Below are 72,089 nucleotides of genomic sequence, written 5' to 3'. Positions count from 1 at the left end.
ATTCCGAAGATTGCAAGAGCCGACACAAAAGTGCGAGAATTAACTAACAGTCAGCTGAATATCTCATGTATCCAAGCTGCTGACAAGTATAATATACAGAAGAACCGAAAAGAAGATGGAGGATGTGTTAGATCACGATGGGTTTGGCTTTAGGAAAGTTAAAGCCACCAGGGAGGAAAGTCTCACATTGAGGTTGATGAAGCAATTCTAAAGAAAAAAATCAAGATACATTCATAGGATTTTGTCGATCTGGGAAAAGCGTTCGAAAGTATGAAACGGGGGAAGATGTTCGAAGTTCTGAGAAAAATAGGGGTATGCTATAGAAAAAGAAGGGAAATATACAAGAACCAAGAGTGAACAATAAGAGTGGAAGACCAAGAACGAAGTGCTCGGATTAAGTAGGGAACAAGACAGGAATGTAGTCTTTCGTTCTTTCTGTCCAATCTGTATATTGAAGAAGCAATGACGGAAATAAAAGTTGAAATGATATCAGTTTTGAGATTCGCTGATGACATTGCTATCCCCAGTGAAAATGAAGAAGAATTACAGGATCTGCTGAGTGGAATGAACAGTTTAATGAGTACAGAATATGGATTAAGATAAATAACAGGAAGACGAAAATAATGAGAAGTAGCAGAAATGAGAACAGTGAGAAACTTAACATCAGGGTTGGTGATCACGAAGTAAATGAAGTTAAGGAATTCTGCTACCTTGGCAGGAAAATAATCCATGACGGACGGAGCAAGAAGGTAACAAAAAGCAAACCAGAGCTGTCAAAAAGGGCATCCCTGGATAAGAGAAGTCTACGGGTTTCAAACATAGGCCTGAATTTGAACAAGAAATTTCCGAGAATGTACGTTTGGAGGACGATGGTAGTGAACCATGCACTGTGAGAAAACTGGAACAGAAGGGAAGCACTGAGATGTGTTGCTACAGAAGAATGTAGAAACTTAGGTGGACTGATAAGGGAACGAATGAGGAGGTTCTCTGGAGAATTGGCGAGGAAACACACTGACAAGAAGAAGGGAGAGAATGGTAGGACATGTGGTAAGACATCAGAAAATAACTTCTGCAATGCTAGAGCGAGCTTTAGAGGGCAAAAGCTGTAGAGGAAGAAATAGATGCGTATACATCCAGAAAGTAATTGAGGCCATAGCTTGCAAGGGTAACCTTAAGATGAAGAGGTTGGCACAGCAGGGTCGCATGAAACCAGTCAGAAGAGTGATGACTCAAAAAATCCTTTTTTAAATGCCTCACTTTGGTCAACAGGCTTTTGTACCGTGCAAGATAGGCACTGGCTAAGACAGTGGTACAGGAGTCCGCGTTCCGGATCTAGGTCCCACTGTATCCGTGTATTGTTTAAGTAAAATGCCTTCATGATTCCTTTGAAAATTATACGATCGATTTACTATCCCAGTCTCCATTCCGAGCTTGGGCTCAGTCTACGATCGTCTCGACATCGTTGGGGCGCTAAAATTTCATCTTTCTTCTTTCCTTTACTAATGTGCTTTATGAAATTATGTTCACGGTGATTGAGTGCTGGAGACGGAGTGGGGCGTTATATAGAAACCGTGGTTCAGTACTCAGAGCTACCCAGGTATGTATTTTTTACCAATTTTCTGTTATATCATTTCCTCCTTCGCCGTCTCTCTGTCCGCCTGCTACTCCCCGTCTTTCCCTCTTCGCCTCCCCTCCTCATTCTCTATCCATATCCGTCTGCCCCTTTCCCTCATCATCCGCTCCTACCGCCTCTGGCCGTCGACCTCTCCCAAAATCTCCTGCTACTCCTACTTTTCGCTGTCCGTCTCCTCCATCCTCCTCGCTATCTCCTCCCCTTTCTCTGTCTGTTTCTTCCTTACCTCTGTCAATCTGCTCCTCTCCACTCTCTCTGACCATCCCCCCCCCCCCCTGTGTCTCAGTGAATCTGCTTGTCTTTCCTTTCTCTGCAGATCTTCTCCTCATCCCTCTGGTCTAACTGCTCCTTTCACCTCCATCTCGTCGTCTCCAATTTATCTCCGCCTCACCTTCTCTATCCCCTCCTCTTCTTTCTGCCTGTCAACATCCTCTTCCACCCTCACTCTCCATCTTTTATGCTCCTTGTCTCTGTCTCTCTCCTCTATTCTTTCTCTGTCCAACTCCTCCTCTCTCCATTCAACTCCTCCTCTTCCCTACTGTCCCCTTCCCCTCTATCTGTCTGTCCCCTGCTCCCCCTTATCTGTGGCCACCTCACCCTCTCTGCCTGTCTATCTCCTCCTCCCCTGCATCTCTCTCCATGTTATCACGAGACCCCAATAGCAGATTGGCGGTACTTACCCCCTCAGTATTTCTTTCCAGTTAGTACATAGTATGTGTACCAGGTTTCGTTGAAATCGGTCCATTGGCTTACGAATACTCTTTTACCCGTGCCTTTGGCGACGTGTGGTCGTGTTACATACATTTCATACATTTCACTTGGATCTCTAGTTATACCCACGATGAAATTTCGTTTTCAAGCAGCTCAATCTTAATGACGTCACATCTCCTGAACCATTCGCCGAACAATGATATGTTTTTGCAAGTACGTTCAGTGGTACATGTGAATATTGTCTGCAGGACATGTTGCGGTTTGTAGTAAGGAAGTAATAAATTAAAAGGTCATGATTGAGGTGGCAATATTACTGCTTGAACAGCAATAATGTAGTAAGCGATAAATTTGTTTCCTTTCATTACTTTGTAGGGGGTGTCAGAGATAAACAGTCTCGTAAAGATTTGAAATCATGTGTGAAGTTGGCTGCAAGTGACTAAGTGTTCTCAGTCTCAAATGCTGCTGTGAATGTAATCTTTATATTTGAGCCTTCTCATCCCCAGCCCCGCCACTTAAAGAGGCAGGTCGTTCTTACCACTACAGCGGTTTCTCCAACGAAATGTGAACCAAGTTTGGCTGAAATCGATGCATTTATTGAGAATGAGGAGTAGAACATACATACATACACTTTTATAGTATGTATGGATTTTCATCGCTATCTTAAGTAAGGCGCCACAGTCTTCTCCACACGGACTGGAATCATTGATTTCAGGTACGGTACAGTACGATACGATAGGGAACATCGTGGTTTCTTGTTTGATTTATTGGAACAAAGATTATACCACCAGTTATTCGTCAAATGATGTTATTCCAACATGATTGAGCCACACCTCACTTTAGACTGAGTGTTCATGAACACCTGGATCAGACATTTCGTGGAATGTGGACCGGCAGAGGAGATACTTTTTCTTGGCCAGCGTGTTAACCTGGTCTCAGGCCATTTGATTTCTGCTTCTGGACAAAATGAAAGGCCGAGTGTTCGAGATGCCTGTGGAGACTGGACAGAGCCCCCTCGCAAGAACTCTCGCTGTCTGCGGCACTGTTCAAACGACACTGGGGATACGACAGAACTTCCTGCAACGGTGCCATGCCTGCATTGACGCTGGAGGACGCCGTTTCGAACAGCTGTTTGAATATAGCAGCTTGTACATTTTCTGCAGGTAAATGGAATTCATTCTTATTGTACCGCACACTTAGGATTTTGAGTCTCTCTGACACAGTTACTAGTCCATTAGCAGGGTACAGCATCTGAGTGTACTGGGGACTATTCAACGGGAACTCTACAGGGTGGTCCATTGATCATGACCGGGCCAAATATCTCACGAAGTAAGAGTCAAACGAAAAAACTACAAAGAGCGAAACTTGTCTAGCTTCAAGGGGAAAACCAGATGGCGCTATGGTTGGCCCGCTAGATGGCGCTGCCATAGGTCAAACGAATATCAACTGCGTTTTTTAAAATAGGAACCCCCATTTTTATTACATATTGGCGTAGTACGTAAAGAAATATGAATGCTTTAGTTGGACCACTTTTTTCGCTTTGTGATGGATGGCGCTAAAATAGTCACAAACATATGGCTCACAATTTTAGACGAACAGTTGGTAACAGCTAGGTTTTTTAAATTAAAATACAGAACGTAGGTACGTTTCAACATTTTATTTCGGTTGTTCCAATGTGATACATGTACCTTTGTGAACTTATCATTTCTGAGAACGCATGCTGTTACAGCGTGATTACCTGTAAATACCACATTAATGCAATAAATGTTCAAAATGATGTCCGTCAGCCTCAATGCATTTGGCAATACGAGTAACGACATTCCTCTCAACATCGAGTAGTTCGCCTTGCGTAATGTTCGCACATGCATTGACAATGCGCTGACGCATGTTGTCAGGCGTTGTCGGTGGATCGCGATAGCAAATATCCTTTAACTTTCCCAAAGAAAGAAATCCGGGAACGTCAAATCCGGTGAACATGCGGGCCATGGTATGGAGCTGCGACGACCAACCCACCTGTCATAAAATATGCTATTCAGTACCTCTTCAACCGCACGGGAGCTATGTGCCTTACTTCCATGCTGTTGGAAGTACATCGCCATTCTGTCATGCAGTGAAACATCTTGCAGTAACATCGGTAGAACATTACGTAGGAAATCAGCACACATTGAACCATTTAGATTGCCATCGATAAAATGGGGCCCAATTAAAAAAAATGGTTCAAATGGCTCTGAGCACTATGGCACTCAACATTTGTGGTCATCAGTCCCATAGAACTTAGAACTAGTTAAACCTAACTAACCTAAGGACAACACACAATACCCAGTCATCACGAGGCAGAGACAATCCCTGATCCCGCCGGGAATCGAACCCGGGAACCCGGGGTGGGAAGCGAGAACGCTACGGCACGACCACGAGCTGCGGACGGGGCCAATTATCTTTCCTCCCATAATGCCGCACCATACATTAATCCAACAAGGCCGCTGATGTTCCACTTGTCGCAGCCATCGTGGATTTTCCGTTGCCCAATAGTGCATATTACGCCGGTTTACGTTACCGTTGTTGGTGAATGACGCGTCGTCGCTAAATAGAACGCGAGCAAAAAATCTGTCATCGTCCAGTAATTTCTCTTGTGCCCAGTGGCAGAACTGTACACAACCTTCAAAGCCGTCACCATTCAATTCCTGGTGCATAGAAATATGATACGGGTGCAATCGATGTTGATGTAGCATTCTCAACACCGACGATTTTGAGATTTCCGATTCTCTCGCAATTCGTCTGCTACTGATGTGCGGATTAGCCGCGACAGCAGCTAAAACACCTACTTGGGCATCATCATATGTTGCAGGTCGTGGTTGACGGTTCACATGTGGCTGAACACTTCCTGTTTCCTTAAATAACGTAACTATCCAGCGAACGGTCCGGACACTTGGATGATGTTGTCCAGGATACCGAGCAGCATACATTGCACACGCCCGTTGGGCATTTTGATCACAATAGCCATACATCAACACGATATCGACCTTTCCCGCAATTGGTAAACGGTCCACTTTAACACGGGTAATGTATCACGAAGCAAATACCTGCAACACTGGCGGAATGTTACGTGAGACCACGTCCTTACGTTTGTGACTATTACAGCGCCATCTATCACAAAGCGAAAAAAATGGTCCAACTAAAACATTCATATTTCGTTACGTACTACACGAATATGTAATAAAAAAATGGGGGTTCCTATTTTAAAAAACGCAGATGATATCCGTTTGACCTATGGCAGCACCATGTAGCGGGCCAACCATAGCGCCATCTGGTTTCCCCCTTCGAGCTAGACGAGTTTCGTTCTTTGTAGTTTTTTCGTTTGACTCTTATTTCGTGAGAAATTTGACCCGGTCACTATCAATGGACCACCCTGTATACGCCATGATCAGATTCAGAATTAGGAGTCCTTGGTTTGAGCATTGCGCGACGTTAATGCGGAACTTGAGTAGGTTTTCGCTTGTAAGTTTCAACTCGGTCCCATCCGGACTAAGGACCCTAAAGTCAATCTGGTATATTTACCTTCTTAATCATACCTGAAAGTGTGTAACATCACTTCACGGAATCACCCTGTGCCACTAGCTACTTCTGTTTGCACCATTCCTGTACTAACAGTAGTGAGCAACCACGCCTTCAGAGACATGCCGACGCGGCCCAGTGAAGCTTCTCTGTAGTTGCTTTGTAAGGAGGGTCTCGTTGAAATAGAAAGCGACCCACCGGGGTGGCCACCACAATGGCCGCAGCAGAATGCGGGTCGCGGGTCGCACGTGCGGCTGCTCCGGTGCCAGAGGGTGCGGCCCTGCGGGCGCGGCTGACGCACAGTGCAGAGGAGAGGAATGCCAGTCAGACCACACGCCAACCGGGACACCGGCCGGCCTCCCGACTTCTACGCGGAAGGCCGTCGTCGGCCGGCGGGTTAATAGACTCCGCGTTCCACTCTGCTCGTTCTAAACGGTTTCGACGATGCGCGGATCGGTAGGTCATTTACACTGGACGAGACGAATATACGTTGCCTGACAAAGGAAGTGTAGCTCTCAATAGATATAATCAGATGTCAGTTTAACTTTGAGCCATTGGTGGGCACGGTATATAACCGATTGGTGTTGTAATTCTCTGTGACGGTTAGAACGGCCACCAGACTTGGTGTTTATTAGTGTTTCGTGTTGTTATCAGGCCTGGCAGGGTGTTTAAATCGTCAGATGTTCAGTGATCACTGCGAAGGACGCTTGGTCGTGTGGGACAGTGTAATCAGCACCCGGCAAAGCAGGTCTTCATTTTGCTGACTGGACGTATCGTGCGATATCCAGATTTGTGGGCATTTAGATGTGACAGTCGTCTGAAGATGGAACAACATTAGATCTTAGTAGAATTTTGAATTTTTGAACTTGATTTATTCTCATTTAGAAACCTGTTGCCTTACATTTTATAACAGCTCGTTCAGTTTGCAGCTTTTCATGCAGATTACAAAACATAATCCACTTTACAAATAGCAATTATTGTTTCCAACAATTACAACGAAATTAATAATAAAGTATATTATAAATTGAAAGAACGAAAACACAAAAAAAATCAATTTTTAAGAAGATATGTTGATATATGATAGGAAATACTTGGCTACAAAGTGGGAGAGAGGAATGTGGCACTATCTGTGCCAGCCTGGTCTGAATGCCTCGGAACTACTTCGTGCATTGCAGTCCCTGTTCGCAACAATTTAATTTACGGATTAATATTTCTAAACACTGTTTACAAAAACACTATAACAATTATGCATATTGTGGAAAGCGCATTGATGTGTGAATGTTAAGTATGATGTTCCATGGGGTTATTAATTACCCTTCACTTCCTATATAATGTGTCTTGACTTTTTCCTATTATGTTGCTTCTATACTAAGTGTTCAATTATATGTGTTACATGCCAACAACGGTATAATGACCGCGTGATGGATATGACTGCTCTTTTTACTTAGGTTAGAACATGTTTACAGGGTTGATTGCATTACACTGGTTATTCTAATGCTGTTTAACTATTTTAGATGTTGTGTAAGGTTGTCTTCGGTACGTGTCTGTGAAAGTGTTCGCTGTTTAAGTGAGTGTGTGTACTGCTGTCTATGTTGGTATACGAACTGGAACTGCTGGCTTACGTGCTTCGTGTATGTTGCAGTGTTCTGTTATACGGAAGTGTCTGTCTGTATTCGTCATGTAATCAGCGGTTTTACTTAGTATCAACTACTCGTCTTCGTCTCTTACTGTCCGTATCATGTCATTGTCGTATTGCGTTGGCGTCTCGTGTGTTGCTACGTGTAGGTGACAGAGAAAAAAATGTGTGTTCTGGGGATCCATTTTCGCCACATGTACACATAGCGCTCTGGTTGCGGCCTATGCGGTGTAAGCGCACAGTGTAAGGGCCGTGACCTGTCAGAAGGTGAGCCATACCCTGGCTGGGATTGATATGGCTCAGTCTCACACGTTCCCTGATGTACGGGAACAAATCATATATCCTATGGTCCTTACCGCTTGACTGCCATTCCCTTTGCCAGGTATCCACCCTCCATTTAACGAGTTGGCGCTTCTCGGTGATGTTCTGTCCGGTAATCTGAATTACTCGTACCTTATCCTGTCTCCGCCAACTCAGCCAGTACATTGCAGTCCGAAACTTAATGGTTATGTCGATACGGATGGTTTCAAGCACCACACAGAGCGATTCCACTGACGTGGTGTCGAATACTGCTGACAGCATTACCAGGGCACTTTTCTGCCCTCGCCTCACGATGTTCCTATTCGTCACCACATGACGCTCCTATTCGCCACTACACATACTGGTGGGCCCCTTCACTGACTCAGAATAGATCACATACTCAAACAGCGCACAAGGGTAAGTTCTCAATGCGTGTAATGGTACCTTGAAGTGCGTTATGTTAGGTCAGGCCAGCTTCCGCATAATCTTGGCAGCACTGACAGTAGTTGTTCTGATGTGTTCGTCAAAGGACAGTCGTTCGTAGACTTGCACAGCAAGGTATCACGTTTCCCGTTCACTGCGTATGCCAATGTCGCATAATTTTGTGGTTGGGTTACTTTGTAATGTTTCTTTGAGTAATATACGAACTGTTTTGCATAGAACCACCTGAAGTTTATTGTGTCTGCATACTCGTCGTCAAGGTTCCCGGCGAGCATATCTAACAACCCAAATGGAGGGTAACCGTACTGTGCACCAAGCGCATCATAACCCATCACATCTGCACGTTCGATCCGAAAAGAAGTAATGGACGCCCTGCAACATTCTGTCCCATACCGCACCAATGGTCAGGGACTACCAACGGCATACTAGGTTCAAGATGGTTCGAATGGCTCTGAGCACTATGGGACTTAACTTCTGAGGTCATCAGTCCCCTAGAACTTGGAACTACTTAAACCTAACTAACCTAAGGACACCACACACACCCATGCCCGAGGCAGGATTCGAACCTGAGACCGTAGGGGTCGCGCGGTTCCAGACTGAAGCGCCTAGAACCGCTCGGCCACCCTGGCTGGCGGCAGACTGGGGAATTACCGTCCCATGGGTAAGCTACCGTTAACATCACAACACAAACGGCTACGTTTGGAGTGATTCCGCGATCGGTAATCAAGAATTGCTGACGATTGGTGTCGCATTGCGCTCAGTGATGAATCACGTTTCTGAACTACCCTGAGTGATCATCGTCGGCGAGTATGGCGACGGTCAGCGGAGAGGTCCCATTTTTCCAATGGTTTACAGAGGTACAGTGGTGTTACTTCAGGCGTATAATGTGAAGGATCATCTGGTATGGCTTCAGGTCAGAGGTGATAGTAACTGAGTGAAGTCATAGGGTATAACGGTAAGCCACGATCATGTTACGTCCTCATGTGTAACGTCTCATGCGACAGTACTGTGGTGCCATGTTTCAACAGGACAGTGTTCGTCCATACACCGTACGAGTAAGTACCTTCTGTGTGACTTTGAGGTATTCCGTAAGCATCATGATATCCAGATCATCCCCGATACAACATGTCTTCGACGAGCTCGGACATCAACTCATTCGCACTGCCGGTATCCAGGACAAGAAGGACAAGTTACAACAGTTGTGGGCAGACGATGCAACTGCTTTATGACACTCTTCCCAACCAAACCACTGCATGTATCCAGGCCAAAGGATGATAAGCGGGCTCACACCGCCAAATTTGGTTCTATATCGTAATCACTGAAACAACAACATAAAAACTCTCAACCTGTGAAGTTCAATTTCGTTTGTTCCTTCCCTTCTGGGTGCTTCACTATTAATGTTAGACAACGTATATTGCGTCTAACGTGACAAGGGTACGAAGGTTTCCACTGGCTGGTGTCAGACTCCTCGAACCAGTCAGAACGATTTTCGCTTATCACTTTCGACTCGGTTGTTTCCAGACCAGGGCCTCTTACCTCAAGTTAATCCATTTACCCTTCTCCACTATCGCTGAAAATTTGTACCGTCATCACGAAATCACAGTGTAAACATGAAAAGGAAGAAAATTTAGTTATCAGTATCTGACCAGTAGGCCGGTCGGTGTGGCCGAGTGGTTCTAGGCGCTTCAGTCTGGAACCTCCGACCGCTACGGTCACAGGTTCGAATCCTGCCCCGGGCATGGATGGGTGTGCTGTCCTTAGGTTAGTTAGGTTTAAGTAGTTCTAAGTTCTAGGAGACTGATGACCTCAGATGTTAAGCCCATAGTGCTCTGAGCCATTTGTGCTCAGGCATCCATTTACTGCTCAGAGCCATTTAGTGCTCAAAGCCATTTTGAACCATTTGACCAATAAGGAGAGTGCAAAACAAAGTCTAGGATATACTGAGTGAACATCTGTATTGATTCAGGAGGTGTTTACGAACAAGAGAGCTGATATTGGCCCTGAGGGTTTCTATCGGAAAGTATTCACGGAAAAAGAAACCACTTTATTGTCCTTTGTTTAATGGAAAAGCCGTTTTATAATATTACCTGGCAAGAGATGTTCAGAACGCTAAAGGTAGCAGGTCTAAAATAAAAACTTGTGTGTGATAGCTTCTATAACGACGAAATTTCATGACAAACAAGAAGCAAAAATTAGTAAAGGCGTGAGACAAGAATACGTGAGATAAGAATATGATCCGTCTTCTTCTACATTCGATGCTTAGACCCAAGAAGTTACAGATCAAGTTTGTAAAAGGATGTGAGGATGAAAGTTACTGGACAGGAGATAGACATACGCAGGTGATATTCGTGTGATCACAGAGACGAAGGAAGATCTAGAGAAGCTCCTCAGGACGAATGTTTTGACTTTACATTGCAGTAAATGTTAGGAACGCAGCCATGGGGTAATTTGCAATTATAAATAAATTAGTCTGGCTGTGTGGATAGGTTTTACTTTATTTATAGCATAATCTTTATCAGACCTATAAGCTCCCATTTCAGATGTGCCTTTAAAAATACTTTAATCGATGTTAGGTATCTCTTTTTTTTCGATGTCACGGCTGGCTGCCATCACAGACCAGTAAACGTGCAGAGCCCGCTTCCATAACACCATACAAAAGAGAACACCTTAGCGGTCGGCAGCACACTACGTAGTCTGGATTAATTACGAAATCGTTCTACAGTTTCTCACTTTGCGAGAGTGATATTTGTTCTCTTTCTCAATAGTCCTTGTCTGGTACTACGTCGCCCCTCACAACTGCCTGTCCTGTACGAACATCATCATTTCAGAGTAACAGCAACACCCAACGTCTTCAGCTATTCCTCTTATTTTTTCAATTTCTTCTCTGCCTTCACCTACATTTCCGACCTGAATGGCTTCCTCTAGTACTACAAAAGTTAGTTCCTGATTTTGTGTTACCCTGTCTCGTCACTGTTTCCCAAAAGTTGCTTTATTCCCCAATTCTGAAGAGAACCTAATTTATTATCAGTCCATTCAGTTTTCAGCATCCTTCTGTAACATCAGTTCCCAAATGCATCGAATCTGTTCAGTTCCGGTTTTATCACCTTCTATGATGCTCTTCCATACCGTTCTGTGTTCTAGGCGTACATTGTGAAATATTTTTTTCCCGAATTCGGCCTTAGTCTGATAGCTAGTCAGCAAGGCTCTCTTTACTTACACTAGTTTATTTCCTATATCGTCATTCATCCAGTAAACATTTTTCTTTCAAGGCAATATAAATCCCAATTTTAATATTAAGTACAATGCTCATCTCATTTCTGCTAATCTTCACTAATTTCGTCTTTCTTTGAACTACTGTCACTTCTCGCGACGTGTAGCTGGTGTCAGCCCAAACAAATAGGCCCTTCTTCTCATCACGTCTTTCATGCGACGCCCAGCGTCGACGGAAAGCGTCGGTTCGTTTCCCATTTCAAACAAATTCATTTTTAAGTCTGAATTTCACGTGTCCACTCGATAGAGCGTTAGCAGATTAGTCTACTGTGATATCCGTTTTACTGCTAGCACGGAGGCTTTCAGACAGTCGTTCTTCCAGCGAACCATACGCGACTGGTACAGAAAAGGGAGGTAATGACAGTGGCACGTAATGTGCCCTCCGCCACACACCGTTGGGTGGCTTGCGGAGTATAAATGTAGATGTAGATGTAGATGTATTCGAGCATCGGCAGCAGCGTGCTTCTGCATGGAGGTAGCAGTCAGCGCGGGCAAGGGCGTTGCACTCGCTGCTGAAGTACACTTCACTCCTCGTGCCTTACTATACTCCTTAACCCATATCGGTAGCATAACATCTCAGTAGACTAATCTGGAATCTTCCTGTCGAATGGGCACATGAAAGTCCAGTATAAAAATCATTTTGTTTGTAACGGAAAGCAACCCGACGCTTTCCATCGACGCTGGGAGTCACTTGAAAGATGCAAGGAGATCATTAGTTTGGAACAACTCCAGCTACCATCCTGCAAAAACAAATTTGAAAATATCTGCTGAAACACCAGATGATATGCGCCTGTTAGAAGAGTTATTACCGTCTTCGTCATTACTGTCAGCTCTTATTTCATTATCAATTCATTGGTAACTGGTTTCTAAGCTTCACTTCGTCATCATCAGGCCCTAAAAGTAATATGAAAACAACTACATTCACAACAGCACGATATCAAAAGCAAAACTGCGCCTAGAATTAAAGTATGAAGAACATCGTTAGTCTGTTTTTTAAAAACGATCTATGTACGACTTTAATAATTGCATTGTAAAATATTGTGTGTGTGTGTGTGTGTGTGTGTGTGTGTGTGTATAGGGTTTACACTATTTCAGTACTGCTAGGCACATGGTCACCTGTGGTAAGATTCAGTCTGTGTACCCTCCAGAGACGCCAGAGGTGAACGAGAGTAGTAGCTTATCGCGCCCCAAACCACAAGAATTGAGGTGGACCCGTGGTTCTGACGAATGCAGTCAATGAGACAGTGCTTAACAGGTTTACGTCGTACGGGCAAATGATCATCACTTGCGTGTCGGCAGACTCTCATTTCATCGCTGAAGACCATGGTGCACCATTCCATTTTACTGAAGTAGTAGCAGTGGTAGGAAAGTCGTAAGCCCCCAAGCCACTTTATAAACATTCCTTAAAACAGGTTTATCGTTAGTCTCTTCAAGTCATTAAACAGGTAGTCCGCCCCCGGTAGCTGAATGGTCAGCGTGACGGATTGTCAATCCTCTGGGCCCGGGGATTTTTCTCCTCCCAGGGACTGGGTGTTGTGCTGACCTCATCATCATCCTATCATCCTCATTGACTTCTGGTCACCGAAGTGGCGTCAAACTGAAAGACCGACACCTGTCGAACGGCCTGCCCGACGGGGGCTGTAGCCATACGATTAAATAAATTAAACACCTGGATACATGGTCAGTTCAGAAAACTTTAAACAAACTCTGATAACCAGCATTGAAGAACATTATTAACTTTACAACTCCGATTTCTGTCAGTAAAACAACATTGACAAATAATATGTACAAATAACTCAAGGAATCTTCAAGTATGACCTTTTCTCCTTAAACCAATTGTTACAACGCAGTTTCACAAGCGGCAGATTCGACAAATCACTGAAGACAACAATTAAACAACAGATACAGTCCTTGCAAATCCTGATAACCAAGGGATAAACAAAAGTACTTACTTTGCAGGAGGGGGGATTAAGCACCACAATATTGCTATTAGTCTTACAAATGGTAGAACCTTCAGTGCATTTGCTGGCCTTTATTTCTACAGTAATCTATGTCTTGTCCCTTCTGTTTTGAGTAAATTATGACACCTATAACAAAAACCTATTAGCACCAGGCATAGACAAGAAGTCATATCGCTTAATTAAGATATTTAATAACGGTAACAAACATACGTTAATACCCGTGCACACACAACAAAATTTGCAACGAAAAGCAATTACAAGTTTTAGAATTACCCCTTGGCATTAAAGGACACTAACACATTTAATTTGAACCTTTTAATTTAACCGTCTGTGAATTAAGCTAGTATGTGATTGCTACCTCTCATATAAACTCAACAAAGCAACAATTTGAAAGACCTCCAGATGCTTTATGTACGAAGCACTTGACTTTACGAAACAGTTCCGGATCGACAGCAGTGCAAACAATCCCTCGTATTCAACTTGTACTCAGTAAGCAACATCCAGTTCAAAAACACGTCGTCGATATATGTGAACCAACAGGGTCAGCCCACCTAATATTACTAGCATTATAAACAATTCGCTGATTCTAGAATGAAATCGCTGATTATCCACCCAGCTAATCCTTACATGATGGTTGAGTAAATGGAACTGTTTTTAAAGCACAAAATATCTGAAGTGCACTAAAAAGACAACAGTACAAAACAGTTATTTAAACATGCATGCCGTACTAAATTACAACCAACTGAACTTAAGACAATCCTCAGCGGGCGAAAGGAACTTTAACGGTACAACGTGGGCAAATCACATAGCGCATACCCCCAGAAGTGCAATCCGGTCAGGGAATAGTGTGTAATAGCGTAACTGTACTCGTGCCTCTGCTGCAAGCTGGCTGTGGGGCACACTAATGCTTCAAAGAGCCTTTTAGCCACCAAACCAACAAAGGGTTCAAATGGCTCTGAGGACTATGGGACTTAACATCTATAGTCATCAGTCCCCTGGAACTTAGAAGTACTTAAACCTAACTAACATAAGGACAGCACACAACACCCAGTCATCACGAGGCAGAGAAAATCCCTGACCCCGCCGGGAATCGAACCTGGGAACCCGGACGTGGAAAGCGAGAACGATACCGCACGACCACGAGCTGCGGACCAACAAAGGGTTGCCGCTATTTGAGAACGCCTGTGTAAAATGGCCTCTCAGACTCGAGTACAGTTCTCTCGGCGGACTCGTACTCAGCGACCACTCGGGCTCTGCACAATCACAGCGGACAACACGCCCCTCATTGCACCGCCCACATGCTCCCTCACTCTGCCAGCAGCTACCTGTCCCGCCAGCTAGCAGAGTATCCCCGCACCACCACGGAACCGAAACGCCGCGCGCGCTTAAATAGTCCTCTTAGTCAAGCGACTCTCAGACCAGCGTCCCTTATCGGAAGACTAAACCACGGACGACCTTCGATAAGGAGAGGGGCACTACTATTACCGCGAAACTAGCGCTCACGGCTCAATACTACCCCCATAACATGAAACACTGGGGATTGGTGGCGTAACTGATACGTTACACAGGTGCTTTCCCATATCCTGGTTACTGGCAATTTCGAGCTAGCTAATATGTGATCTCAGGTGTTTCCTGAATCAGAAAAAGCCATGAAATCTTGGACGTCACCTTACAGGAGCCTTTGCTCTGCGAGTAACTTTTTAGTCAGTAAAAACCTTCTCCACGGGGCCTCAGCTCTCTCAGAATTCAATTCGTTCCTTCTCGAATTAGTAATGGGTTTAGTTCTCAGAAAATCCTGTCACTGACTTACAAAACGCCTAACACTCTGATTCAGGTTAGGCCACGTGAACCTTTCCTTACTCTTCATCATTGTTTCGAACGTACCAAGGAGTCTCCCAAATGTGGATTTATGGGATTTCTTAAAGACAGCAGGGAGTAAATGGCTGGGCAAGCGTATCATACGTTTGCCATCGTTCTTAATTCTGTAACACAAGATTCCTTTACTCAACGGGTACCCTGTAAGTATCTCGCCGGCTTCAGCACGGTTCTTACTTACCCCTAGCTCTGGGTCATTCGTCTTCTTATCGCCAAAGTTACGAAACACTTCAGATACTTCGCCAAGAATAATTCCGACTAACGACTCACTATCCGGATGAAAAGCGGCCTCCTCGGGTTCCTCCTCAGGCTGCAACACGTGATTTAGGGCGTCGGCAGCTTGGTTATCAGTTCCCCAAATGTGCTGAATCTCAAAACTGAATGCAAATATTTGCACCGCCCATCTCGCTAGCCTCCCAGTCTTTCGGGAACCCACCAACACACAGAATAACGGTTATCCGTATCTAATAAAAATGGCCTGTGTTCTAAATAAAACCTAAACTGTTCAAGATCAAACATGACGGCTAAACCTTCCAACTCGTACTCAGATTATTTCAGCCTGAGAGAGAGCCCAGCTAGCCTGAGCTATAGGTTTTCACTACTTCCGTTCCTCTTGCAGTAAAACGGCAGCAATGTCGGCTTTCGATGATTGGATTGAAATATAAATTGCTTATCAAACTTTGGAACGCCCAACACTGGAGAGTTAGTCAATGCTGTTTTCAAAATCTTCAAATGACTCACTCTGCGACAGCCCCAGAGGTAAGGTTCGCCCTTACGTCACAGATGATTAAATAGAGCAGTCAGTTGAGCAAAATTCTAAACGAATTTTAGAAAGAAATTCAATCCCAACAAACCTCCCTATCTCTTTCTTGCTCTTGGGCACAGGAAATCTAGACGCTGCTACAGTTCCTTGCTGGTCAATATGGACTCCCTCAGTAGAGATTGTATGACTCAAAAATGAAATTTCCTTACGCACCAAATTAATCATAGCAGGCTTTACCTTAAGTCGCACCTCATTCAAGCTCTCAAGCACCTGAGCAATACGCCGCAAATGACCCTAAAAATTGCCACTATAAATAACCACATCGTCAAGATAGTTGTACACACAGTTGTACTTTAGACCGCCCAACACAGAATCCAATAAACGACTCAACACAGCCGCTCCGCCAGCAAACACGCCCGGGTGTATTCGAGTAAGTTTCAGTCCGTGGCAAATGGAGTCACGGCTTTTGATCCTTTAGCCAAAGCACCAGGCACCCAACATAACAATTATGCATATCAGGCAGAGGAACCGATCCTAGCATAACCTTTTGACTGAGTGCCCTGTAGTCCAGCCTTTAGTAAAAACATAGGCGAAGCGGTCTAATCACTTCTTCAGCAAGCATTTTATCTACCAGCCCCCCCCCCCCCCCCTAAATCTCGCATCTTAGGAGGAGATTGACGTACAGGAACCTTGTCAGTCTGATGAATGGTATATTCTATATGGTCCGTAACCCCCAACTTGTCAGCCGGCCGAAGTGGCCGTGCGGTTAAAGGCGCTGCAGTCTGGAACCGCAAGACCGCTACGGTCGCAGGTTCGAATCCTGCCTCGGGCATGGATGTTTGTGATGTCCTTAGGTTAGTCAGGTTTAACTAGTTCTAAGTTCTAGGGGACTAATGACCTCAGCAGTTGAGTCCCATAGTGCTCAGAGCCATTTGAACCCAACTTGTCTGTAAGCACTTAAGGAAAACGTCCTAATATCCTTAATAAGGCCTTACTTTTCTCTCTAACCCGGCACTTTGTCACAGTCACACATGATATGCCCTTCTTTATTAAACAGAAAACAGTCTTGATTGCTGGGAAGACCAGTTTTATGAGAAGGTTGCTTAGTCCCTGATTCTTCTACCTGGTTGGAATTAGTACATTGCTTCTCTACATCACGTTTCTCATCACTGAACCTAAATTATTCAATATGCGAAACCAACTCATCCATATCCGCAGACGGTCGAGGCTGAAGAAAAAACACAGGCCGTGACTGGTCTTTCTCGCGAATGTGGAAGACGCCGACGTGGCTATACGATGTGGTTTTAAGAATATCTTCAATGTACTGCGGAAGACTCTCTGAACTACGTTGCACGCGAAGTACTTGAGAATTAGTAAGTTCGTAACGGCACCGTTCTGAGAGCTGGCTCTGTAAAATTTTCCTCCTAAATCCACTCAATGATAAGTTCTCATTAATGTCTTCCGTGATTATTGCCTCCAGCAAGTGGTAGAAAGTCTGCAATACTTCGGTATCTGACACTCTGAGTACATCGCTTAAGCTTTGCAATCTCGCACTCAGCCACAACCGCTGGACTACTTGGTGTTTAGAGTCTAACGCAAGACTAGAAATTGCTTCCAGTAGGATGGAAGAAAGATTGGATAACTTACTGTATTTCCCCCAACACCCTGAAAAATAGTCTACATCCCGGGACTTACCTGAAGCTTCCCTTGTCTTACACATGATTATCTTCCCTACATTCGCTAACCTGTCGGTTCAATAGACTACTTTCCACTGTAACTTCCATTCCCCATCACGCAGTTCGGTAATACTATCCTTCCGTTTAACGTCAGTAATGAATGAATTTAGATCCTGAACACGATTTACTAAATAATTGACCTGAGCCCATATTCTTAACACTTGCGCTCATCTAGGTACTGCTACCCTGCACTAGCTGTAAACTAGCCTGCACACCGTCGAGAAGCTTCCGCAATAGGCTTTGTCCTCACTCACTTGACCCCTGGTGTAGCTGTTGATCACGAGGCCGCTCCCGAGTACTCCACTAGGAGCTGCGCTAATTCGACTGCGCTACCGCCACGTTTCTCACCTCGGATTGCAAGTACATATTCCAGATGCGGTTTGCTCAAATACGATATTCCCAGCACATTCATGGTCTCCATACTCCACCTAGATTACACCTGGAACATACACCAGAGTCAGCAAGGGCAAATATCAATCACAACTTAATCCTACCGTAACACGGTACCAGAACCCCACCAATCTCCTATAACCACACTCAGGTAGGAGCGGGAGGGGTGTGGTAAGGTACCAAACAAGTTTACAAACGTATCTTAAAAACAAAATTATTGTTTGACTCTTCAAGACTTTAAGCACTTGAACACAGATTGTCAGTTCAGAAAAACGAACTCAGATAAAGAGATAAACAGAACAGATAAACTTCACAAGTCTGACTGCTGATAGTAAAATAATATTGACGATAAGAAATATTGACAAAGAATTCCAAGAACCTTCAAGCGTGACCTTTTCTCCTTAAAACAAATAATTACAACTCAAAAAAATTGTTCAAATGGCTCTGAGCACTATGGGACTTAACATCTCAGGCCATCAGTCCCCTAGAACTTAGAACTACTTAAACCTAACTAACCTAAGGGCATCACACACACCTGAGGCAGGATTCGAACCTGTGACCGTAGCGGTCGCGCGGTTCCAGACTGAAGCGCCTAGAACCGCTCGGCCACTGCGGCCGGCAATTACAACTCAAATTTCACAAACAGCTCACTCGAGAAATCACTGAAGGCAAACGGTTAAACAACTCATACGATCTTTGCAAATCCAGTGGCAACCAATGGATAAACCAAACGGAGCTATAAGCAATACTACTGGTATTAGTTTTACAAATGAAAGGTCCTTTAGTGCACTTACTGGTATTTCTACATCTCGGTCTCCATGGATACTCTGCAAATAACACCGGGCAGATTGTTCATCGGACCACCTTCACAATAATTATATATTATTCCACTATCGAACAGCGCGGCCAAAAAACGAACACCTGTATCTTTCCTTGCGAGCGCTGATTCCTCTTATTTTATTATGATGATCGTTTCTCCCTATGTATGTCGGCATCAACAAAATATTTTCGCATTCGGAGGAGAAAGCTGGTGGTTAAATTTTCGTGAGAAGATCCTGCCACAACGAGAAACGCCTTTGTTTTAATGATGTCGACCCCAAATACTGTATCATGTCCGTAACACTCTCTACCCTATTTATCAATAATACAAAACTTTCTGGATGTACACTGTTAATCTTATCTAGTAAGGATCCCACATCGCGCAGTAGTACTCCAAAAGAGGACGGACAAATGTAGTGTAGGCAGATTTTTAGTAGATCTGTTGCATCTTCTAAGTGTTCTGCCAACAAACGGCAATCTTTGATTCTCCTTCCCCACAACATTTTCTGTGTGTTCTTTCCAATTTAAGTTGTAATTCTTAAGTATTTAATTGAATTTACGACGTCTAGATTGATTGATTTATCGGATAACACAATTTAATAGATTCCTTTTAGCACTCATGTGGATGACCTCACACTTTTCATTATTTAGGATCAATTGTCAATTTTCGCACCATATAGATATCTAAATCGTTTTGCAATACGTTTTGATTTTCAGATGACTTTACTAGACGATAAACGACGGCATCATCTGCAAACAACGTAAGACAGCTCCTCCTATTGTCTCATAACTTGTTTGTATAGATAAGCAAGAATAGAGTGCCTGTAATATAACCTTGGGGAGCGCCAGAAATCACTTCTTATTTACTCGATGACTTTCCGCCAATTACTACGAACTGTGTGACGGGAAATCACGAATCCAGTCGCATAACTGAGACGATACTCCACAAACAAGCTTGCGATGTACAGTGTCAAAAGCCTTCTGGAAATCTAGAAGTACAGAATCGGTTTGAAATCCCTTGTCATTAGCAGTCAGCACTTCATGTGAATAAAGAGCTAGTTTTGTTTCACAAGAACGATGTTTTCTAAATCTATGTTGAGTGTGTATCAATATACCATTCTCTTCGAGGTATTTCATAATGTTCGAACACAATATACACTAACGAGCCACAGAAGCTGGTATACCAGCCTCACATCGCGTAGGGCCCCCAAGAGCAAGCAGAAATGCCGAAACACGACGTGGCATGGATCGACTAAAATCTGAAGTTGTGCTGGAGGGAATTGACAACATTAATGCTGCAGGGCTGTCCATAAATCCTTAAGAGCGCGAGAGGTTGGAGATCTCTTCTGAACAGCACGTTGCAAGGCATCCCAGATACGCTCAATGATGTTCGTCTCTGAGGAGTTTGGTGGCCAGCGGAAGTATTTAAACTCAGGAGAGAGTTTCTGGAGCCAGTCTGTAGCAGTTCTGGGCAGTTGGAGTATCGTTTTGTCCTGCTGGAATTGCCCAAATCCGTCGGAATGCACAATGGACATGAATGGATGCAGGTGAACAGATAGGATGCTTACGTATGTGTCACATGTCAGAGTCGTATGTAGGCGTATCAAGAGTCCCACATCACTCCAACTATACACGCCCCACGTCATTACAGAGTCTCCACCAGCTTGAACAGTTCCATGCTGACAAGTAGGATCCATGGATTCATGAGGTTGCCTCTATACTCGTAGACGTTCATACGCTGAATACAATTTGAAACGAGAATCGTCCGACCGCGCAACATGTTGCCAGTCATCAACAGTCCAATGTCGGTGTTGACGGATCCAGGCGAGAAGTAAAGCTTTGTGTCGTACAGTCATTAAGAGTACACGAGTGGTCCCTCGGCTCCAAAAGACCATATCAATGATATCTCGTTGAATGTTTCGCACTCTGATACTTCTTGATGGCCCAGCATTGAAATCTGCAGCAGTTTGCGGAAGGCTAGCAATTCTGTCACGTTGAACGACTGTTTCAGGCGTAGTCGGTTCCGTTCTTGCAGGATTCTTTTCCGGCCGCAACGATATAGGAGATTTGATGTTTTACCGTATTCCTGATATTTACGGTAACTCGTGAAATGGTCGTAAGGGAAAATTCCTACTTCATCGCTACCTCGAAGATGCTGTGTCCCATCGATCGTGCGCCGACTAGAACGCCACGTTCAAACTCGCTTAAATCTTGATAACCTGCCATCGTAGCAGTAGTAACCGATCTAACAACTGCGCCAGTCACTTGTCTCGTATAATCGTTGCTGACCGCTGCGCCATACTCTGCCTGTTTACATATCTCTGTATTTGAATACGCACAGCTTTCCCAGTTTCTTTGGCGCTTCAGTGTATGTTCCAAAATCTTGCAGCATATCGACATTAGTGATATGGGCCTGTAATTCAGTAGATTAATCTATTGCCTTTCTTGAATATTGGTGTGACCTGTGCTACTTTTCAGTCTTTGGGTACGGATCTTTCGTCGAGCGAGAGGTTATATATGAATGTTAAGTATGGCGGTATTGCATCTGCTTACTCTGAAAGATCTTGACTGGTTTACAGTTTGGACCGGAAGATTTGCTTTTATTAAGTGATTTAAGTTGCTTCACTGTTCTAAGCATACTTTACACACGACCACAATCTCTCTGGATTTTCTGCCAGGTTTAGAGACAAATGTTTCGTTGCGGAAACTATTAGAAGCATTTCGCATTGAAATTCCCTATAAATTTCGAGGTTCTGTATAAGGTCGTCGATCTTGGGTATTTTGCACTCGTTTGAATTTTGCGTGGGTTTTTTGTTGTTTCTGCAACAGCATTGTGACCCATTTTTGTAGTAACTGGGATCAGCTCCGTCGTTTGTTAATTTATTTGGTATAAATCTGTCAATTACTGTCGATACGGTTTTTCTGAATTAAAGCCAAATCTGGTCTACGCTCGTTATTAACTCAGGATAATTCGTTGCTAAGAGGTCCAGGTTGTCTCCACAACCGATTACTATTCGTCTTCAACTTTTGTGGTCCTGTCTTCCTCAGTTGCGTGTAATATTACAGTATATCGATAATTTTTACTTTTTGGACCGTCTGACTACAACCGAATGAAACACGATTTTGGTGCCGTACGCGTTTCGCCTTTATTCTGTGCAAGGCATCTTCAGTGGCCTGGAATAATTACATTCTTTTATTATTTAGCTTACATTTTAGGCAATCTATATATAGGTTATAAACAGATCTAGTGGTTGGTTTTTCCTGTTATGTAGTAATATATTGCCCAAAATGTAAACTAAATACTAAAACTATGTACATATTCCTGCGCACTGAAGATGCCTAGCACAGAATAAAGGCGAAACGCGTATGACACGAAAATTGTGTTTCATTCAGTTGTAGTCGGACAGTCTAAAAAGTGAAAATTATCCATATACCGTAAGATTACTATTCGAGTGAGGTCATGAACTAACTGCTAGAAATAATTTTAAGCGAATACGTTTATCACAGTTTCTGATGATGTTTTATGCGTACCTACAGATTTAAATGCGTATTTTCTCCAACACATTGAGGGTAAATTGAAAAATTGAAGTCACCACCAACTGCAATTGCATGATTCGGGTACTGGTTTGAAATTTGACTCAAGTTTTCTTTGAACCTTTCGGCAATTGTATCATTTGAGTTGGGAGGTCAGTAAAAGGATCCAACATTAATTTATTCCGATTGCCAAGGATGACCTCTACTCGTACTAACTCACAGGAACAGTCTGTTTCAATTTTATTACAAGATAAACTACTTATAACAGCAATAAACACACCACCGCCAACTGTGTTTCGCCTATCCTTTCTGAACACCATTAGGCCTTTCAAAAAATTTCGGCTGAACTTATCTCCGGCTTTATCCAGCCTTCAGTGCCTATAACTATATGAGTATCTGTGGTTTCTATTAGCGCTTGGAGCTGCCATCAGCCGTGTGTTCCGCCATCTAGTGGAGTATCCTCGCACCATCGTGGTACCACACTTGAATGACACGACAGCAACGGACACGCCGCGCACGCTTAAATAATCTCCCTGTCAAAGACCCTCAGACCAGCGTCTCTGATGGGAATACTAAATCACGGACGACCATCGATAACCTGAGAGGCACTACTCTGGACGTGAAGCCAGCGCGCACGGCTTACTTCCAATTGACCCTTTAACGACATCATTCGAGCCGTGCACGTTCATCCTGTGGCAAGACTGGAAGACGGGCTATAGGTGTGCCTTTCCGTACTCCCATTGCTAATAACAGGTTCTCTAGTTCGTGCTGACACGTGTGCCCTCTTCATCTGTGTTGTGGTAGGGTTTACTAATATAATACTTTGAAATGGTATTCGTCGACTAGTTTAATGTTATTTGCCGGTGCGGGTCTTTACACACGAAGGGGCCAGCGTAGTTATAGAAAAGGCAGACTCACAACACAGTTATTTGAATTAAAATTCAAGACGAATTTCTATCAACGATAAAATTACCTGAAGACGTCGCTGTCGTCTGTGAAACTGCGGAAGATTTACAGGATCTGTTTACTGGAATGACCAATTCAATGAGCACAGAATAAGAGCTGGAAGTCATCTCGTGGTTGAAACATTTTTCCCGTGTTTGTTTTCAAATACAAGAGGTGTTACAGTAGGATGGTCAGTATTAAGAGATACGGCAGGAACGATCATTCGAACCAAAAAGTCTAATAAAGAAAGGCTCTAAATACACACCTAAACAGGCCACTATGGCAGAGCTGTTCGAGGCGCTTCTGTCCGGAGCCGCGCTGCTGCTACGGTCGCAGGTTCAAATCCTGCCTCGGGCATGAATGCGTGTGATGTCCTTAGGTTAGTTAGGTTTAAGTAGTTCTAAGTCTAGAGGACTGATGACCTCAGATGTTAAGTCCCATAAAGCTTAGAGCCATTTTAACCATCCTTTTTTCTTTCACACCTAAAGAGGTATGAGCACTTGTACAGTAGACGAAATGGTTTCATCGAAGCGAACAAGTGCTGATAACTTTTAAGGTATGCATTTCAGAGTCCATGTTTACTAGACTGTTTTGTATAGATTGATCGTTTCTGTTGTATCCCTGAATATTTACCATACGTCCTAGGAACCCTAATTATCGAAAGATAATGGAAATATTATGATGTAAGAGTATCAAACGAAACAAAGCTGTACTTCACTTTAGGCAAAAATTTCGGTAAATATACATAACGTATTAAGAAATATTAATTAACTGCAGATGACAAACTGGAGCAAAATACAAATACACTGCAAATGACAGACAGCCACATAAGTATCAGTATATAATACTAAGCTACATCCTTCGTAAACAGTATCATGAAACTAAATATTATAACACCATTTTCTACATAATATCCTGCAAGTTATTTAGATGTTATTTGACAGAAAATCAATTAACCCTGTGTAGGTGGTGTAATTGCACCTAAACATCTTTGAGTGTTAAAACAGAAATTTGTGTTTGCTCAAGTCAGAACAATATATCTATAATCAATGCATATTATAAAAATATATGTATTTCTGTTCCACATCTCCTCCTAAGACACTGGACCTGTTACCACCAAACTAGGTACACATTTACGTGCTGTCTGGAGATAATCGCTGTAGGAGTAAGAACCACCTACTTACCATAGAGGCGATCTATATATAGGTGAAAAAGTAGTGTAACTCACGACGCGCGAATCAGAGAGGTAATGCATCCATTATTTGAGGATGAGAGCACTTAGTGACTTACACATGAAACTAAAATTTTTCTTTCTGACAACCCTCACAAATTTCGCTTTAAAACCCCACTTTTCGTCCACATTTGTAAGGGACATTTTCAAGGGGGATCGTAGCTTTGTTGATGTCCTATTCACACCATGACTACACTAAAATTCCGCTCCCGCGATCTTCCGCGCAGTGGCGTTACGTCACATGTTTCAATAAACGGGCGCAATTGGCCTTTGTCGAGTGCCGTCGTCCGCTGTTACCTTCATCCCATGGCGGAAGACTGGTACACATCTTCTTCAGCACCAGAACCCCAATTTCACTCAGTTTCACGCCCTCCTCCTTCCTATTGAAATTCCTGGGTATGTTTCACACTCTCTGTGGCCTCTCTGAATAGCCACTCATGGTATCCGCTTGTGGCAGCCAGTACTTGAGTCCTTTCAAAATGAATGTGGTGGTCTCCTGGCTGTAAAGCATGTTCCACAACAGCTGATCTGTCAGTCTCCCCTCTTCTGCAATTACTCTTGTTGCCCTCGAATCGTTTTCTAACAGTTCAATTTGTAGTACTCATTTACATCTCCCCACAACTACACGGAATCCTATAAATTTCAGCTTTTTCCAGCGGTTAGGGAGCGTCCTTGGTCGATTTTATATGATCTTGTATCTTCCATGTCGGTTTGTATATTACCTCTACGTTCCGCTTTTCATAGATTTTTCGTATGCGGTTAGTCACGTCCTTAATGAATGGCAGGAAAACTTTCGATTTAACCGGCGCTTGAGCATCACTGTGATCACAGGCTATAATAGCTCGGATTACTTTTTTAAGTTTGACAATTCCGGCGGTGAAAGTTTACATTTTACAAACCCATACAAAATGATGAAAGGAAAAAAGTTTACCGCTTACTACATTTTCGCTGTTTATGCAGTGAAACTGACGCATCTAGCTTTATATGTAATTTGTTAAGTCTTTACAGCTAACTCTATTCGCAAAACTTTTCGCAGGCAGTACAAAAATATACCACTGAACGTAGCCGCAAAATTATGTCACTGTACGACACTTTCTTCAAGGTATAACGTCATAGATATTGAGCTGCGTGAAATCGAAACAGTAGGACGGAATTCACTATAGATACAGGTGAAGTATGTGTACAAATATGTTTGAAATATGTTAAATATACGTGAAACATAGGTGACACGGACGTACTGTGGCAAAGCCGCGGCTAAAAAGCTGTTCTGTAACTCCTGGATCGATTTCAGCCAAACGTGGTGTACAAATTACTAAGTGGAAAGAAATACTTTGGGGGTTAGAACCAGCGAAATTGGACCGATTCATTAACAAATCGTGGGTTCAGATCATACAAAAACGTGCGGCATATCCGTGAGGCAGAAGACTAAGCAGAAATCGTTCATTACAGCAGACTTAGGAAAAGTGCCTTTCTCTCACGCAGTAAATTAGTGACTTGATTGTGACTTATTGCCTTTTGAATTAATAGTCTTGTTCAAATAATACTGAATGACCGTGAAATCTGAAATTTATATGTCAGTCAGCTTCTGTTCGCACTATCAAATCGGACTTTGTCAATACAAAACAAGTACGTTCTTTGTAATGTATGTAAGTAATAATTATCTTAATGAAATGGCCAGAACGGCGGCTGAACAGATCGCGACAAATCCGACTAATAATGATTACAAAATCTCTCCGGTTGTCTCATGAGATGCGCTAGCAAAATGTTATATTAAGATTAAAGTAACAGACGCCAATCCAATAGATTCCTTTTTATCTTATTGTTCAATAAGTAGACTTACATGCTCCATATGAGCGTACCGATACAACCAAGAACGAAAGCATAAGAACAGACAACAAGAGAACCGTGTAAAAGGAAGTGACACAAAAAGGCAAAGACTGTCTCTTTATCTTACTCTTTAAGATAAGAATTAAATCAGCGCAATTTTAAGTACGAATATTATGCGAATCCTTTTCTCGCAATAAAGGAATTACTTCTCATTCGATAAAACGTCACTGTCATTTCAAATTAATTTGAGTTGTCTAAGAAAGGAAAGAAAATATCATTGAGTCGTTTCAGTACATGTCAAAGGCAAGTGTGTCTAAGTAATAACACACTTTTCTTCATGACCACCCACTGCCACTCACTCGCGGCTCTGGTCGCATTAGATGGAATGCGTGAGCATGTGCGGCAAAGATCATTTTCTCACACATTATGTTTATGAACAGTGTTAACTGTTTTGAGTTGCGTTTCATGTGTCAGTGAGAGACAGATCTATTTGTAATTTCAACGAAGTACCTTTTGAACCCGACTTTTCAAGAAGGTTCCCAAACTGTTGAAAATAAGTGTGGTTGAAAATTATAACATTATTATCAAATTATTAGAATAATTATTATTTAATTAACTAATTAATTAAATGATAGCTGAAATTCGCACAATGAAAGAAATAGTACTCGGCCTGGTATCATAAGGAATAGCTACTACACTTAGCGGCGGGCGAACAGCACATTCTGCGTTAAAATTACATTTCAGTGCAGCCGAACGTCACATAACAAAATTAGTAGCACATGGACAAATACTGAAACAATCTAAGGCATTCAGATGAAACCAAAACACAATGGTACACAGAAAGTCTTTGGAAGCACTGATAGAACACTCCAGGATTTACGAGATAGCGCGGGTTTAATATTGTCAGGTGATTTTCGTCAAACGGTGCCTGTCATTTCGAAATCGACGTCAGCGGATGAAATAAACGCCTCCTTAAAAAAGTCAGACAAATGTCAGCCAGTAAAAGTAATTAAGTTAACTACAAATCTGAGAACCTAAACCTCGGGAGACGAAAGGATCCAAGAATTTACCGAGATCATTTTACAGGTAGGAGAATAGACAAAAATTCTTGCCAAATCAGGGTGAGAAATGAATTATGTAACAGCGTCGAAACACACGAAAAACTCATAAGCGAAATATACCCGGATATTGTAGAAAATAAGTCAATTCACAATGGTTACGATAAAGCCGGATATAAGCTCAGCCGAAGTTTTTGCGAAGAACCTAACGGTGTTCCGAAAAGATAGGCTAAACACGGTTGGCGGTGGCGTGTTTGTTGCTGTCAGAAGTAGTTTAACTTGTCGCGAAATTGAAGTAGATACTTCCTGTGAGTTAGTATGGGCAGAGGTCATAAAATAATAATTGGATCCTTTTATCGAACACCCAGTTCAGATGATACAGTTGCTGAAAGGTTCAAAGAAAACTTGAATTTGATTTCAAACATACACCCGACTCATACGATAATAGTTGGTGGTGACTTTAATTTACCCTCGATATGTTGGCGAACATACGTGTTTAATTCCGGAGGTACGCATAAAATATCATGCGAAATTGTGCTAAACGCATTCTCTGAAAATTATTTCGAGCAGTTAGTTCATGAGCCCACTCGAATAGTAAACGGTTGTGAAAACACACTTGACCTCTTAACAACAAATAACTGTGAGTTAATAACCAGCTTCAAAACCGATATAGGGATTAGTGGACACAGGGCTGTCGTAGCGAGATTGAATATTGTAATCCCCAAATCCTCGAAAAATGATCGAAAAATATACCTATTGAAAAAATCAGATAAAAATTCACTTGACGCCTTATTGAGAGACAATCTCCACTCATTCCAATTTAATAATATAAGTGTACCCAGATGTGGCACAAACTCAAAGAAATAGTATTGGCAGTGGCAGCTATTGAGAGGTTTAGACCAAATAAACTAACAAACGACGGAGATAACCCTCCTTGATACACAAATCGGGTTAGAATACTGTTGCAGAAACAACAAAACAAACATTCCAAATTTAAACAGACGCAAAATCGCCAAGATTGGTGATCCTTTACAGAATCTCGACATTTAGCGCGGAGTTCAATGCGAGACACCTATAACAGTTTCTACAACTAAACTTTGTCTCAAAACCTAGTAGAAAATCCAAAGAGATTCTGGTCGTAATGTGAAGTATATTAGCGGCAAGAAACAATCAATGCCTTCTCTGCGCGATAACAATGGAGATACTATCGAAGACAGTGCTGCCAAAGCCGAGTTACTAAAGACAGCCTTCGGAAATGCATTCACAAAAGAAGATGAAGTAAGTATTACAGATTTCGAATCGAGAACAGCTGCCAACATGACTAACGTAGAAGTAAATATCCTCGGAGTAGTGAAGCAACTTAAATCACTTAATAACAGCAAGTCTTCTGGTCCAGACTGTATACCAATTAGGTTCCTTTCGGAGTATGCTGAAGCATTAGCTCCCTACTTAACAATCATGTACAACCATTCGCTCGACGAAAGATCCGTACCCAAAGACTGGAAAGTTGAACAGGTCACACAAATATTCAAGAAAGGTAGTTGGAGTAATCCACTAAAATCAGGCCCATATCGTTAATGTCGATATGCAGCAGTACTTTAGAACATATATTGTGTACTAACATTATGAATTACTTCGAAGGAAACTATCTATTGACACACAGTCAACATGGGTTTAGAAAACATCGTTACTGTGAAACACAATTAGCTCTTTATTCACATGAAGTGCTGAGTGCTACTGACAAGGGATTTCATAACGAATTCCTTTTAGCACTCATGTGGATGATCTCACACTTTTCGTTATTTAGGGTCAACTGCCACTTTTCGAAGCATTCAGATATTTTTTTCTAAATCGTTTTGCAGTTTGTTTTGATCTTCTGATGACTTTATTAGTCGATAAACGAAAGCGTCATCTGCAAACGACCGAGACGGATACTCAGATTGTCTCCCAAATCATTTATATAGATAAGGAACACCAAAGGACCTATAACACTACCTTGGGGAGCGCTTGAAATCACTTCTGTTTTACTCGATGACTTTCCGTCAGTTACTACGAACTGTGACTTCTCTGACAGGAAATCGCAAATCCAGTCACAAAACTGCCGGCATAAGAAGTCAGCCTCATTCTGCCAACGGCTTTGACAAAGAGGGCGGAGGAGCGGATAGAGGTTCAGGGCACTCTCTTGTCCTAGGGGTGGGAATTTGCCCCTAAAGGCGGAAGAATCAGCAATGATCAACGACATGAGGATGCAGAAGGCAATGGAAACCACTGCAATAAAGACACGTAACGTATATCCACACGACATGTGGCCTGTGATTGAAGAAGTGTCATGATGATCTCTCCATTGGCAAAAGATTCCGGAATAGTCTCCCATTCGGATCTCCGGGAGGGGACTGCCAAGGGGGAGGTTACCATGAGAAAAAGATTGAATAATCAACGAAAGGATAACGTTCTACGAGTCGGGGTGTGGAATGTCAGAAGCTTGAACGTGGTAGGGAAACTAGAAAATCTGATAAGGGAAATACAAAGAATCAGTCTAGATATAGTTGGGGTCAGTGAAGTGGAAGACAAGGATTTCTGGTCAGATGAGTATCGGGTAACATCAACAGCAGCAGAAAATGGTATAACAGGTGTAGGATTCGTAATGAATAGGAAGGTAGGGCAGAGGGTGTGTTACTGTGAACAGTTCAGTGACCGGGTTGTTGTAATCAGAATCGACAGCAGACCAACACCGACAACGATAGTTCAGGTATACATGCCGACGTCGCAAGCTGAAGATGAACAGATAGAGAAAGTGTATGAGGATATTGGAAGGGTAATGCAGTATGTAAAGGGGGACGAAAATCTAATAGTCATGGGCGACTGGAATGCAGTTGTAGGGGAAGGAGTAGAAGAAAAGGTTACAGGAGAATATGGGCTTGGGACAAGGAATGAAAGAAGAGAAAGGCTAATTGAGTTCTGTAACAAGTTTCAGCTAGTAATAGCGAATACCTGTTCAAGAATCACAAGAGGCGGAGGTATACTTGGAAAAAGGCCGGGAGATACGGGAAGATTTCAATTAGATTACATCATGGGCAGACAGAGATTCCGAAATCAGATACTGGATTGTAAGGCGTACCCAGGAGCAGATATAGACTCAGATCACAATATAGTAGTGATGAAGAGTAGGCTGAAGTTCAAGACATTAGTCAGGAAGAATCAATACGCAAAGAAGTGGGATACGGAAGTACTAAGGAATGACGAGATACGTTAGAAGTTCTCTAACGCTATAGATACGGCAATAAGGAATAGCGCAGTAGGCAGTACAGTTGAAGAGGAATGGACATCTCTAAAAAGGGCCATCACAGAAGTTGGGAAGGAAAACATAGGTACAAAGAAGGTAGCTGCGAAGAAACCATGGGTAACAGAAGAAATACTTCAGTTGATCGATGAAAGGAGGAAGTACAAACATGTTCCGGGAAAATCAGGAATACAGAAATACAAGTCGCTGAAGAATGAAATAAATAGGAAGTGCAGGGAAGCTAAGACGAAATGGCTGCAGGAAAAATGTGAAGACATCGAAAAAGATATGATTGTCGGAAGGACAGACTCAGCATACAGGAAAGTCAAAACAACCTTTGGTGACATTAAAAGCAACGGTGGTAACATTAAGAGTGAAACGGGAATTCCACTGTTAAACGCAGAGGAGAGAGCAGATAGGTGGAAAGAATACATAGAAAGCCTCTATGAGGGTGAAGATTTGCCTGATGTGATAGAAGAAGAAACAGGAGTAGATTTAGAAGAGATAGGGGAGAACTTACGGTCAAATAAGGCAGAAGGGATAGATAACATTCCATCAGAATTTCAAAAATCATTGGGGGAAGTGGCAACAAAACGACTATTCACGTTGGTGTGTAGAGTATATGAGTCTGGCGATATATCATCTGACTTTCGGAAAAGCATCATCCACACAATTCCGAAGATGGCAAGAGCTGACAAGTGCGAGAATTATCGCACAATCAGCTTAACAGCTCATGCATCAAAGCTGCTTACAAAAATAATATACAGAAGAATGGAAAATAAAATTGAGAATGCGTTAGGTGACGATCAGTTTGGCTTTAGGAAAAGTAAAGGGACGAGAGAGGCAACCTGACGTTACGGCTAATAATGGAAGCAAGGCTAAAGAAAAATCAAGACACTTTCATAGGATTTGTCGACCTGGAAAAAGCGTTTGATAATATAAAATGGTGCAAGCTATTCGAGATTCTGAAAAAAGTAGGGGTAAGCTATAGGGAGAGACGGGTCATATACAATATGTACAAGAACCAAGAGGGAATAATAAGAGTGGACGATCAAGAACGAAGTGCTCGTATTAAGAAGGGTGTAAGACAAGGCTGTAGCCTTTCGCCCCTACTCTTCAATCTGTACATCGAGGAAGCAATGATGGAAATAAAAGAAAGGTTCAGGAGTGGAATTAAAACACAAGGTGAAAGGATATCAATGATACGATTCGCTGATGACATTGCTATCCTGGGTGAAAGTGAAGAAGAATTAAATGATCTGCTGAACGGAATGAACAGTCTAATGAGTACACAGTATGGTTTGAGAGTAAATCGGAGAAAGACGAAAGTAATGAGAAGTAGTAGAAATGAGAACAGCGAGAAACTTAACATTAGGATTGTTGGTCACGAAGTCAATGAAGTTAAGGAATTCTGCTACCTAGGCAGTAAAATAACCAATGACGGACGGAGCAAGGAGGGCATCAAAAGCAGACTCGCTATGGCGAAAAAGGCATTTCTGGCCAAGAGAAGTCTACTAATATCAAATACCGGCCTTAATTTGAGGAAGAAATTTCTGAGGATGTACGTCTGGAGTACAGCATTGTATAGTAGTGTAACATGGACTGTGGGAAAACCGAAACAGAAGGGAATCGAAGCATTTGAGATGTGGTGCTATAGACGAATGTTGAAAATTAGGTGGACTGATAAGGTAAGGAATGAGGAGGTTCTACGTAGAATCGGAGAGGAAAGGAATATGTGGAAAACACTGATAAGGAGAAGGGACAGGATGATAGGACATCTGCTAAGACATGAGGGAATGACTTCCATGGTACTAGAGGGAGCTGTAGAGGGCAAAAACTGTAGAGGAAGACAGAGATTGGAATACGTCAAGCAAATAATTGAGGACGTAGGTTGCAAATGCTACTCTGAGATGAAGAGGTTAGCACAGGAAAGGAATTCGTGGCGGGCCGCATCAAACCAGTCAGTAGACTGATGACCAAAAAAAAAAAAAGTGTTCAAAAGTCATAATATGTATATCAGTTCATTACATCCAGTCTTACAAATTTGCTGTCTCTGATGGACACACGTCCAGATCATCCGCTCTCAAAACTCCGCCATCTCTCTCCCCACATTCACCACTGTTGGCGGCTCACCTCCAACTGCACAACACTATGCGCTGTTCACATCCAACTGCCCAACACTACAATGGCGAATATTCCAACAATACCAACCAGCCACAGACTACACACAGCACAGATATTGATTTTCATACAGAGCGCCAGGTGAGGTTACCAACATAAAAACCTAAACAGCCCACTTACATAGCCCCCATGCTCCCCACACAAAATTTTGCAACTTGTTCTGGGCGGTGGCCAATACAGATTTGAAAAAATTTTCATAATTAGACAAAGATATCAAATGCACACACTTATTGATTCACTGTTGGTCAAAAGCAAAAATTGTTCTCATAAAGACAGTCCTGATCATTTATCACAATAGTAATTACAGTTTTTTCACAAAGTCTCATTAGTAAAAGAAAATGCACACGGAAGTAGTGAATTTCCATGAAGTCTTGAAGAAGTAGTGTAATCCTTCCAACAGAAAGACAGTGCTAACTCTTGACATGCAGACAGGTAATGGGCCACAACAGAGCAAACCCACAGCAGAGTCAGTCGAAGTTTTGAAGAATATTGGTAGGTAGGTCGCCACAGAGGAGACCCATTGTAGTCCTGGTAGAGATTATGGTATTGGTGGACCACCAGAGGTGCAGACCCACTGCAGTCCTTGTAGAAATAATGGTATTGGTGAGTCATCACAGACGCAGACCCACTGTAGTCCTTGTAGAGATGGCCAGCAGCCATCTATGGCGACTGTGCAGGTGCCCAATCACCTTCGAAGAGTCTTGTGGACAATATAGCAAGTCCATAAACCAGCACTTGTGCACTCACAGTTTTTGGAATTGTCCTTAGAACCAGCAATGCTGTTAACCAGTCCGTTGCTGAATTATCAACACACGTGCAAACACTAACAGTCCCAACTTCTAACCTATTGTGCATATACTATGACCAACAGAAACGTGTGCAGTGAAATGTAACTTAATTTGAAGAACTAGTCTCTCTACAATTATAAATTTACAACATAATAATACAATTACAAAGGTACAAAATACATAATTAAAGAACATAATAGTACAGATAACATTTGTAGTAATACAGGCTTTACAGAAGAATAGAAGTAAACATATATATCAGTGTTACAGGAATTATGACATAAGTAAATAAATAAAATAATCAGAATAGTTTTCGAAACATTAATTTCACACATGAGCATTAAAACAGAAGAGAATTATTAATAATGACTAAACATCTTTACAAAGTAAATAACATAGTAGTAGAAAAATTCTACAACATAACTCTTATTAGCTAAACACATAAAGACAGAAAAAACACAAATACACATTTCGGAATAACACAAAAGGAAAGGATGGGATTTGTTTTACTGCAGTATTTTGCAAACAAAACTTTCTCATATCTGCTGTGTCCTTTAAGTTTTCCTGAGTTTTTGCAAGTTGCGTAACCGAATCAGTAGATGCAACTGAGTCAATTTTAGCTTGCAAGGTGTCGTGATTTTCATGAACAATAGTTTGCAGTTCTTTTATGGCTGCTTCGTGATCTGTAGTGCATTTTCATGACGCGAAAAAATAGGTTGAAAATGCTCACGAATTTGTGTTTTTACGTCATAACAGACTTTTTCCCATTTCGATTCGGTTTTAAGTAACTCAGCAGTTAAACCCTCACGTGTTTGTTCAAGCGTTTGTTCCATTGAGTCTAACTTTTGAAGCTGTTGCTGTGTTTGTCTCTGATTTTCTTCTATTGTCATATCTAACTTTTGAAGATTTTGTTCCATTGTGCCTAACTTTTACTGTGTTTGTCTCTGATTTTGTTCCATTGTGTCTAGCTTTTGAAGCTTTTGTCCCATTTGTTGCATTAATCGTAATAACAATGCACAGGTGTCTGAAACACGTTCTTCAGTGCTATTCGGCAGTGCATTTGAACCGGCAATATTCGCATTTTGAAAAGCAGAAAATGTGTCTTGACTTATTTGAGAAAACGGTGAGGACGCAAAACCTGAATCTACAGTATTTGAAAGATTGTGTCCTGTCATTTCGGAATCCTGAAGCAAGCTGTTGCTGACCGATCGATCGATAATGCTTCCCTGTTCACTAACTGTTTCACTGTCTACACCATTATTTGCTGCCCGCTCCATTTCCCTATGCACAATTACCAAATTACTACTTTGAATGTCTGTTAATTCATTACACGGTGGTACTGATAAGATACGCTCGTCGTCACTATCATTTCTCAATTTACTTTGGAGCCTAGTGTTACGTTTTTCACAACCCGTAATTATCACGTATTTCACACAATAACAAGAAAAGAACAATTTGAAGAACAAAAATAAGAAAACAAATTAACATAGTACTGAAAATAATATCTAGTTAATTGCAAGCGCAGCTGCAAAATATTTGGTGCAAATCTACATGCATCTACTGCCAGCTAAATAAAGAATTCTAACTACTGAAGGCACTAACTACTGATGGCATAGTTAGCAAATGAGAGATTTTGATAGAGAACAAACAATGTATTTACCTTAATAGTGTTTAAGCCATTATATATATATATATATATATATATATATATATATATATATATATATATATATATCACTTCATGACATCCAGTCTTACAAATTTGCTGTCTCTGATGGACACACGTCCAGATCATCCACTCTCAAAATTCCGCAATCTCTCTCCCCCCATCCACCACTGCTGGCGGCTCACCTCCAACTGCACAACGCTATGCGGTGTTCACATCAAACTGCCCGACACTACAATGGCGAATATTCTAACAATGCCACTCAGCCACAGACTGCACACAGCACAGCTAATGATTTTCAAACAGAGCACCAGGTTACATTACCATTATAAAAACCTAAACAGCCTACTTACACAACTGAAGTTTGATTTTCATAGTAAAGCAGTTTTAATATTTTTAAATGAGTGTTCCAACCATTACACATAAGTTTAAGCAAATGGAGTCTCATAACTCTTTAATGTTATAACTCACGCTAGGATACAAAAAACATGAAATTAAATAGAATTCAGTCTTTTGGGTGGACAACATTAAAACAAAGGCGTTTTTCGTTGCAGTGGGATCATATCACGAAATTTCAGTCACCAATGTTCCCCTCCAAGCGCGATAATATTTTATTGACACTGACTTACATAGGGAGAAACTATCATAATAATAAAATAAGGGAAATCAGAGCCCCCGTGGATTTGTATTACTGTCAATTTGTTTATGAAGGACTTCGAAGAAAGTGCCTGGGAGTCGGTGGCTTTGAAACCTGCACGTTTTTTTCAGATGTATAGACAATACTTTTGCTGTCTGGTCTCATGGCAGTGAGAGTTTGAACGACTGTTTAGAACACCAGCATTCAGTCCACGCCAATATTCGTTTCACGCTGAAGGTGGTAAAGAATATGTCGGTTAGGTGGGATGTTGATTACGTTGGGACCTGTCGTTTATAGGAGACCTACTCACAATGACTTGGATCTGCAGGCTGATGGTTGCCACTGTCAGGCTCAACGTGAAGGAGTACTTCTTACCTTGATTCACAGGGCCCATGCCATCTCGGACCATGAAAGTTTGTCAGCTAAGTTAGCCCATCTCGAAGTCGCATTTCATCAGAACGGTTGTAGTGAAATGTAAATGAGACGTGCATTGCGCTGTAGACCCACTGTACATCGGGGAAGTGATAACACCTAGATCGTAACGAAGTCTATGGCCTGTTCAGCTTACGCAGAGAGTACTTTGAACAGAATTGGTAGTATTTTGCAGAAATATGAGGTGAAATTTGTTTTTCGATCACCATCCAAGATCAGGTAGTGTCATCAGGGAAGTACTTGAAGTTAAATTAGCAAGTATCTTACAGATAAAGATGGTGGTTTTTGTTTAAATTCTGCATGGGATTCTGCCCTCTCCCTTGTCAAAAATCAGAGAATCAGAGTTAATGCTACATCACCCGTTGATTACTAATTTCATTATCGGTACTGGAACAGAGTAAAATCGAAGAAACTTTTGAAAATGTTACCGGAAGATATAAGTCATCTATAGATAATTAAAATACTAACCAGTCTTGATCGCAACACTTATTAAAAATTAATAATCTCACGTCCAAAATTAAACCATTTTCACTTTTATCAAAAATCATCTGCACACCACGTGTCATCAAATGGTGAACAGAGACGATGGCTGGACGTTATTAACGCAGCAACCGTCGTCTCTGTTCATCATGTGATGAGACATGGTATGTATATGCTTTTTGATAAAAGCGAAACCTGTTTCATTTTGGACGTGAGACTATTAATTTCAATCAATGCTGATTAATATTTTAAGAATCGAAATATTTAAGATATGGTGCTACAAAAGAACGCTGAACATTAGGTGGATAGATAAAGTAAGAACGAAGAATCGACGAAGAAATGAACAAATGGATAACACTGACTAGACGAAGGGTCAGGATGAGGAGGCATGTATTAAGGGCTGAGGGGATAACTTCCATGGGAATAGACGGTGTTGTAGAGGAAGACACAGACTGAAACACTTCCAGCAAATAATTGAGGACGTACGTTGCAAGTGCTACTCTGAGATGAAGAGGTTAGCACAGGAGAGGAATTCGTGGCGGGCCGAATCTGATTAGTCAGAAGAATGGTGACTGAAGAAGGGAATAAAGGAAGAAGAAAACAGAAGTTTTTGTCAACTGACAGCGCAAAGATCATCTCTACCAAAAACATCTTCAATTGAGTTATGAGTCACATTTTTTATTCTGAGGATTAAAAACCAGCATTTTCGTACCAAATAAAGTGGAGTATTACATAATGGAGTACAACATCTGCGTCTGGAGGTCTGATTCTCCTTAGGTTTAAAATAGGAAATAATATGTAATGTCAACATGGACTATGTAACTTAATAATATGTAAATAATTCAAAAGCTAAGCACCCCACGGAAAAGCTGTTAAATCATGTGTAATACAAATAATAGCGATAAGTTTAGCGTAAATTTTCCTTCGTTGTATAGTTCATGCTCGATTAGTAAGAGATACTCTGTATGATTTACTTTATAAAAAATACCATAAAGTGGTATTTTTATGATCCTATAAGAATGTGGTCGCAAGTGAGAGTGATGTAAAGTGTTTAGATGTGTAGTTTTTCTATTAATGTGTACAATGTGTGTAATTCTTTGGGCGTTTGCAACCACAGGTAGAGGCTGTTTGAGGCTTACGGCACGGGGTCAGCTGGCATAGCGCGATCGAGACGAATCAGGACGCTAATGACAGGCGTTGCTGTCGCGATTATAGTGTTTGAAATTTTGCGGGCGACACGTCTAGGGACTTTTAGAATTTAGAAAATTTCTTGACAGTCTTGCTAGAGTACTCTAACTTTAGACTTTAATTTTGAGCCACACTATTGTGGTTAATATTTCAGAAATATCTACAAACGTTCGTGACACTGAAAAAAAAGTTCGAACAATGTACAGCAATGAGGTGAGCCAGACTTCGGTGGTCCTTGATAAATGGCTCTGAGCACTATGGGACTCAACTTCTGAGGTCATTAGTCCCCTAGAACATAAAAAAATCTTTATTTACTATCAACAATAATATTTATACATCACAACCCACCTCCTTATTTGATTAGTGGGTCTTACTTGCTACTGTTAGTTACAATTAGCAGCTAATTACAATATATTGAGTCGTGAGCTACAGCTATAATCTAATTTCAATGGGCAGCTATATACAGCTATTTATTTTAACTCCTAAGATTTTTAACTAAACCTACGTTCTACTTCCTGCAGCGTCACAGATGTGTCAGCAATGTACAAACCTACTTTATTGCCTTGCCCATCGAGCTAATCCCGATGGGCGTGCTCCTGACACTGGGCAGGCCAGGATGTTAATCGCTGCAGGTTCCTAAATCTAGATTTCTAGTCTAATTCCTACTAACTAGTTCTAACCTACGTCATCTCCAGTGTATTGTCAAATCCAGGTTATTTTTATTCCCCACTCCCCCTAATCCCGTACGTGGCGGATTCCAGACTAAAGGGTCGGCCTATCTACGCACAGGCGGTATGGGAGTAGGGCACGTATTTGTCGTAATCTGTGCTATTTAGTTTTGTTCCCTCATGTATTCTCTCAACACTTTCTGTGATACCTCGTTGGCAAGTCTATTCAGTGTTTGGAAGGTGTCTTCTTGTCTTATCAGGTGGTAAGTGTCATGGTCGGGTAGTTGGTCACGTAGTGTAGAAGCAACATCATTGAAGAGGGGGCACTCGTAAATCACATGATCAGGAGTGCCCTCCGGTTCACCACATTCACACGCGGGTGTGGCCCTTTTCCCGAACCGACAAGTATGCCGGGTAAGGTCCATGTCCAGTGAGAAAATGGATTAGTCCTCTGGTGGGTTCAAGGTACTTCATTTTTAGCCGTTCCCTAACGCTTGGTATCAACTCATGTGTCCTGCGCCCTGTTTCATCCGCGTCCCACAGTTCTTGCCATAATTGTACTCCCCTTTGCCGAATCTCACCCTTGTCCCCTGCCCCAATGCCTAAGATCTCCTCTATTTTTGATACATTTCCCTTCTTAATCCAGAACCATGCATCCTGCTCCCTGATTTTAATGTCCAAGGGGCAAAGCCCCATTATGACTAGTAGTGCTCCCCCTGGTGTTGTTCTGTAAGTCCCTACCGATCTAAGAATCATATTCCTCTGAACCCTTCTCACTGTCATGGCGGGCACCACCCTCGTGAGCCTGTGTGCACAGACTCCCGAGCCGTAATCCACTATCGATGTTAATGTGCTGTTATGATAGAGCTTTATGAGATGAGGTGGAAGATGAAATCTTTTGTGTCCTATGGATATGAGGTTGTTCAGTGTTTGGAGGGCTTTCTGGGTTACGGTTTCGATGTGTTTCCCAAAATTCCACTTCTCATCAATGATGATGTCCAAGTATCGTGCGTCACGTCTCCGAAGAACCGGCGAGCGCTCGATTCGTACAGTCGGGTTGCGGATTAATTGTCCCTTCAATAGTAAGTAGGTGGACTTACTTGGTGACACCGTCATTTTGGTGTTTTGGCACCATAGTTGTAACTTGTTTAGGGCACTATTTTAGGTTCAATGTCTTCGCGGCTACGACCGCCGACCAACAGGAGGAGGTCATCTGCATAGGCTATCACCTCTAGCACTTCTTCACTTTGTTGTAGGGTGTCTAGTAAAGGCTCCATGTGGATGTCCCAAAACAGGGGCCCTAGCACGGAACCCTGAGGACAACACTTTGTTATAGATTTTCCAATTCTCTTGCTAGAAGATGATAGCCAGACCTCCCGTTCCTCGCAATAGCTCCTCAGACAACCATATAGCGGCCCTGGGCACTCCTTCTCCCGCAAGCAGGAGAAGAGCGAAGGCCACCACAGGTTGTCGAAGACGCCACTGATGTCAACCATGATGCCCACCACGTACTTATGTGGGGTAGAGCCATAGACCTCAGTAGCCAGGGCGATTGCATCAGATGTCGATTGTCCAGGCCTGAAGCCGAACTGCCTGTCGCTCACCCCACGCAGCACTCTATGTGCAGCCAGTCTGTCAGCTAGTAGCTTTTCTAATATTTTCCCTAGTATGTTAATCAAGCAGATTGGTCTGTAGGATTTTACGTTTGTTGAATCTTTATCTAACCCTTTCCGAATAATGACTACATTCGCGGACTTCCACACCCTTGGAATTTTTTGTTGTATCAGACATTCGTTGTATAAGTGAGTGAGTGGTGCAGTTAGCTGGGGAGCTAGGAATTGCACCACCTCAGCTACAATGCCGTCTGGCCCGGGAGCTTTACCCTTTAAAGCGATTTTATGTGGGCAGCCACCTCTTCCACCGAGGAAGGGTAGACTGCCGTATTGTTGGTGTACTCATTGAGATTGTCTTGTCTTAGTTGTTGTTACTCTTCAGATTCCCCATCCGCGCTATCATCAGGCAGCAGGGACCGGAGGAGGACCTCAGCAGTTTCCTGCCAGGATTCCGTCATCCTGTCCCCGTGCCTGACTGTTGATAATTCCAGTGGAGAGCGGATCTTCTCTCGTACTAATTTATACGGTGTACCACAGGGGTCCAATGCCAATTGGCTCTGGACGAAATTTTCCCAACTTTTTATTCTAACAGCCGGGAGTTCTTTCCGAAAACGAAGTTTAGCCTCCCGATACTGCATCAGCCATCTTTGCCGTTCCGGCCAGACGACACTGCGCTGGTAATATCTTCTCAACCTTCTAACAGACCGGCGCATATCCTCAAGTTCGGGCGACCATGGTGATGGAGAGGCTGCTATGGCCTTCCTCCTGGTCGGTACGGCAGCTTTCACCGCGCGAGTTATTGCATTGGTCAGTTCCTCTGCTCGGTCGTTTACGTCTATGTCAAAGTCTGCGCCACCTTCTGGCAAGGCAGGAATGACGCACTCCCTCGCTAGTCGTTCCCAATCGGCCCTTCTGTAATTAAATTGCATCTCCCACCCCATGGCCCAGCGGGACCCTCTTCCACCTACAATGAATGTGATTAGGTTGTGGTCACTTGTAGTGGCGTTTTCTTCTACTTTCCACCCTTGTATTGTGTTCATTGCATTGGGGGTGGCTAGAGATATATCAATGTTCGTGCCTGGTCCTCCTCCCCCTGCATAGGTTGTAGGATTACAAGGCTTGTTGGCTATCACTAGTTGTGATGCCATGATAAAATCCTCTACTTTCTCTCCGTTGGTGTCCCTTGTGCCGCTGTGCCTCAGGGGGGATTTTCCGTTGATATCAGCAGTGATTATCATCTTTCGTCCTTGCAATGCCGTGGTTACTGTAGCTAGATGGTCAAGATGTGTTTCAATGTCATCCTTGCACTGAAAGTGCATATTAATTAGTATTATTGTTTCACTGGGAGATAGCAGCTCCACGACATTGCAGTGACTATTAGTGAACTGTGATAGTGTAGTTACTTTCAGGGCTTTGTTCGTGATCATTATTGCCGCTTTCGGATTATCTCCTTGGCTGATGACCTGCCACGTCGCGGCTGCAAATGCAATTTTTCCAGCTAGGGAGTACGGCTCTTGTAGACAGAGCACATCCAGCCTCCTCTCCTCCACCTCCTTTCGCAGCTCCTGCATTACAAGTCGACTGTTATGTGTGTTGAGTTGGCCAATGGTAATTTTTGTCACCTACGGAAAGTATGTATGTATGTGGTCTTCTGGCCATGTCTTGTTCCAGTCATACGTTATACGTCCATGAGCCAGAACTGACTGTTCGTAAATGTCGTTTAGGTCAAATTTTTCTCCTCTTCTCTCGAACACTTTCTTTAGTAAGTCTCGCAGGGCTCCGAAGTCGGTGGGGAGATTCACTGACTTAAGCTGTATTCTGCCTACAGCCTCCATTACCGAGAAGGTGACTCTTCTTCCATATTCGTGTCCTACGCGGACCACATGTCGTAAGGCAATGGTCAAGGTAGCCGGCTGCTCCAATCTCGCCAGTTGCTTGGTAAATTCTAAATTTGGATATATCCGAACCGGATCTATTGGCTGTAGTCTCACCACTAGGGTGTCTAGAGAGCTTGTTATAGTGCTCTCTTGCACAGGCTTTTGTTCTTTCTGGTTACTTTCATTTGCTAGGACCTCAGGCACAGGATGCCTTTGCCGTTGCTGGTATTTTGTCGGCTTCTCTTCCCTGCTGAGAGAGGAGGGAGTAGCCATAGGGATAGTTTCCGTCTGGATACATTTATCGATTTTCGGTGGATCTGTTTGGATACTTTTGTCAACTGTCTCAGGTACCGGATCCCTCGAAAGAGACTTTATGAATTCTTCGAACCTATTTGCCCTAATGGCATCCCTCCTCCTTTTGCTAGGGGATTTTCGCTTTGGCATCCTGTTCTGTTTGACGTACTCAGCCATAGTCCGTTCTGGATATTAGTCTCTGCTCCAGCATGCGGTACGTAGGGCAATTTCGTCCTGAGGCTCCGCAGCTTTTCTTCCCACGTCTCTTGCAGGGAATGCATACGCTTGCTGCTTTACATTCTTTTCGTGTGTGTCCATCTTCGCCGCACCTGGAGCAGGCCGACCCCCTGGTGCAGTGCCTTAGAATGTGGTCCAGGTCTCCACTATTATGGCAACGAGGTACCACGAGGTAATCCCTAATATTAATGGCATGAAAGCCAACATACAGTCTGCCCATTGTTATAATCTGCTTCCACATTGGTGCTGTGACCTCGGCGACGTGATGAACAACATTTCCCGAGGTCCCGTTTTAAATCTCAGCTTAAAAGAATCCTTGAACTCATTTTCATTCATTAGGTCAAAGTTTTGGTCCTTTATGCTCTGGTACAGTTCTTCGTTTGTCATTGTTGCTGATACATCGTATAGGATGACCAAAGAGTTCCTTTTTCTCGGCGGTTCACACTTGACCACCGAGTTCAGCTTGAGATTCTTTAACAATTTTTCTTTGTCTTCTTCTGTAGCCACCTCCACAATCACTGAGTTTCTACTAGGTTTAACCTTATTTATTCTAATTTTATCTTTTGTCGGATCAATACTTTTAGTCAGCAATTCTTGTATTTTTTTAATGCTCGTGTTTTGGCCTGGTAGAGTTCTGAGGAAGACCGCCGTGTCTGACCGCTTGGTCACCTTGGCGATCGTTTCTTTCGTAGTTTGTGGCTTTGGCGGTGCTTGCGCGACCACTCCAGCCCAAGTCTTTGTTGGTTACCTTCTTATCTTAATCTTTCATTCTCCTTTTCTAACTCCTCTACGCGGCCTTCGAGCTTGGCGTGGGCGATGGCCCATGCAGCCAGCTCGTTCTTAATAATAGACAATGCCGCCTGACTTATCTTCCCATTCTTAATGTTTTGCTCCAAGAGCAGCGTGACACGTGCATGTCTCTGTGTGACGGTTTCGTCTTCTGCCAGTCCCGTCTCGTCCTGAGGAGAGGGATCAAGCATCGTAGATGCTCGCTTGAGCGCACTCGATTCACTCGTCTCAGTTGTAGCCAAATTGATTGACGAGAGAAAAATGGGGTGGGGGCCCGTCTCTTACCCCGGACCGGCTCCTCTGGCATGGGGGGGGGGGGGGGGGGGACTTCTGCAGCTCGCCCACCGACCTCGCCCCTAGGTCAAGGGCACTCCAGAGCGCACTGGTCCCCCTCGGTGACTCCGTCATCGGCGATTTCACGCGACGCACCCCGGCAACTGCACCCCGCACTCCGGAGAGGCGGATGCACCTCTCGCCCTTCGCCGCCTACTTGCCCGAGTTTCCACCTCTCGGCCAGGGACCCACTCCTACTCATGTGACGGGCCGGTCCCCCATACGATCGGCGGTCTGGACCCATCTAACCTGGCCCAGGCGATGTCACCACCTCCTGGGTTTGGCAGAACACGCCCCGATTACCCAGGGGCGCGGCGAAGCACCCTTGCCGACACGCGCCGCGATCCCACGCCGACAAACAAGATCGCCGGCATGCAGAGCACCTGTTGGTCTGTGCCCTGTGAATGGAAGGGACAGGTGTTCGGTCCCTCGACACAGCTCCCCCTGTGCCACGCACCCTTCGCTTTCGCATCGGGTTGGGTCGCAGCTCTCCCTTTTGTCGCAAGGCAGAAGCCAAGCTTAACATCTGGCACTACGGGAAGGCGGAAAGAGACACTTGGGAAAGAGAGGCTATGAGAGACGCGTCACTTCCCCTCTGAGGACTGCTGCGGCACACCCGACCGGAAGCGATACGCCCCAGTGCGAGCTTCCGTGCCTTACGGCGCGCCGGCAACGGGCAGGCCCGCGCCGAAACGCGCCGTCAAGCGACAGACCCCACGCCAGACGACCGACCCCACGCCTAGAACTTAGAACTAGTTAAACCTAACTAACCTAAGGACATCACACACATCCATGCCCGAGGCAGGATTCGAACCTGCTACCGTAGCGGTCTCGCGGTTCCAGACTGCAGTGCATAGAACCGCACGGCCACTTCGGCCGGCGTCCTTGATAGGATTCGCCACTCAGTTTGCCATTGTACTTACAATATTAAGCAAGAGTTCAATAAAAAAATTATTGAACAGCACCCAGTTTGTGTTAAGCCAATCACAATACTGCTTGCAGCTGATCAATTAATAGAAAGATAAGTGAACAGTAACAGGGTGCTCCAATTTGTCTGTGGGTGTCATCTACATACATACGAAGGCAATGAACCTTAAAACGAAGTCAATGGACCTTAAAAACTGGTGACACATTTATTTAAGCACTTCTACGTAAAAACAGTGTGTAAAGAAAGAGTCAGCTGTCTCCGGACCCTTCACAGCAGAGACGAGATGCGGTGCGGATGTGGGCGGCTCGGTCGGGGCCGCGCGCAGCTCACGCACTCGCAATTCCCCAGCCACACTCTCGGCAGCTGAGCACTGCTGCGACCCAAATAGGGCGATTGTGTGTTTGGCGCGCGTGTCCACGCGACGTGACTGCGCGGGAGTGTGCGGGCCGGAACTGTGCCAGCCTTCCGGACCTGCCACTCGGCACCGGAGGCCCCGCCGATGCGGAGCGGGAAGGAACTGCAGGTCGCAGATACACTTCTCCTCGAGAGAAGACACTGTCCTTGCTTTCCTGTTCCATTGATGCTATTCTAGAGGAGCAGGCTGTGTGCCGGCAGTGGTTGCGCCCCCGTCCTCCTCTCGTGGCCGTCCAACACAATCGGGACACCACAATACACGCACCCAATATAGTCACTACATACAATTCATACATTCTCATTCGGCGCCCCGTAGCCGACAATGCCAACAGCCATCAACAACTTTCTTAAATACTTTTGGATTTTCTTGGTATGAGTTCGAAACATTGAGGAAACTGATATGCTAGCAAGGGTTTAGACGTTCACATTGTACTATTTTTTGTGCTTACTGTAAGCGTCTCTGGACTAAACTACGGATGAAATTACAGAAGGGAGTATTTGCTGATACGGCTCGCTCGTATTATTTCGAAGGTGGCCTGCTATAATTTCTGCCGTCAAGAAGCGTGTGAAACCCAATTCATTCAGTTCTTTCGACTGATCCTTAAGCCAGCAGATATTGGCGTCCACGTTGATCCGACGTTCCTCGACTGGCGCGAGATGTTCAATAGAGTTCCACGCTGCTGCCTAATGTACAAAATAAGAGCTTGCGGAATATGAATCCTGATTTGTGATGCTACCGAAAAGTATTGAAAAACGGAAGGCAGCATATCGTTATGAACGGAGAGACATCTTCAGATGTAAAAGTACCGTTCGTCGTCCCAAACAACTATTTGGGAACCATTACTGTTAGGAATATTTTTTGTGCATAAGTTGTCAGAGTTTTTCCATAGGTTTAATAAACAGAATAGATACTCGTAACAGAGATTTTAGTCATCAATAATATATTCTCCTTCATTATTTAGAGCAGTCCGCCAACGCTGTGATAACTTTTCGATTCCGTGACTGTGGAAAACAAGCGGTTGTGACGCGAAGACCCCGTCGAGCCATATTCGGAGCGGATTTTCATCTAGAAAAGAAGTTCCTTGAAGGTTGTTCGATAGAGGGCGGAAAAAGTGAAAATCTGAGGGGGCGCGACCACGTGAATAAGGTGTGTACTGAATAACCCCCAAACCCAAACATAGCGCTTTTAGTCACTCTAGCAGACAGTTGGCGGGCTTTATTGTGCAGTAGCATCGCTTCACACAACCTTCCTGGTCTTTGTTCTTCGATTGCGTCTGCAAAGTGCCTCACTTGTTGACAATAAATGTCGGCAGTGATGGCTACACCTCGCGGAAGCAATTCATAGTACACTACACTGTCACGGTTCCACCAGAAGCGTAACCTTATTCTTTGTAGATGGGGGCAGGTCTTTGCACGCGGAGTTGCTGTTTGGACTAAACGATTCCTTTGTTTCCATTATGTTACCATAAAGACACTATTTCTCGTCACAAGTAACGACACAAATTAGGAATGGTCGGTGTATTGTTGACGAGCCAATTCACGACGAGCAACAAGAGATGCGCATGCGGCCACCAGCTGATTTCTGGGATTTTGGCTTAGAGCATGCAGTACCTATGCACCAAATTTATAAACCTTCGACGTAGCATTCAAATGTCGCACGATGATGCAGTGGTCGCAGTTTATCACATGTGTCAGTTCTTGAGCGCACTGACGTGTACCGTAAACGTTCTTCTTCAAACCCCGAAGGTCCTCCTGAACGTGGGTGTCAACTCATGTCAAAACATTACTCCATAGAACGAGAAAACTATTTTCTCTCCGTTCTCTGTCCAGTGGCAGTATCCCCGTACACAGCGCAATGTTTCTGGCTGCCTCCGCTGCTGTCACCTCTCTGAGCGCGAAACAGAAGAATACGTAGAAATATTTCGATTTCTCCACTTGGTACTACATCTTCTAGAGTCAACAGCTCCATTCACCAGATCCAAATGACAAAAGACAATATTTAAACTCAAACAGCAACAGTGAACTACAAACAAAAAATTACAATCGACAAACAAACCCACAGTAACCGGAATACCAAAAAGCAAAATATAAACGCTACAATATTGAGCACCAACCTAATATAAATGAACCAGTAGCTGTTTCTGTTGACGAGTATCTGTTGACGAGTTTCTGTCATCCATAAAAATGTGGAAACGCTGAAAAAAGTAGCGTATTGCGGATAAATAGGTTAAAAACCTCGTTGTTGTTCCGTTACATGATGTTGAAAAATCATTGGAATACTCACATCTGTTAAATATCTGGAATCGTACGTATCAAAGGCAGGACGGCGACGTAAAATTAAATCACAGGATGGAGCAGTTGCCAGAAGGAGATTCATTGAAGATATCTTTAGGAACTGTACTCATCCACGAAGGAGATAGTTCACAAAACCCTAGTTTCATCAACTCTTCAGTATTGCTTCTCAGTCTGAAAAATTACAAACAGGACTGCTAACGAAAATGACTTAGAGAAGAGCAGCTCACCAATATCCTTTGATAGACTCAACTAGATAGGCGTTGAGAATCACTGTGTGTTTTAAGTTAAAATTCTGAGAGTGTGCATTCTATAAAACCAAGAAATAAAGCTTCCTCCTTTAAATATTTTTCGTAAATATGTGACATTTTAGGCTCCTGTACATGCTTGCCGATAGTCATTCTTCACCGCAACCATTCGTGACACAAACAGGAAACAGTAAATTGTCTTTATCATGTTGAGCACACAGCTTCATGTTACTTGTTAATGAAAACCACCTCACCTATATTTTTACTTGTTTATTGTGTTAGGACCCGTTTCATTTCTTTGAACATCTTCAGGTTACCGAGTTGTGCTGAAGTTAAAACCTAGATGGTCAGGTTGTCATATGTAATGTGAGAGACCAGATAGTAGTATGTGTTAAGGCGACGTGGAATGCACCGCGCCGGCAGATTCATGACGAAGGTCTTTCTTCCGGACAACCTGAATGTGATTTTTAGGCGATTTCCCCCCAAAACCCACTAGGTGAATAGAGGGCTGGTATCCAAGCATCTCCTCAGTTACACGATGCGTAAACGTTTACAAAACTTTAACTCACTTTCACTTGAATCACACTACACACAGACAGATGGGGTACACATATTGCTTCCCAGGGAGTAACGGTTTGGCTGCAAGAAAGCTCGTCTGCACACAACCATTTTCTGCCCGTCGTAATGGCCGAGCGGTTCTAGGCGCTTCAGTCTAGAACTGCGCGACCGCTACGGTCGCAGGTTCGAATACTGCCTCTGGCATGGATGTATGTGATGTCCTTAGGTTAGTTGTGTTTAAGTAGTTCTAAGTTCTAGGGGACTGATGACCTCAGATGTTAAGTTCCATAGTGTTCAGAGCCATTTGAACCATTTTCTACTTGGTGAGGCTATTCTGGAAACTTTGGATTATGCATTTTTCTTGACTTCGATCCTCTGCCAAGCCTTCGGAGTTTTTCTCTGAAAATACATGCATCTGCGGCGAGTAATCAGGAGGATGATTAGCAGTCTCATCACATCGGCTATGCCCAACGACAGTTAAGAGCGACCGCAGTTCGTCGCGCCCCTACCTGTCGACAGCCACCTCAGTGTCAGTCACGCTAAGATCATATTTGTAATCCACACTCCCAACTTTGGAAATCGCAACATATCGAAGGAAGAGGGGTTCATTTCTAATTTTTAGTCTTCCTAACTTGATCTGCGTGCTTCACACACTGGTATGCATTTTTTCGGCAATCTGATTGTTGCTTCAAAGAATATTTTTCTCGTAACCACTCACGTTTGTTTCGCTGTCGAGTTTATTTCTTTGGCACTCACCCACCAAAAAAAGTTTGTTTCTGACCGTTTCTTTATTAATTGTTCTGTTGTATGCTCTACTGTAATTCATACCTTTTTGTGTAATGTTAAAGTTTTGCAATCACGACTGAAAGCATAGTTCGTTTACTTTATGTGCCCAGGTACCATCACAACCGTATTTGTTCAGCATCGTACTGATAGCGAAACTTACACATATTCATATTGTTCTATTTTAATTATATAAACTCATTCTCAAATTGTTTTATAACCCAGACTTTTTGTGTCATTAGTAATTTTTGCACAATGTCTGAATAAGTATTATTTTACCAGATCAAAGTCTGTCACATAACAACCACTACAGTATATTATGCAAATGAATAAATATTGTTTTACTAGATCGAAGTCTGTCACTCAACAACCACTACAGTATATTATGCAAGTGAAATGTCAGGGTCTTGAACCATTAGCAATAGATGAGGTCCCTGATGGGTTCAAGAACTTATCAAACAACGTTTTGTGACATGCACGACAGTTAATTTTTCAATTAGCCTGTTGCCTTCGTGGGAGTTATTTATCATTTTATATGATTTAGAGTGATAAATTTAGCATTAATCTAATCTGCATAAGCGAGAGGTCGTTTTCACGGTACACCCAGTTTCTGGCAGTGCAGTAGAGGAATTCCCTAATGAGAGTAATTAAGACTGGACAGTCAGTTCTAGTACTCGCCTAATATTCAAGGAGAACATTCTGAAAATCTTCGTCAGAACTGCGGATGTGAAATTATTGTTGATTTAATTCTGGTATGACATCTTCCATTGTCCCAGGCCAAACTTTTGGTGCGTTTTCACGTGCATTTGTGCCTGTCTGCGTGCTTGCTCTTAAAGCTTTTTAAATAAAACGAACGTCATTGACATTATCCATCTGCTAAATACTTGCAGTCCGCTGCCGCTAGAGTGCTCCAAATTGTGGCTTGAAACATGGCAGTGAGTAACTTAACTAAGTCGGTGTGTGAGAAACAGGGTGCTGTAACCCAGTTTCTAATTCGAAGAGTACGTCCAGAATTGAGCAGCTTCTCCTTCACTATGACATTGCCAGACCACACAAGAGAGGTGAGACACCTGCAGCAATCCGACGCCTTGTGTGTACTGTCATCGATTGTCATCCACACCGTCCCAACTTGACCATGTCCGTTTTTCATCTGTTTCCAAAATTAAAACTTTTCTAATTTTTTACACAGAAAGTTCTTCTTTGACAACATACTGTTTTATTACCCTGATATTATTACAAATAGGTTTTTTAAAATTCTGAACTCACGTCTTGCAATTCGGCTCTGGGACATTCGTGTCCTATTAGCCTTATTGAGTGGGACGTATGTTACCCAAACAGCATTCAACAGTAACAGAGGATAATACAAAATGTATAGAATACAATTATACAATCAGTAATATTTTACACGAGTTAGCAACAATTTATAGAAAAACACGTACCATTAAAGAACTGTTCATGCCTCTGTTATAAAATTCATATGACTTGTTGCAATGCACATTTTGCATAACGGATTCCGGCACATTCTGCAGATAGTTTTTGTTCTTGTTTCCTTGTTGTTATTGGAGCACAAATCACACCTTCTTCCTGTAGGTCCGTTCGGGCCTACATTTTGCATAGCTCTTGCTCTCTTAGAAGGCCTTCCATTTAAGGATTTCTGCTGCACCTTGGCTGTCTTTTGTCCCTTGGCACTCATCTGTGGCATCGTCTTGTGTTGAATTTCATTATGTAAAACCCAAACATTTGTAACATTAGCTAGTAACATTTTGTAGAAAACTTTCTTCCGCCATTTATCAGATTGTCTGTCCAATCATACAGTATACTCATCTGATTAGCAGAATCCATTCTAACCATGTAGCTTTCGGTACCACTGCACATTCTGCAACCAATTTGGATCGGTCTTTTTTTCCTGTTCATTGCACATACGTCATTAGAACGACATTCTCCGAACACCATTACTTCCTTGACTTGGTGTCCTGCCATTTATACCATTACTAACAGAGGAACTGCAAAGGACTCTTTTGTCGAATTCGGCACATTTTTCCGGTTAGCCATACATGTACCAACAGCTACTAACTCCATCAAACGAAAAACCGCGTGTACTGACGCTCGTTGCCCTGTTTCACGAGGCTTCCCCCGTCGGAGGTTCGAGTATTCCCTTGGGAATGGGTGTGTGTGTTCTCCTTAGCGTAAGTTATTATAAGTTAGATTAAGTAGTGTATAAGCCTAGGGACCGATGACTTCAGCAGTTTGGTCCCATAGGAACTTACCACAAATTTCCAAATTTGACATAAACAAACTATCAAATGACAATATTACATTAGTGTCTGTAATTGCTCATGAGATTTTTAGAACAACACTCCCACCCAATGTGTCATCTGTATTGGTTTCTTCCTTTCCACCATATACTGAAGTCATATGTGTAGTCTATCCACCATTGGTCTGTATCCTTATCCTTGTCAATGATGACCTTCCTTTTAACTTTACTGTAGACTCATAAATGTCTTGTGTTCCACTGTCTGACCTTGCTTTGTGAAAAATGTTTTTCAGACAATCAGCTATGTCCTCTAGATAGTAAAGTTTCTCAACCGTGTTTGGTTAATCAAGGAAATTGGAGTACAGTTTAGAAAGTAAGGGTCTTCACCTATCACTGGAAACTGCTGTTTTTATAGCAACGTTGCCTATAGTCTTAAAATGAGGTCACTCTACTGTAACACACTACAAGCATCAAATCAAGAATTAACCTAATGTCTCCAGGAGCTGTGCTCCGAGGAGTGCTTGTCTTTATCACTTTTAGCCTCCGATTCGTACGGCACACTGACTGATGAATACAAAAAGGCTGGGAGGAAACATTCTTTCATAGCTGTCTAATTCAAAACGCACTCCTATCCAATTTTAGTAAAACAACTGGAGTCACCATGCTTAGAACAGTCTTTCGAGGTTTTAGCGTAGCTTCTACCTTTAGTCACTAAACATATTTTTAGTGGCATCTTCGGCGTACGACACCTCATAGCTGCCTTCCGGACTGTTCTTAGAGTCTCTCGTGTCAGAAGGACTGGTGTCATCCGATACAAAACTGCAAGAGAAGTCAGGGTCATCTACAGAGTCATCAGTGTCTTCACCAAAGCACTGCAATATATATTTGTTAATGTCTGAAGCCATCCTTCACCCAATCCTAATCCAGCGTTTCTGAAATAATAAAGAATATAAAACCTGTTAGAAAGCGTTTCCGTTGTATTTAGAACAGGTGGGGCAATAATGTCCCAAGAAAAAAAAAAAACTGCTGGGAACTACACTTCCGAAGTCTTAAAAACAATGTTGTTTTTGTTGTTTTCATACGATAAACTCCCATAATAATACAAATTATAACTCAATACAACGTAAAAGGATGTAAATAACACTCATGAGTCTCACTTATTATTAGCGCAATTTGAATTATTTTCCTCAAGAAACGATTTGTTCACAGCTAATTATACCGCCGAGACAATTTCACAAGTGCTGCCAACCATCCAAAAACAAAGACGGTTGTCCAAACGATTGTAATGTGAAAATGCAATATTTAACTGGGATCTCTTCATCGCAACAGTCTATTCGTATCTGCTTATGGGACATAAGTGCCTCGTAGGATAATTCACAAACCACGCGCCAGAAATTTTTTACATTACATTTACAGTTATCGTTTTCATTGGATCCCTTGGAGAGGAATCACTGGTTTTTTTTTTCTTTTACGCAGATACATGGATATTGTACAATTCTAATGCAGACAGAGTTACAAGCTATGATCCTTGCGAAGATATTCCTAGATGGAGTAGAAAGAGTTAGCCAACAGGAAGTTCCTTAATTCACTCTGAAACCGAGCTCTATCACTTACAAGACCTTTGATATGTTCTGGTAAGTTATTGAATATATGAGTACCCATGTATTTGACTCATTTTTGTACTAATGTTAAGCTTTTACAGTCCTTACACAGATTGTTTTTTGTTCTGGTATTATAATCATGTTTTGCACTGTTTTGTGTAAAAAGAGACATGTTGGAAATGACAAAGGACATCAATGAGATTATGTGCCGAGAAGTTGTAGTTAGAATACCAAGTTTCTTAAAGAGGTCTCTACATGATAATCTAGGACAGACACCAGATATAATTTTAAAGACTCGTTTCTGAATTTTGAAAATGTTCTCTTCATGAGAGGAGTGTTCCCAAAAGATAATTCCATAACTCATTAGTTAATGGAAGTAGACCGAATAAACTGACTTCTTCATTTTTAAATCACCTATTTCTGGTATCATGTGTGACGGTACGTCACATAAAACCACAGTTAAATTATTTTAAGAATATAATTAATGTAAAAGATATAGTTAATGTTCTTGAAACAACTTATATGCAGCGATAATTTAAGAGTAGCATCCTTATTGAATGTCTATGAAAATAAAAAAGGATCGAAAGAGACGCGACTGTACGGCCGAGGAGGAAGGGCGTATTTTATGGTACACACACTGTTTTGTTTAGCTGTACGGAAGGCAGCCATTGAGCGGCTACACATATTTTATGTAAGTTATTCTGTATTTTACTAAAATAAACTTGTTATTATTATCAAAAAATTAATTTCTTTGTAATGGTTGTCACCTCAAATGCTCGCAGTGGCTAGTTATTTTTAATAAGCATTTTTTCAGTAATTTGCGCTGTGAGAAGCTCGTCTTCCGATGTAGCCTCTTGTCGGCCATTACGCGCCGAAGTACTAATTTATTTTTCAAAGTTTTAACAGTAAATGTAAATGCGAGAGATTTCGTTGTATGAACCTTTTTAAATTGCAACAGATAATTAATTTACGTTAAAGTTCATTTTTTTTAAATTATACAGATTCAATGCGTTCAGTAAGTTTTATCTTGGCCGCTCCACGGCAACAATCGAAATTATCTCGAGCCTTGCTTTGCAGTCAATAAATAGAAATTACCAAAATTACATTCAATTCAGTTACCGGCAACTATATTTTAGTCATCACGTTCAGAAACAAAATATGGTACATGAATAACAGCGGCCCTTCAAGAACCTGTTTCATATTTACTTATGCACGTAAGTAAAAGTGATAAGAAAAGATAATATCCTTTAGAGAAAGAATCATGCTCTAACAAAAGAAAAATTCATGCTGATAAAATTAAAAAATATAAAAAATATAAAATATATATAATTTTTATATATATAACGTAACAAATGGCACCGACGTCACACATGCGTACTGCAAATGTAGCTGAACTAAGACGTTTCATGAAGTCTAGAGTGTGAGGTTTCCATTTTAGGTTGTGGTCAATTTGTTGCCCTAAAAATTTGACACTGTCTACAGCTTTAATTTCATTGTTTCAATACGCCATACTTACAGGATCAGGTATTCCTTGTGATGTACTAAACTGTATGTACTGGGTCTTGTCAAAATTCAGTGACAATCCATTTGCTGCGAACAACCCATTGATACTTATAAATATTTCGTTAGCTAATTGCTCACTGAGATCACAGGTACTGTTTTTTATTCCAGTACTTGTATCATCTGCAAATAAGACAAAATTCGCATTTTGCGACACTGCATATGGAAGATCATTAATACATAACAGGAACAACAAGGGACTGGAGCAACCCTTGCCTGATGGTTTCATATTTTGAATGCTGTTGTTATGTGTTAAGCCTGATACAGACACACACTCTTTTCTATTAAAAAGATAGGATGAGAACCATGAGCCTGCTACTCCTGTTATCCCATAATAGTTTAACTTTTGTATAAGGATATCATGTTTAACACAATCAAAAACTTTAGCCAGATCACAGAATATTCTAAGTGGTAATAATTTTTGATATTTTGACTCTAATATATCATCTGTAAAAATGAATGTAGCTGTATCAGTTGACAATCCTTTCCGAAATCCCAATTGATTATGAATGAGAATGTTTTTCTGTACTAAATGTTTATAAAGTCTATTGTACATAATCCTTTAAACACTTTTGAAAATATTGCAAGTAATGAAATGGATTGGTTGTTTTCCACTGATGATTTGCCTCCTTTCTTGTGTAATGGTTTAACAATAACATAACTAAGCCTGTCTGGAAAAGTACCAATGTGGAAGGATTCATTATGTAAGTAACTCAGTATGTCACAAAGTTCTGAGGAGCAACATTTAATTATGGTAGTGTTGATTTCATCATAATCACTCGAACATTTGTTTTTAAGAGAGCTAAGCATATTAGAAATCTCTTTCAGTGAGGTAGGATATAGTTGAATTTTGTCAAACATCTGCGGAAATATATTTTTAAAATTTTTAAGCTGTCTTCTGAGGAACTACGCAAATCCAAGTTGTCTGCTTTTGGAGGTATCTCTAATCAATTCATTATTCACATTTAACATAACTTCCTAATTTTCTGATTAGTTTTCCCTATTTTGTTTTTTACTATATTCCATATAGTTTTTATCTTATTATTAGAGGCATTTATTTTTTCTTGAAAATAAATATATCTTGAGGTTCTGATTACTTTGTTTAGAATTTTACAACATAATTTGTAATGTGATTTATCTCTGTAGTCATTGGTTTCTCTTGACATTAAGTACAGTCATCTTTTTGTTTTGCAAGATACTTTTGTTCCACTTGTAATCCAAGGTTTTGAAACATTTAATCCATTTGCTTTGATTACTTTCTTTGGGCACCACTTTTCAATGTGACCATATTAGAAAAACAATTATATTTTTCATTTATCCCAGGTGAATTGTATACATCTTTCCAGTCTGTATTCCTCAAACAGTTTTTTATACCTTCGATTTCTGTTGCACTTATTATTTGTATAGTTTCCCTTTTCCTGTTATTAGCTGAATCACACCCCACTATTTTAAATGAAAGCAATTGGGCATCATGATCTGAAATGCCATTAAATATTGGATTTATACTATGATTTGCTAGTGTGGTAGTATCTATGAGAATGTTATCAATAGCAGTGCTACTGGTCCCCTGGTTGGAAACTGTACTAAGGGAATTAGATTATAAGAAGTGGTAAGAGACTGTAGTATGGATCTTGAGTGACTATCCTCCATAAAACTTAATTTAAAATCTCCGCTTATGATGAGTTAATTATTTTTAGAAGTTAAGAAATCTAATACTGCACCATGCTGCTTAGTGAATATCTGGAAATTACCATTTGGAGCCCTACATATTGTGAATATAATTATTTTTCTTTTGTTTGTTTCTCCTTGTGTGACACATGCTTCAAAATGCTGATCACTACAGTATTTTTAATTTTTTTATAATTGTAACCCCTTCTAATGTAAGTGGCAACTCCTTCTTTCTCCACCTCTTTTCTACAATACCTTGAAGCTAAGGTATACCTTTCCATATTAAGCATTTCAATTTCACTAACTAAATGATGTTCAGAAATACAAATAAAATCAACAGGATTTGTAGACTCTAGCTCATCTAAACAGATCTGAAATTCATTAATTTTGTTTTTTAAACTGATAATTTGATGTAGTAAATTTACTGCTACTTGTTTTTGTCTTCACAAGTATTATGCTTAACATTTTCAGATACATCTTGTTTCAATATTGAATGTGTAGATCATGAGCTTAACCTAAAGAAGAACTTTTTCCATGAGTTGCAGTGTCTACCCCTAAAAAAGTTGCAATCAGCCCAGCCAGTATGTCCTTCCCTGTTCTATTGAGATGCAGGCCATGAGAAGTAAAGCCCCAAAGAACCAAACCAATCCCTGACCCAGCACCAGCCCGAAGCAGTCGATCCAACTCCATATTGGCCCTCTTCATATAGCTGTTTGACTGAGATCGATCGTACCGCTTGAAAACAAGAACAAACTCAACATTAGTATGGTTCGTTGCTGATGGTATGTTTACCAGGTCACTCTCAGTACTGAAGCCCTGGTTCCTATCGATACTAATTCCTGCTCCACCCGCTATTACAACATGATCCACCTTGGTGAAACCTTTACACAAAGATCCTATGCCCTCTATCACTTGGCTGAGAGATGCACTAGGCTTGAAAAAGTTTGTGACCTGGTAGCAATCACCTAATTTTTTTCCCTGCAGAAGTTGGCCCACACCTCTTCCATGGTTGCTACCTAACAGCAGAATTTTCGTCCTACTTCCTACTTTTTCTGAAGCAACAGGCTTCATAACTGGATTATGCTGTGCATCAGCTACACCTAAATTTACAGGAGGCTCTTCATTACTTAACTGTGGCAGAAGGTTAATCTATTTTTTGTGCCAACAATGAAACTGTCAGATACAGTCCTCATTCTGTGCACCCTTTTCCCTGCTACCACTTCACACTTCTCTTCACCCTTCTCTACCCTTAACCTAATTAGGTCTTCCCTACCTTTACCTAATTCAGCCTGAAGGGCTCTAATCTTCCCCTCCTGTTCTGCTATTTTCATATCCCGTGAACACACTCTACAGTACCTAGGAAGAGTCTCATTTTGTTCCCCAACTTCCATACCCCTACATTTCGCCAAGTGAAACGATCTGTCACAACTGCTGCACAGCACCCCACAACTAACTTTCCTATGACAGCTAAAACACTTCACACACATGACTTTTTACAATATAGGCCTACTTTTTAAGCTTTTGCTAGATAAAGTTAGTTCCTATTTACTATGCTCTACAGTATTCTAATATAAACATAATATTAATGCACTTACTTAATTACTCTTCGAATCACTTAACTTTCGCGCACAAAATTTAGAGCTAAAAATGGCTGTTCAGCGGTAACGGTTATAAGCTAGTTTCTTTAAAAATGTGGCACAGAACATAAAATCTTCATTCCTCGAACAGATATTACACTACTGAACGTAATTAAATCTAGACATTGCACTTTATACTTACTAAAATAAGCGCACACAAAATATCAACACAACCGGTCGGTCCAAACAGCTTGTGCCCAACTTGCAGGCAGCATAATATTGTAACTTTGCACAATTTGTGTCCTTGATCTCGACTATTGAAGTATATCATAATTCGATACATGAATAATACGTGACATTCGAAGGTATCAATTTCGTGTACAATTTTGAAAAAGAAACCCTCACCCACACGATCTTTTATCAGGTGACGATAACGATCGGACGTGGCAACCCGCTCAACCGCACCTGCATTGCAGATACTCAATAATGGTGTAACAGTAAAATTTGAAACTGCAGTCTATTCTGTCACTGCTCTTGCTGTTCGCTATTTATTGAATAAACTAAAAATTAATGGGCCAAAAAAAAGTAAGTCCGCACACTTTGTTGTAAGAATTACTAGATGAAAGTAAAACTAATAAAATATAGCGTGATTTTGTGTTTGACTTAATAAATCTTTCAAAGATTTGGTTTAGCCAGAGTCACGTTTTGTGGTGTGTGTTGATTGCAGCAATCATTATTTTTGGTAGGGCAGCGCATCAGTATTACGACACTGCAGTACCTGTGTTGTTAAGAAGACGATGCTGCATTCCTTCGGACATGCATGCGTATTGCAAAGTACTAAGATAACAGCTTGTAATGATACTTGAATTACGTAAGCATTACGGCAGCTCACCTGAACATCTCGATACCAGTAATATTCTACTGTGTTTCTGTAGAATAGTTAACATATTTCTGAGACAATATTCTGATTTGATTTCATTATTGTAGAGGTACTTTGATACATCGATATGTTTATATTGCAATGATATTATTCTTATGTGTAGTCTTTCTTTTGTCACTATGATCTTTGACGTACTTGTAACTAGACTTTTGGGCGCGTAAGCAATTATTAGTTAGTTAGAGAGGCGGACCTTGGAAAAGTCAAGTCTTGGAAGTCATGTGGGAAAGACGCATATTGTAGTCGGCTTATAAAATGTGAACTTTAACAGTGAGGAAAATGTTTTCAAGTATGTTTTGTATAGTGAAGTGATGTTTTGTGTGTTACGCGATATTGCAACAAAAGCAGTAAAAAGGAAGTGTAACTTAAATTCGGGGTGCTGATTACTTATTTTACATCACCATTGTGCCAACTTTCAAAGGTCTAATCTTCAAGAATGGTTTGTGAAACACATCTGTAAAATTTTTGAATATAGCAGAATAAAACCTAGGCCTCTTTGCATCCGAGCTTGGAATCATCACCACCAAGATCTTCGTCGATTGAGCCATGATTTTACAACGAGACCAGCGGGGGAAATACGAAAAGATGAGTGCCTAGTTATTTATTATTACATGTAATGACTGTATTAACTGTGCTCTGATGGCTCCTGCCACATAATAACTTTGTTGTGGCCCGAAAATGCAGTATTTAGCAGCGTGAGCAACACCACAATCATAATTAAATTTTTGACCTTTGTTGTGGTAGGGTTGTTAGAAGCTGTCGTCGACATCGTAACGCTTCCCTTACAAACTGATTCCCATAGACCTACATAAATACTGAATTTTAAATATAGGAGCCCACCGGAAGTGTATATGATTGTGGAAATATACTTGACCTCTTAGCAACAAATAAACCTGACCAAATATGGAGTACCGTAGCAGACACAGGAATTAGTGACCACAAGGCTGTTGCAGCTAGACTGAAACTGTAGCATCCAAACCCACCAAAAAGAAACGCTAAATACTTCTATTTAAAAAAGTGGATAAAAATTCGCTTGACATGTTCCTAAGAGACAGTCTTCACTTCTTCGAGTCTGACTGTAGAAGCATTGACCAGGTATAGTTTAAATTCAAGGAAACAGAATCGACGGCAATTGAGGGATGCATACCAAATAAATCAGTAACAGATGGTACACAAAACAGACAAGAACGCTACTGCAAATGCTACGAAAAAGCTTGCCGAATTTGAAAGAACAGAAACTCCCAAAAAGACAGGCGAATTTTTAAAGAAGCTCGAATTTCATCGTAAACTTTAATTCGAGATCCAAACCTAGCAGAAAAACCAATAGATTCTGGTTGTATGAAAAGTACACATGTGGCAAGACGCATTCAGTACCTTCACCGCGCAATAACAATGAAGATGAAGCAAATACTTCAGAATTCGAATCATGAATAACTGCCAACATGAGTAACCTGGAAGCAGATATCCTCTGTGTAGCGAAATGGCATAACAGACCTAAGAAAGGCAAGTATTTCGGTCCAGATTATATACCATTCAGATTGCTTTCATAGCATGCTAATATGATAGCTCCACACTTAGGAATCATATACAACAGCTCGCTTGTAGAAAGATCCGTACCCAAAGACTGGAAAGTGGCGCAAGTCACACCAATAACCAAGAAAGTGAACAGAAGAAATCTGCTGAACTACAGACGTATATCACAAACGTCGATTTGCAATAGTATTTTGGAACATATACTATGCTCCAACATTACAAATTACCTCGAAGAAAACGATTTACTGACAAATAGCCAACAAGGATTCAGAAATCGTTCTTGTGGAACATAACTAGCTCGTTATTCTCACGAAGTAATGAGTGCTTTCGACATGGGACGTCAAATTTATTCTATATTTTTACATTTCCGGAAGGCTTTTGACACAGTTTCTCACAAGCGACTTCTAATTAAATTGCATACCTATGGATCATCGTCTCATTTGTGTAACTGATCTACATTTAAGATTTACGAAACAATCTGAGCAGCCCTCTTAGACCTTTCGCAGATGGTGATGTCATCTTCCGTTACTTAAAGTCACCAGATGATCAAAACGATTGGCAAAATGATTTAGTCAAGATATGTACGTGGTGCAAAAAGCGGAAACTGACTCGAAATCATGAAAAATGTGAAGTCATCAACATGAGCACTAAAAAGAATTCACTAAATTTCAGTTACACGATAAATTACACAAATCTAAAGGCCATAAACTCATCTAATATTTAGGAATTACAAAAATTACGAATAACTCGTATTGGAACGATCACATAGATACTGGCTTGGGGAAAGGAAACCAAACATTGCGATTTATTGGCAGAAAACTCAGAAACAATAAGACAGCTTACACTACGCTTTTTCGCCCGCTTCTGGCTTATTGATGTGTGATATAGAATGACGGAAGACATCCAAATCATATTAATTAGGACAGCTTGTTTGGTGCTATAGCGAAGTAGGGGCGACAATGACACAGATATGATACACGAATTGGGATGGCAGTCATAAAGACAAAGATGTTTTCCGCTGCTCCAGGACCTCCTCTTGGAATTTCAATCACTGACTTTTCCTGAGAGTGTGAAAATATTTCGTTGGATATACCCACGCAGGGAGGAAGGATCGTTATAATAAAGTAAGAGAAATCAGAACTCGCACAGAAGATTTAAGTATTCGTTTTTCCCGCTAGCTTTTACAGAGTGGAACGGTAGAGAAACAGCTTAAAGGTGAATCGATGAACCTCTGCTAGATACTTGACTGTGAACTGCAGAGTAAACATAGAGGTACATGTACAATTATCTGCACTACCCCACTAATCTTTAGCATTCTGCTGTAGCAACACATTTCGGAAGCTTCTGTTTTGTTCACATCTGCACTTTTCAGTGCCAGACTTTAACGTCCAGACAAGACAACGCTTCAGACAAAAACCTTCAGAAAAATCTTCCTAACACCCTAACACTTATATTTATATTCGTCACTGACAAATGAAACACATTTTCAGTGAAAAGCTTTTCCTGCAAATACGAATCTGCAAGTTCTGCCATCGTTTGTTATTTTGTTCCCCAAACATAAAAATCTTATCTACCAACGTCAGTGTGTCGTTTCCTAATCTAAATTCTTCACGATTACCTATTTAGTTGGACTACATTCCATTACACTCGTTTAATCTTTACTGATTTTCATCACATTAACACTTTAATGTCTCCTACATTAACTGTAATTCCCTTTACAAATTTCTCTTGGTTTGTGCCACTGACTGAACAATGCGTAGATTAAAAAACATAGTGGGTACAATACGACCTTGTCCCACTCTCTTCTCAACTACTGCTTCCTTTCATGCCCTTCGACTCCAAAAACTACATTCCGGATTTTGTGTATACTGTGTATAATATTACGGGCATCCTAATTACAGGTTAAAAGTAAATTTTATCCTTGGTACCTTTAGGGTCTCTAAGTATTTCAGTATCATGAACAATTGCCTTAAAATGTACACATCCTTGATTCAGGTAAATAAAATGTCCTGTTTATGTGCAACAGTTTTGTTCAATCACAGCTGTTGCATTCTCCTTCTTTTCCTGACGAGCATGTTGTCACAGTTCCACATAATACTAGCAAAAACTGGGAGATATTGTTCTGCTTGTGTGTATTTACTTACCTCTGCTCATAAATCAAGGATAACGCTGATACATGGTGAAACGACGCGCCGGTGGGCGGTTTGCGGATTTAAATCACCTCGGGGTATGACCATGCGGTGCAATTGACCTGCACGGTGGCGCAGGGAGCAGTCCACAGACGCAGAGGTGAGTTGTTGCGTGTCAGAGTACGGTGCAGCGAGTAAGTGTGCGTACGTTTCAGACGTGCTAATGGTGAGTGTGTGTTGAAAATGGCTCAAAGAACACATACTGACGACGTTATGAGGGGTAAAATACTAGGGCGACTGGAGGCTGGTCAAACACAGCAGGTCGTAGCACGGGCCCTCCGTGTGCCACGAAGTGTGATCTCAAGATTATGGTAACGATTGCACCAGACAGGAAACGTGTCCAGGCGCTACAGTGCTGGTCGTCCACAGTGTACAACACCAGAAGACGACCGATATCTCACCATCAGTGCCCGCAGACAGCCACGGAGTACTTCATGTAGCCTTAGTCGGGACCTTGCCGCAGCCACTGGAACAGTTGTCTCCAGACACACTGTCTACAGATGACTCAACAGACATGGCTTATTCGCCCGGAGACCTGCAAGGTGCATTGCACTGACCCCTGGTCACAGGAGAGCCCATAAAGCCTGGTGTCAGGAACACAGTACATGGTCATTGGAACAGTGGTCCCAGATTATGTTCATGGACGAGTCCACGTACTGTCTGAACAGTGATTGTCGCCGGGTTTCCCGAAAGCATGACTTGTGTTTCACATATTCTGTAAGGTGTTTGGACTCTCGAGTAACTTCAGCTCATAAGGTAAAAGTGGTTCTGGGTGCTCAGACCGTGGTGGCTAATTGACTTTGATACTGGAGCAACACATATCTGGCGTTTCTTTATGAAACCTCAAAGCGCGGCAGTGAAACCATGAATTTGTCATCGAACCAGTGACAGAATTGCGATGCAGTGAATAATCGTAGTCTTTATCGCAACTGAACGCCGCTTTCTTCAGATCGATTCTCGTCCTCGATCGACTGTGCCGTGTGTTTCGCTCTTCGGGTGGTGGAGCAATTCTTGGAGCAGAAGCTCGCAAGCACAGGTATGCAACTCGTGCATCACGTTCATCGTATGGCATCTCAGCATAACCAGTGACACAAATCAGAATTGCAATACTTGGGAAAACTCGACTTAAATAATTAATTCTATACAACGTATATTAAAATAGTATAAGCTTCCTTCAAATTTCAAGTAAGTATTGTTAGCAATTAGTTCCATTACACTTCTCCTGCACGTTAGGGCACTTCACAAGTCTTACGCTGAGACGTAAATTAAAGATCCCGTTTTTCGACTTTTGGCATTTTTCTTTCTTAAGAGCGATACAGTTAAGTTTCAGCAGCACTTGTAGTACAGACTGTTATCCGATCCGTTTTCTGGCGTGCTTCTCGCTCTTCAGATGTTTCAGCAGGTCTTCTGGATGACAGCTGCCGCTCACGTCTGGTTTATTTTCCAATGTTTGATTTTTTTTTAGTGCCATTTCAAATAAATTCCAGTACTTAATGTCTGGTGACAGGTGAGGCATCCGAAGGTAGTTTATTTGTGTGTGACACAAATTTGTTTCGCCTGTGCACAAAAGAAGAATGGAACGTCTTTCGCCTAAAAATGAAACAAGAACAGTTATTCATATCGACGTTCAGCAGTCAACAAAATAAAAATTCTATTTCAGTTCAGATTTACTTACCAATTACTAATCGTAGTAACTGTTACAATTTGTTATCATTGGGGACTGAGGCATCGAAGTGGTTTTTACGCTCAATTGAATGGTATAGTGGTTGTTATACAGCAATGCCATCTAGTGGCGAAAACTTCTTTCGTCAGTAAAGAAAAGAAGAGTGGAATGTCATTCACTTACAAACAATGGAAGAATAGTAATTCAGATCGACGTGCAGAACGTCTGCTCTTAACAACTTGAAAATGATATTCCATTTCAAAATCTATAACCATTTACTAATGATAGTCACATTCACAAATTGTTGTTATGAGGATTGAGGCAACGGTATGATCATTGCGAAACAGAAGTTGATACGCTGCAGCGCCATCTAGTGGCGAGTTAAAGCAAAGTAGATAGCATAAAAATTTTCGCCATGAAATAACTATATACATTTTTCAACTTTCATGGTGATGGTCAAATGGTGTCGAAGTCAATCTGAGATATACAAGCATTCATTTTACATATAAAGATCAAATCATCCTTTTCACATTGTATTTAATGACATTAAAGTTTATTGTCTGTCTGTTACCAGCCATATGATTTGGTCTACGTCTGTTATAGTCGATTACCACCGCATTCGATGCAGGATAGACAAGTGGTCAAGCAGGAAATGGGACGAGATGCATAGCATTCTGTTCATATTATTATCAGGCTAAATATGAAAAAATCATAGCTCACTTCAGTATTACCTGCTGTTCCTCTTGATATGCAGTGTCGAGTGTGTATATTTTACGTTTTCTTTACGGCCTAGGAGGTAAAAGATACTTATTTGCATAAGTCTGTGCTGAAGCACTTTGCATCCTTTTGGAGAATGGAGAAATTTGTAGAACATTCTGTCCTAAACCAAACCCATTTATGTGGCACATTTGGTTTCAGTTATTTACAGTACCAGTCGATGAGTGCATTTCCCAGACACTGTCTTTGAGGAACGAAATGTGGAAGGTAGAACGATAGTTTAAATAAAGTAGTGAACTTATCACCTTTGTTTCTAAAGGTTGAAGCACCTTAGCGAACACCACATAGTTCGTATCAAGGCAGTCTGCAGTAAGGGCATGGCGTTACTAATTTTCAAAAAAGGTGTCAAGAAGTGTTCTTTTGGGGCCATGTGGACGCGCACTTGTTACCGAGCCACTGACCTGACCCACTTGCCTTGACATAGAGCCGCGTGACCACTCGGACGGCCCACTTGATAGGGCTTGATACCGAAGCGCAGTTAGCATCGGACGTTCGAATCAGATCGCTGATCTGGCTGCTATAAGAGCATATTTTGCCTTGTTTACTAAAGTATATCGAGACATGCACAGATACAGGTAGGCATTTCCATAATCTTCTTGTCGTGAAATAATTATACTTAAATTCTGGTTGCATTCGGGAGTTACGCCTGCAATTGCAGGTTAAATGTAAATAATTTCACAATGTAGACATCATTATAAAAAATTACATTGCGCTGTGATGGCGCCAGTGTTACACGGAGGTGATAAAAGTAGACTACACGACATACTAATTGAGACTTACGAAGTTCAATGAGCATTGACAGCGACGGAGCTGAATTAGGTTTACCACAAATTTCTATAAAATGGAATTAGAAAATAACAATGAAACTCTGAATTTATTGTAACATATTTTCATACATCAACTTCAGAACTTTTTTCAAATTATAGAAGGATAAACATAATGCCTTTTTGATATTTTTCGTTCTATGTCCGTACACAATCATGATGTCGAATTCTAGTGTGCTTTCAATCTCATGATTCGAATACAATAATCATGTGTACCGTTACAAAAGCATTTATCTCATTCACTACAACCATCTGCCATGGACGGACATATTTTTCCTTAACATGCACAATATGTTTTGAAAATCAGTAGACTGCGTTAGTACACAGTTCGTAACGCTCCAAGTCACGATACTGTAGACCATGGTACAGCGTGTTTGACATTAGAATCTTCACTCAGTGTAAAAGAAAGGTCTCTTTCCTACTGGTAGCAAATACCTCGATTTTAGACACTGCCGGATGTAGAGTCGCAATTTGTTTGGTTACATAAGACATTAATTTATAGGAATACAATAGCTGACTTCTGTAAACACGGAATACAATGTTAAATCAAAATGTTGCATTATGCTTTCGGCAGTAGACAAACTGAACGTGAGAGTGTATGCTAGAACTAAATATCCGCCATAGTTATAGTGCACAACGGAAAAAGGAGTTATTCAGCAAAAACAAACTAAAGTATGATAAAAAGTTTCAAATAACTAACCAGATACCTAAAGACAGAAGCATACGGTGATAAAATATGGAACCTTGATTACTGCTGTAACTTTAAGGAAAAGTGGTAGTGTAAAAAGTGACTTCCTTGAATTTAAAATAATTGTCATTCTTTGTCTGTAAACTAAAGTGGAGGGAGAGAATTTCCCACTGTCTCTACACTATTGTGTCGCAATTAGATACTACAAGCTTTTTAACTCCTCCGAATTGCGTCTTTTGAAGTAGTGAGTATAGAGTGTAAAACACTACAGGGAAAGATCTATTTCTCACTAAATACTTTAATTCTACACGGAAAACTCAAATTAGTGCTAATATCTCATAAAACACACACGTACAGCATCTAAGAAAGCTCCACCTGGCTCCACAGATGCCGGCCGCTGTGACCGAGCGGTTCTAGGTGCTTCAGTCCGGTACCGCGCTGCTGCTGCGGTTGCGGGTTCGAATCCTGCTTCGGGAATAGATTTGTGTGCTGCCCTAAGGTTAGTTAGGTTTAAGTAGTTCTAAGTCTAGGGGACTGATGATCACAGATGTTAAGTCTCATAGTGCTTGGGGCCATTTGATCCATTTTTGCTACACAGACAACAGGTATAGAAATAGGTCACATACCACTCTGGGATATATGTGTGTTGCTTTATATTTCTGACTCAAAACTGAACTTCATAGGCGTGGCCATGAACGATAATGAGCAGCAAATCAAAGATGACGCGCACAGTGATGAGTGCATCAAAACTGCTGCAACGTGATTTATAGCCAGTTAAGGTGTCCCACTAACTGACATGTGACGGCAAAGTAGAAGACGGATGTGGAAAACTGCGTATTATTCACAGGACTGTATGAATGAACAAAATGTGGCGAAGAAGTGGAAGACCTCTACCGCACTGACACTTCTACCACTGCCAAATACGAGGGAAATATTCACGCAGAATGGTTAGTTTTAGTTGACATTTGTTTCAGAATATATGTGTTAGTCATGCAGAACAATTCGTAACGTTGTAGACCGTTACTGTGGGTGCAAGACGTAAATATTTTACTTCACTGATGCGCCGGAGCATCAGCTAGAGAAACTTGTTTCCAATATCTGGAGTGCTAGGAAGAGAGACATTCACAGACACAATTCTGGCAGTGGATTACCTGCTGTGCAAGTACTATGGAAATCTGAACAATCCACGTACCGTAAGTGAGATACATGACATATTGCCATAGCATCGAAAACAAGTTATTTTTTCCAGCATTAGAAAAACCTGATATACACAGTTCTTTAGTGCACTACTACTCGACGAAGTTACTCGAAATCCGGTGAACTTGATTCTTTTCTATGAAATCAGAAACAGGTCATCTGAACGACTGGGCAGAGTATGCTGTAAGAAAGTGTGCTATGCCCAAGATCCTGGAAATAGTGGAAGCAATCCATTAATTGGCGCAATGCGTACGATCATGTGGCGCTTTACGATGTTATTTGCGAAATTAAATAGCAAGCACTAAGATGGAGGGCTAACTGAAGCGTAAAATTTTCTTTTTATATACGATTTATTAAAAAAACTGGTAAATTGTGAAAGATCACGTGAAAACTAATATGATTTAGTTGATGTTAGTAGTCAATCTCAGCTGCTACTGCAGTTATATTTATCATAGCCGGCCGGGGTGGCCGAGCGGTTCTAGGCGCTACAGTCTGGAACCGCGCGACCGCTACGGTCGCAGGTTCGAATCGTGCCTCGGGCATGGATTTGTGTGATGTCCTTAGGTTAGTTAGGTTTAAGTAGTTCTAAGTTCTAGGGGACTGATGACCTCAGAAGTTAAGTCCCATAGTGCTCAGAGTCATTTGAACCATTTAACATAGAGATAAAAACTATAGATTCCTTTGCAATCGAATATTTATTTTGTTTTTAAACAAACGTGTTTTGCGTATTCGAATTAGGCATTATCAGTGATCCTTCAATCAACCATATAGCAAGTGAGCATGGTCATCTGCACGGTGCAACAAGAAAGGTTATGTGTAGTGAAATATTTAAATGTGGTGTATTACGACTTGTAAACAGGTACTGTGTGCATCTAGTGCCTATAGAAGTAACTGTGGACACATGATAAGAACGTAAAAGTTAAATTATTATTACTACTTCGTGAATTACTTTACGCTTGTGTTTTTCGTATAGTTATATAATCGTAAAATGTCACATATCTTTGAAACACATACTCTCTACAGCTATGAAAGCTTGCTGAAGTTGTATGACTATCCGTTTACTATTAAGTTATCGGAAAACGGCTTAGAAACGAATTACTGAATAGATGTTACTGTCAAACATGAATAAAGTGTACTCAAGTTTTTAATACGATTTTATTCCTCCAAGTACCGTCTTGATATTCCGTAACTATCATTGAGGTAAGTGATTAATCACAGCTATGTGGGTGTAAATAATTTGACAGTTTCAACGTGTTACCAAGAAATGCCACAGATCTCTTAACAAACAAGTTTCGCTAAATAATAAATTTTATATTATAGATCGAAAATGATGTCTCTTATGAATAAGCGAAACATATTTGGTAAAAGAGAAACTAAACGTTAATTTGTATAAGTGGAGTTGCTCTTTTCTACATGATAGAAACAGCTGTCATGATTTTTAAAGGAAATGGGAAATTTCTGAAGCAGTTAACTGTTTCTCAGTTGTATCTTTCAGATTACTAATTCTGATGTAATATATTAGATAAACATATTTATGAAGACAAAAATCCGAACTAGTAAACACTAGCCCCTGGCGTGAGCTCTGATGAGCGCAATGGTAGTGGGAGTGTCTCATATCAACAGCCTTGCAAGTGTAGTTCCGTTGCTCATATCACAGTGGCTTCGTGTTCTCATGACACGTTAAAAATAATTTTCAATTTGAAATGCGAATGTTGGGATTATTCTTATGTGTCTCTTCTCGCATGGAGTAATTCTTGGGCCGCGTGGGATTAGCCGAGCAGCCTAGGGCGCTGCAGTCATGGACTGTGCGGCTGGTCCCGGCGGAGGTTCGAGTCCTCCCTCGGGCATGGGTGTGTGTGTTTGTCCTTAGGATAATTTAGGTTAAGTAGTGTGTAAGCTTAGGGACTGATGACCTTAGCAGTTAAGTCCCATAAGATTTCACACACACACACACACACACACACACACACACACACACACACACACAAGTAATTCTTGGTAAAATTAATTTTTTCATCATTTTCGAAAAATAATAAACGAGGACGTGATCGAATTGTCCCGTTTCCTCTTCTTGGACGCTTTCTTCAAATGTTTCTTAGTCATAAATGTCTTTCCGCAATTTTTATACTGCAGAAGTAAAATATAGGTGACGAGAAAAGCAGAGGAAGGTACAGTAAATAGACGATGCACTCTATCATGGTCAACGAGTTTCCTGGAGGCCCTGTTAACTCGTCCACATTTGTAAACTTCTGAGAAACCACACTACATCCGGACACCAGGCTTAAAATGACTTACAAGTTTGTGGCACCCTCCATCAGAAACGATGGTATTCGGTATGGTGGTGGCTCACCCTTATCTTTGAAGACAGCTTCCATTCTTGCAGGCATACGTTTAATCAGGTGATGGTAGGTTTCTTGTGGAATGGCAGCCCATTCTTCACGGAGTGCTGCACTGAGGAGAGGTATCGATGTCGGTCGGTGAAGACTGGCACGAAGTCGGCGTTCCTAGATATCCCAAAGGTGTTCTATAGGACTCATGTCAGGACTCCGTGCAGGCAATTTCTTACAGGGAAGTTGTCGTCGTGTAGCCACTCCACTACAGGTAGTGCATTATGAACAGGTGCCCGATCGTGTTGAAAGATGCAGTTATCATCCCCGAATTGCTCTTCAGCAGTGGGAAGCAAGAACATGCTTAAAACTTCAGTGCAGGTTTGTGCTGTGATAGGCCTCGCAAAACAACAACGTGTGCAAGCCCCCTCCATGAAAAACACGACCACAGCATAACACCACCGCCTCCGAATTTTACTGTTGGCACTACACATGCTGGCAGATGACGTTCATCGGGCATCCGCCATACCCACACCCTGCCATCGGATCGCCACATTGTGTACCGTGATTAGTCACTACACACAACGTTTTTCCAGTGTTCAATCGTCCAATGTTTAAGCTCCTTACACAAAGCGAGTCGTCGTTTTGCATTTACCATCGTGATGTGTGGCTTCTGAGCAGCCTCCTGAGCACTAAATACAAGTTTTCTCACCTCCCGCCTAACTGTCGTAGTACTTGCAGTGGATTCTGATGCAGTTTGGAATTCCTGTGTGATGGTTTGGATAGATGTCTACCTATTTTACATTACGACTCTCTTCAACTGCTGGCGGTCTCTGTCAGTCAACAGACGAGGTCGGCCAGTACGCTTTTGTGCTGTACGTGTCCCTTCACGTTTCCACTTCAGTATCACGTCGGAAACAGTGGACCTAGGGATGTTTAGGAGTGTGGAAATCTTGGGTACAGACGTATGACACAAGTGACACCCAATCACCTGACCATGTTCGAAGTTCTTGAGTTCCGTGGAGCGCCCCATTCTGCTCCATCACGATGCCTAATGACTACTCAGGTCACTGATATGAAAAACGAGTTTTTGGAGGTGTCCGAATACTTTTGATCACCTAGTGTGTGTACCTCAAACGAGCTACTACAAAAACTGTATCCACAATGACTAAAGCGACGGATTTCTCGTATGGGTTCTCGCTAATAGGTGCACGAAGACTTTGTTGTGTGGAGTTTGTGAGGGGCAAATGGGGGGGGGGGGGGGTTGGATGCGAGGGAGGTTCTCTGCGTCCCACTCTCACCTCGCTCCTTTTGCTGTTCCAATCATTCTAGTTGGCAACGTGCGCGGGATTAAAGACTATTGGTAAGCCTCAGGGCGATCACGAATGTCTCTAATTTTACCTTCGTTATCACTTTATGACAAATGTCTACAAAATCCAGATACTGGAAAAATGGCTTAATGCTGACGTTGAGCAATAGCAAATAAAGTCAAATTAACAGTTGCAGGTGGGATATAATCACTTAAAAATCGCTCTGAGCACTATGGGACTTAACATGCGAGGTCATCAGTCTCCTAGAACTTTGAACAACTCAAACTTAACTAACCTAAGGACAACACACACATCCATGCCCGAGGCAGGATTCGAACCTGGGGCCGTAGCAGTCGCGCGGTTCCGGACTGAAGCGCCTAGAACCGATCGGCCACAGCGGCAGGCCATAATCATTTAAACTGATGTCTGGGTGCAATGAGGATTGCCATGATTCATAGTGGCGTAAGTTCTTCTACGGTTAGCTTTTTGGTGGTTGTTCCACTTTCAGTTGTCCGTAAGCCTGCTTAGAGATTTTTAATGCATATAACGGATTCCAGTGATTGCTTGGGGACCAATAAACTATCTCTGACCGTGGTGGCCGAGCGGTTCTAGGAACTTC

Source organism: Schistocerca piceifrons, chromosome 3 (genome assembly GCF_021461385.2).
Source record: "Schistocerca piceifrons isolate TAMUIC-IGC-003096 chromosome 3, iqSchPice1.1, whole genome shotgun sequence".
Lineage (NCBI taxonomy): Eukaryota > Metazoa > Arthropoda > Insecta > Orthoptera > Acrididae > Schistocerca > Schistocerca piceifrons.
The sequence above is the reverse complement of the archived record's forward strand: the minus strand, read 5'-3'. Positions refer to the sequence as shown.